This window comes from Melopsittacus undulatus, chromosome 6, assembly GCF_012275295.1.
Source record: "Melopsittacus undulatus isolate bMelUnd1 chromosome 6, bMelUnd1.mat.Z, whole genome shotgun sequence".
In the NCBI taxonomy this organism is placed as follows: domain Eukaryota; kingdom Metazoa; phylum Chordata; class Aves; order Psittaciformes; family Psittaculidae; genus Melopsittacus; species Melopsittacus undulatus.
In genome coordinates this window covers 6,332,429-6,395,543 of record NC_047532.1, presented here as the reverse complement: position 1 = coordinate 6,395,543, position 63,115 = coordinate 6,332,429, and the positions used below count along the sequence as shown (strand labels likewise).

General features: G+C 42.8%; 3 protein-coding genes across 3 annotated transcripts; 2 read left to right on the top strand and 1 right to left on the bottom strand.

Moving 5' to 3' along the window:
- The first annotated feature begins 19,575 nt into the window (after nucleotides 1-19,575).
- On the top strand, nucleotides 19,576-30,417 carry ZC3H12B (zinc finger CCCH-type containing 12B). Its single transcript, XM_005141446.3, has 5 exons — nucleotides 19,576-20,325; nucleotides 22,575-22,714; nucleotides 23,452-23,686; nucleotides 23,777-23,883; nucleotides 24,443-30,417. The coding sequence occupies exons 1-5, from the start codon at nucleotides 19,715-19,717 to the stop codon at nucleotides 25,861-25,863; spliced, it is 2,514 nt and encodes an 837-aa protein (XP_005141503.1). The 5' UTR covers nucleotides 19,576-19,714; the 3' UTR covers nucleotides 25,864-30,417.
- Nucleotides 30,418-32,834: 2,417 nt separating this feature from the next.
- LAS1L (LAS1 like ribosome biogenesis factor) lies at nucleotides 32,835-55,338 on the bottom strand. Its single transcript, XM_034064212.1, has 13 exons — nucleotides 55,115-55,338; nucleotides 54,484-54,609; nucleotides 54,272-54,341; nucleotides 53,090-53,171; nucleotides 52,022-52,210; nucleotides 50,182-50,228; nucleotides 48,458-48,567; nucleotides 46,617-46,702; nucleotides 45,559-45,774; nucleotides 44,908-45,043; nucleotides 43,941-44,320; nucleotides 41,913-42,054; nucleotides 32,835-33,243 (listed from the first exon to the last, which is right to left on the bottom strand). The coding sequence occupies exons 1-13, from the start codon at nucleotides 55,333-55,335 to the stop codon at nucleotides 33,153-33,155; spliced, it is 1,896 nt and encodes a 631-aa protein (XP_033920103.1). The 5' UTR covers nucleotides 55,336-55,338; the 3' UTR covers nucleotides 32,835-33,152.
- Nucleotides 55,339-60,943: 5,605 nt separating this feature from the next.
- On the top strand, nucleotides 60,944-62,840 carry LOC101870133 (potassium voltage-gated channel subfamily C member 1-like). The gene is made up of 2 exons (XM_005141214.2): nucleotides 60,944-61,435; nucleotides 62,037-62,840. Exons 1-2 carry the CDS (start codon nucleotides 60,944-60,946, stop codon nucleotides 62,838-62,840), a joined length of 1,296 nt encoding a protein of 431 aa, XP_005141271.2.
- Nucleotides 62,841-63,115: the final 275 nt, after the last annotated feature.

Genomic DNA, 63,115 nt, shown 5'->3' with positions numbered 1-63,115 from the left:
AGTGAGGAGCTGAAACTCCTCAGAGATGCAGTTTGTCCTGCTTTCACTCAGTGGAAACAAATGATCCGGGAAATCAGGTCAGCCATAAAAACGTTCAGCACTCAAGGATGACATCAGGACCAGTGCATTGCAGCTTTCTGCTCGTTTTCCCCTGATAATAACAGTCTTACTCATCTTCAAAAATGCTTTTAATTCCTAGCAAAGTAAATGGGAATTTGGAGCAAATGCAAACTCCAGTATCAGACCCTCATTTATTTAAAAAATTGATGTTTTAATAGCAAAAAATATTAGTTTTCATTAAGCATGGATTGGCAGGTTTGTTCCCTCTCTCCCCCCCCTTTGGTTTAGCTGTGTTCTCCAATCCACTCTTTACTATTCTCTTGCTCTCTGTGGCAATCTGTTTTCTACTGCTCTCCTCCCTACGCTGCCTTTGAAGTACTGTGAATTTTCTTTGCTGTTTGTATCCTCACAGCTCTCCCTGGTTTTGGCAATGTAGCATCCTTTTATCTCCCCATGACTGGAGAATACAGTCCTTTATATGCTGCCTCTGCTATTGCTGCCAAATTTCTCAGTATTTTATCAGTGTAACTTTCAGCCAGCAAAGGGATAGGACGAGAGGAAACAGCCTCAGGCTGTGCCAGGGGGGGTTTATTGGACATTAGGAACCCTTTCTTCACCGAGAGGGTATGGAACAGGCTGCTCAGGGCAGTGGTGAGGTCACCGTCCCTGGAAGCATTCACACACCGTGTAGACAAGGCTCTCAGTGCCATGGGTCAGTGTTGGCCTTGGCAGTGCTGGGGTAAAGGTTGGACCTGATCTTAAACGTGTTTTCCAACCTGGCTGATTCTGTGTACTGCTGGATGAGGTACAAGTTACTATGAGTAGAATCGGGAGGGATGCTGTCAAACGTAAGCATCCAGAAACAGATGAGTCAAAATGGTGCATACCAGGTTGTGAAAGTTCCTTTAAATTCCTGATTTTTTACAATGAAAATGGATCCTTTTTCTATGCTATTTGGGTTTTGAGCCTTCAACCTCTACTCAAATCACACTTGCAAGGCTTTCTCCTTCAACTGGACCACCCCAATTGCACTGGCTCACTGCATATTTTAAGTCAAAGCTGACACCGGTTTCAGGAAGCTTTGGGAAGCCGATCGCAGTCACCAGCACCACTGAAATCGATAGGAGATCTCCAGAGCATCCCTTGTGCAAAGCCGAAAGCATTGGCAGGGTGTGTGTGTTACTCCTTCACTACGTGCAGTGTGTGAGAGCACCGGGGGGGGGGGGGGGGGGAGGTGGAGGCGCTGGGGCGCGCGGCCGCCGCCGCGCGTGCGCGCGCCGCCTCCTCGGGAGCGCGCAGGGCGCCGCGAGCAGCCCGGCGCCTGCAGCAGCGGGGGCTGCGCGCGGTTGCTAGGCAACGGCGCCCGGGCAGCGGCGCTGGCCCGGCTGAGGCGCAGGCAGCGATGAGGTGGAGGCAGCGGCCCCCGGGCTGAGCCGCCCCCACCTCCGCTCCCTTCCCCATCCCGTCCTGGCTCTTGCTCCTCCGCCCCGCTCCTCTCCCCTCGCTCCGGCCTGCACTTCCCCCTCCATGCGGCGGGAGAGGCCGGAGTGGGGCCCGTGCCGCGGCCGCGCCGAGCCGCGCCGTCCCTCGCCTTTCCGCCGCCATATCCCGCAGGGAGCCGCGGGCGGTGTCTGCAGCGACAGCAGCGGGTGAGGCCCCGGCTGGGAAGGGTTGGGGGGGGGAAAGGGTTAGGTGGTGAGGGAAGGAGGGAGGGTGGGGGGCGATGGTGGAGCCCCCACCTCCTCCTCCTCCCCCCCGCCGGCACGGCTGAGGCGCTGTGCGTGCTGCGGGAGGCCTCCAGCGCGCCCCCTGCCGCTCCGCCGCCCGCTCTCCGGGCCTGGCCGCAGCCGAGGCGAGGCCTCCTCTGCCGTCTGCCGGCTCCCGGTGGAGCCGCCGCCGCCTCTGCCGGCCCCGGGGGTGCCCCCCCAGCCCTGCAGGCACAAGGAAGGGCGGCTGCTCCGCCCGGCGGCTTTCCCCGCTGGCCTGGGCGCTCTGAGGCCCGTCCTGCCTGGGTGAGAGGGCACCGGGGCCTTCGTGGGGACCTGCCTGCGGGAGCCGGCTGAGGTGGCCTAGCCTGCTGGGTACGGAGCGGGGAGTTCGTCTGGTTTCATTTAGCAACTGTGAGTGCCAAGGAGCGGTTGCGAAGGCTGCGTTAGCACGCTGTCTGAGAAGGTGTGCGGTGGCAGCATGAGGAGGGTAGCAAGGAGCTTGTATTAACGGAAGGTGGTGAAATAAGGCAGTTGTAGAGGGTACTGATCACTGCTTGTATCCTTCCGTTTTGCTTTATAGGGCGAAAGTGACTGAGGAACTGGTCACTGACTGCAGTATACATGAGGTCTGAGATACTTTTTTTTAATCAGTTATTTTTAAAATGCTGTTTTTCACAGCTGTCTGCTTTTCAAATTGTCATTTCAGCCTTTGGGTTATGTATTTCACAAGAGCTGTGTGTTTCCTGTGCAAGTTAGCAAACAGTAAAATTGAATCAGTAGCTATATTGTGTCGTCTTAAGTTGATAAATGTGGATCTAAATTAAATTGGGTTTACTGAGATATATGCGATACCTTTTTTCATCTTGCAATGTGTTTCAGTGATCAGCATCCATTGTCATAAACGTGAAGTAGGAATAGAAAGAGAATTAAAACACTGGCCATTTATGAATTCCCATTACGGCTGTCAGTAGTTCTGAGTGCCTGTGAGTGTGCAGCATTTCACATCCATCTGATTTCTTATGCTTGGTATATTTGTTTATTGAAATGGATGTAATGTCAGGTAGTCATTTTTGTATACGAGGTATCCTTTGTTGGTGAGAGAGATCTTTTGACTGTCAAGTGTTATAAATGGGCCGTGGTATGTAGAACTGAAAGGTGTATTTCACAAGTGTAGCTAACATCACGTTTAAAATTATCTTTGCTTTTTGCTGGGAAAATGGGTTAGTGGGCATGTCAAGGTCATCCTCACATTTAGAGCAGTTTGACTGCTGCTGGAATGTGTCTTGTCTTCTTCACTGTCATGTTTTCCATCTGTCGATCCTGTGGCTGTTGATGTTTTCTGGACTTGTGATCCGTTTGTTTTCTAAAATGTGATCTACTGCTCGGCAAGTTTATTAGGAGCCATCTGTAAAGCTTCCTGAGACAATTGCATGGGAGTGACTTCTTTAAGATGTACTTAAAAAAGGAAAATCCAATGGCATCCAAACTCCCTATACAGAAAGAAAGGAAACAAAAAGTGTTAAGAGGGTGAATGATGCCAATGGCATTTTATATATGGAAGAACTAGTAGGAAGGTAAATTCTTACTGTCAGCTGCTGGGGATGAGGTAAGTTCCGGCTTTCTGTTGCTTAGCCCTTATGGATGCCTTTCCCAGTGCAAATTATTCCATAGTAGACATATACTGGTTTTGACTTTCCTACAGTTTGCAACTGATTTTGTCAGACGCTTACAATTCTACTATAGATCTGTGAATAGTAGAAAGAAACCAAATTGCTTTTGTCGCTTGCACCCTGTTACTGTTTATTTCAAGAGCATTGGAGCTTTTGGGAATAAGGAAGGCAGTGGGTGAGTTCAGGTTGGAAGTGGGGCTTTGAAAGGCGAAGAAATGTAATTTGTCAACTCAGAAGAAGCTTCCAGATGTTGCCACATTGTAAATTAGTCTATCTCAAAATGTATATATATATATATATATGGCTATAATGCTATCTAGACCTCACACATCCCTGAGAATAATATCCTCTTTTGATCATGGAATCTGCAAGACATAAAAGGCCTTGAAAAGCCATGTGTACATGGCTGGACAAATACATATTTATTATAGATACTTTTTTGGCGAGTTCATTGTAAAAAGGTTGTTTGGTTGTTTTTTTTTCCCTAGGCATTATAGATGAAAAGCATGTTTGAATAAAAATACTGGTCTTTAAAAACTATTTACATTTGTTACTGCTTGTTTTTTTATATCCTGTGATTTGTCCCATTTTGTTGATAAGCTGTATTGGATGCAATATATTCGTGCTAACACAGATAATTCATCTGGAAGTAAGAATACCACAGCCACTTTCTGAAGCCATGATATGTAGCACTGTGATACATTTCAAATGGAGGAACCATTTGAAAGTGCAGAGCTAAGCAGTGGAGCACCCTCTGAAATGGTCTTACTGTTCTGAGATGAACAATTTACTAATGAGATTGGCCGTAAGCAGAACTCTTCATGAGCAGTTTTGTTTCAAATCTGTACATTCTCTCTGTATTGAATGCAGAGTGTTTTAAAGGTAGCTGTTGTATTTCATTTTCTTACATGAGTTATTCTTTGACATTGTGTGGTAGCAAAGCAAGTTGAAAGCAAAGCAGTAAGCTTTTTCTCTTCTTGAAGATGAGTTTCCAGCTTCTTCACCTTGGAAATGTGTAGTGTTGTCATGCTAAGAATGAAAGAATCTTAGACTAAAAGAATAATCAGTTTGGATTGGACTCCAGGAGTTCATCCAGTGCAACACTGTGCTCAGAGCAGACCTAATTAGCAATAGGCTGACTTTGGTTCTGCAGAGCGAAGTAACAGGTGTGAAAATCTAATCACAAGATGCCTTTGAGCTTCTCTTGCTACTTGCCACAAAGGTGCTGTTTGATACTTCCCAGTTGAGGTGTCTCTCCCTGCTTGTCACTTCTTTAGCAGCTTGTGAAGTGGTTGTTTCAGTTTATCAGAAGGCATCTGTCCCACCAACTGAGGACAGCCTACCTCTTGTTGATGGCAGAGCACGTGAGGGCCCACCCAGTGTGTTGAGACCTTTTCAAACATGAATACCCTGTGTTTTTCAGGTTTCTCAAAGATTGCTTCTGGATGAGATTTTTGGCTTAAAGGAACATTTGGTTTAGTCTATCAAAGTAGTATTCTAAATATTCAATTACAAAATTAGAATGAGTGTAAATTGATAAGATGCATCACATCCTTGATGTGTCTTTGGCTTAGCTGCAAACACAACTCTTTTTTTTTCCTTCCCAGAGCATTAATGAGTCATTTAGATCTGCAGAGTAGGTTGTACCAAATGGCCTTCTATCAGAATGTGCATTAGGAGAACCGGTGCACTACTTTGGTTTCAGATCTGAACACATGATCTCAGTCTATAAGGAACTGCTAACAAGTGATCTTTTTATGTAATGTTGTCAACTGAAGTGTAAATGTTGCCTTGGTAGGGACAGCAGACTTTGAGTAGCAATAATGCCAGCTGAAACTGCTTGAGATTATTAAAATTGGTGTTAGTTCTTTCACTACTGTATTATTGTGAGAACACCTTCTTTTGAAGGCATGTTTACTGTCTACTTTTTGCTCCTCTCCCTCTGCTCCTCTTTTATTTTCCTGGCTTGGGAAGTACAGTTGAGCACCTGATGTGACAAAATATTCCATTTCCTTCCCTTCAGAAGTCTGGCCTGTTCTTTGTACTTGTCTTTTGCTCAGCACTGCCTGCTACGTGAAGCAATCTGTTAACTCCAGAGGCAAATCACAGACATAAAGAGACAGCTAAAATGCCACTTTCTGTGTTTATAATTCCAACTATGTCCATCCTGTCCCTTAGAATTTGTACTTATGAGTGTTGAAAATGAATTAAGTTCAAGGTAAGATGCTCAGATTCTGTACTACCTTTGTGTTTCTCTTCAGTTTGCACTGGACTTGAAGTTGACTTCTTCACAAGCCATTTCAAGCCCTCTATTTATGGTGTGCTAGACACAGCATACTTTTATGTATAGTCTAATATTGATAGCAGTGATTATTTGAAGTATTTACTGATATACTTGTAAAATACCTCAAACATGGAGGTGATATTGGAGTTCCTTAGTACAAGTTTTCAGTTTGGCAAAACTCCACAATGTGCTAAGAACAAGATGAAGATGCATATCCTCCTACCAGGGCTTCTGTTCTAGGATATTGTTATTATATTGTGTGTTTTAAATTGAATCCTGTAGTCATCACCAGAGCAAGGGATTCATCATATCTCTGCACAACAAAGAATACATTGTTTTATTTAATTATTCCAAATCTGCTTTGACTTTAGTGTGTAATAGGTTTTATTTGGATCTTCAGGAGTGGCCATGGTTTCTGGAACTTCCAGCTAATCAAAATACTTTTACTCATTTCCTTGTTGTCTGTTAACAGGTTCGTGTTGGGGTTCTTTTTCTGGCATTTTCTGAAGTGGTCTCTAAGTTAACTTCTGAATCCTTCAGGCAATGTTAGCCATGGAAAAGCCCCACAGATGTTCAGTCAGCTTGTCAGCCAGTGTTTGTATGTTGATACTACAGTTTGAGAAGAGTTAGAAAAATGAAGTTCTGACCATCTTCTTGGAGGTCTTATTTCTGATGGAACAAAGTACGTTTCTGTTTAGTGTCTTGCTTGTTGTGGGCAGGTTGAGCACAAGAGCACAGTAAGTCAGTCCCATTTCACTAAGCTGAACAACGGAGCTTCAGTCGAGGTCAGCCAAGAATGTATCTGTAACTTTGTGATGTGCTGGGACTCTGTGGCAGATCTGGGAAGTTTTTGGGGTTTGTTTTTTAAGTCTCGATCACTGGAATTGTAGTATTTAATCTGATTTTGCTCAAATGAAAAAAGACCATTAAAAGGCAGAGTTGTGCTCTTTAACTTTCAGTCTTTGAAATAAGTAGTGGCTTTTTGATGGCATTCCACTGAATGTCTTGTAATTGCTGAATGACACTGTGACTCTCTGATGTCTTGGTCCCTGGTCCAGCTAAACACCAATCACTTGAAATGGAAAGTGAGAAACTGCGGTCCTTAGGGGGTAACTGCACATTTACTTTTTGCTCAGCAATACTTGTATAAGATATTTTTGTCCACTGTAAGTGTTCATTCTTGCCTTTCTGTAGCAAGATGTTCTTCCCCTTTGCACAGGGGCAGTTATGTTTTGGAGATGCACTGGAAACTTGATCAGTGTTTAAAAACAAGCATTTTGCCCCTAACTCTCCCTTCAAAAACTCCCCACCCAATTCTTTTCCAGCTGGCATACATGAGCCTATTAGCCTCTTCATAATGTGGGAAGTCACAGACAAGTAAGTTCCTGGCTTAGGGGTTTTGGTTAAGTTTCTATGGCAGGATTGCATGAATATAGGTGTGCTACCTGCAGACCGTCTCATCAGATTTGAAAATGAATGATCTGCCAGCTCAGTGGCTTACCTTGTATCATTGCCCTGAATTGTCATAGCTCTCACACAGCAGGCATCCTTTGTTTTAAACTGAGTCAGTTGTGGGAAAGGGATTGCAGGGACAGTGGGCAAGAAGCTGGTGAGGAAGAACAAGTGTGTGACTTACGCTTTAGCAGCATTTGGAAGAACTCTTTACTTTTCTAAATTGGTCCGTGAAATGTATCAAGTGATACATTGAGATATTCACAAGGTATGTGTATATATATATGTGGGCATATCTATCTCTGTGTGTATGGTGAGGGGTTTTTTCCTATCACTGCTCTGCATGGACCGGACACATGTAGGCACAAAAAGATTCAGAAGATCAGAAAGGTAAAGCTTAGTGGTATTTCAGAAGTTCTTGCTAGTTCTATATATTGTGGTGTGTGGATTCCTCAAATTCAGGCCTCTGCACAGCTGAACCTCTTCTACTTTACAAGTGTCCCCTAAACATTTTAGTAAGAAAGAATATCCCCTTCAGGGTTGGGTGGTGGCGATGATTACATTCATCTGAACTGGTGAATCAACAATGAAGATCTTCTGTAAGTGTGCTAAGTCACATTCCTTACTGTTCTGCTGTAAAGTTGGTTAGAGGAGGGAGATAGATGCAGAAACAGAAGTGACAATTCTGTTTTTCTTTTATAATACGACACCTGAATTGACTCAGAAGGGAGGCAGCTTCTAAGTAAAAATTATGATAGTCATGGCCAGCAGGCTGGTTTGCAGTTGTGGCTTCAATATTAATTTTAAGGACAAGGTATTACCAGCCAGCACTTTACTTTAGACTTACTGTATATCAGTGTTGTATTTCAGATAAGTTACAATAAGTAGAAAAAGTAATATCCTTTTCTTGATGTTGTTCTGAGTTTGGCTTGATAGAAGACTCCACAATATCAGGCCTTCGATTAGTGTAAACTTGAGGTTTCCCTCTTCATCAAAATGACAGTGTTGAAACTTCCCATTAGGATGTTGAGACTGACATTGCATAGTGAGGTAAGAAAAAAACCCATTAAACTGAGTCAAAATGCTGTCATTTATATGGCTTTAGTTATCAAGGGATTAAAAACTCTGATCTGCCATTTTAATGCTTCTGTTAAAAGTGCTGTGTGACTTAGTGCATGCTCTGGGAATACTGATTATACGTGTCTAAAAGTATAAAGGAGCTGCAGATCTGTGCTCAGGTTTAGCCCATCTCTTCTACAACAGAGAGATGCATTGGTTTAATTTATTAGATACAGAAGTACAAAAAGTATTTGGACATGTGTTCATTTTAAGTTAAAATAAGAATATTTATTTTAAATAGGAAGATTCCTTGCTCCTCCGACCTGCTTTTATCTTGGCTAAGGCCTGATATACTTGTTTTCCTTCACCGGGTGACGTGTATGTATTTGGGACTTTTTATGGAAGCTGTATCAGAGCATGCTGTACATCTGGCAATGGTTTGATGTTTATATGAGAGTTGTTTGCTAAGTACAAAAGCTCTTCGAACAATCTTAATAAAACTATTGAAAATACAGTTTTAAAGGGGAAAAAAAAGGACTGAGTTCTTTATCCCTGGTCCTGTGGGGTAAATTCAGAGTGCTTGGTCATATCATCTTGTTGACACGGTGGAGAGATGCACTTGAAACTGTGACTACAGATTATGAATGGTGTATTTTTGCAAAAGTATCACATTTGGAGTTGCTTTAATTTCAAAATAGCCAACTTAAATAGGAGAATTTTCTACAAAGCCCATTTATCTCCTGTATTCAGACAGTCCTGCAGCACTTGACACTGTCAATGCAACTGAAATATACTGATATACTGAGCTACCACATCTGTCATGCTAACATGTAATTCATTCTAAGGATCAAAACCTAAATGGTGAACGTGATTAATACCTGTTGAATTACAACGTATGTATTATTTTGGTATACATGTGTAAACTGTAATGGATTCCTGTTATCTCTGTTTAAAGTCATGATAAATATGGAAATCAAGTGGTTCGAGGTGTATAAACACAGAGGCAAAACGCTACAAATCACCAGCCCTTTTTATTGAGGACAAAAGATAATTGCACATCACGTCACGCAGCGCAGCTCTGCTCTTTGAATCCATTCTGAAATACCCAAATGTTAATTTTGGAACATTTTCTGCTTTTCTTCAGTTGTGAATCTGTCCCAGCAGATGTGTGTGACCTGAGTGTATAATTAGAATGAGAAAAGCTACCATTTTTATTTGTGACTCATAGGCTTTGTCAGCTTTAGGAGCTTCTTTCTCGGTAGATAAAATAGCTCACTAGCTCAGAAAATATTCAAAGCAGCAAGCAGGAGTGTGTAATCTCTGCACTGCTCCTAAAACGAGAATACCCTGAGAAGGCTGTGGCTTCCGTGCCATGAAAACACCGGTTTTCAGTTGTGTCACTTTCTTCATGAGCACTCTAGGTTTCAAAGTAAAGGGCTAAGCCAAAAGCCCAGTGTCCATTGGTGCACCTTGAAGTGCTCTTTGTCTGTGCGCTCTGACATAACTCCTGCCTGCTAAATTCAGTTTTGTCACGTTCCTGAAGACTTCTGCCGTTCATTTCGGGGTTTGGGGGGTTCGGTGTGTGTGCTGCAGGCCCAAGTGGTGATGTCTTTAAAATAGAAATCAGTCGTGTGTTGGGAGTTTTTAAAGAGCATGGAAACGTGCTCAGAGAACGAATGCATCTTTAGTGTAACCACTAGTCTGTGCTGTAGCACACTGCAGTGTTGGAGTTCCTGTTGGATGTAGTATCTCTGAATACTGAATCATTTTTCAAAAGGCTTCTTTTTCTCTTGGTCGCTGCTCATATTGTTTCCATGGTTTTAGTCTCTTAATTTACTGTAATCAGTATGTGTGTTACCAGGAAGGTGTCAGCTTTTGTGTTCGTAGGCTTATACACTGTCTACACTGAAATCACGTGGTGTAGTTGTTGCAGATCTGTAGTATACCAGCCTTACCTGTTTGGTTGTGAAGATGATAGAATGGGTTTCATTCATTCATGTGTTGTAGAACAAGTAACCCAGTATCATGCGAGGTTTACACAGTACGCGTTTGCTCTTAGTGCCTGAGCTGGCTACGGGAAAGTGATTTTGGCTGGATGTCTTTGTGTACTTCACTCAGCTGCTGCTGATGTGGAAATAGCCACAGTAGTCAAAGACTTGGCTGTTGTTTAGAACAGCCTTCTTCCAGAAAGATGCCTCTTCCTGTCTTACAGGGAAGAACCTATACAATGCTAATGCATGCTAATTATAAATTAATAAAATGAAGACACTAAAATTCACACTGAAGACAAGGAGGGAATAACCTGATTTTTATAATATAAAACTATGCCACCTTTTTTTAATTCTTGTTAAGATGTTTATTTGACAGTTTAAGAAATACCAAAGGAGAAGTCTGCACTATTTATTCTTCACTGTGCATATGGAACTCTCCCAGATGTTACCATTCCATGTATTGGTGTTCAGTTAGATTACAAATAGTCCTCCCCCTCCTTAAAATATGTACTATGGGATCACTGTCATATGTATTTATTATCCAGGTGAGAGACATTTGGGAAAATAGTTTTGGTTTGGCTGATGTTTTCCTTTTTTAGTTTTGTGGTTTAGTATCTGCAATGAATGGCAGAACACGAGTAAAGCTGCTTAACAGTTGGTGAAAAGTTGGTTAAAAGAGTTAGTTAATGAAGTATTTTTAATGTAAAAGTTGTTCCTCATAGCAGGTGGGTGCATTGTAGAATTGCCCCTTTGAAGGGTATGGCTCAGAGCACACTGAGGTGGTGGAAGGGGAGTGTCATAAGGGACCAAAAGAAGTTCTTCAGTCCATTCTCTCACTGTGTCTTCTCCAACCATGTTGGGCCATCTGGAAGGAACTGGCTTTGAACAGAGTATTTCTAGCACCAGCTCTTTAATAGTCATTGTCATTCAAATAGTAATTGTTAAGTAATTCCCAAATATTTTTCATTGCTATTAAAGCACTTTATTATTGAGCAGACGTTTTCCTCCGGTTTTAATACCAGCACAATTAAAGAGATGCTTTCAGTTTGGGCCTTTATGAACAAAATACAGATGATTTTGCCTCACACTTTGCTCTGAATCACATTATCAGTTCTACTAGTCAGTCGTGACTGTGCCAAAAGAAGCGTTCAGTAAGAAAACTTGGTTGCTTAGCAATGAACATCGTGAGAATTAAAATGTTAAAACCCCACTATATGTATCTCTGAGTTATAAGATCTTCACATCAGAAATTGGTAGTGGTCTTCTTTTCTCTCCATATGTGTGTGTTCATATTCGTGTGTCTTTGAAGAGAATGTAGCTCATACTAAACAAACTGCATTTGAGCCATACAGTGCTATTGTTTCTGATCTGTGAGATGAGCTTTTATTCCAGCTCTGAGAAGATTTTGAGGCACACTCACTTCTCATTTCACAGTTATCAGTAAAATTGAGTGTTACTAAAGTTATTGATGCTTTAATGTTCTGGGTTTGCTTGTAAGTGGATTTGGTTTTTTATTACACCCTGTGTGATAACTCCTTAATTCATCTGTACCAACCAAAGAAGTGGAATAACAAAACAGAACAGTTGAAAATGATCCACAAGGATAGGTTTGTAAACTGATTGTTAGTGCTTTTTTCCAGTAACTTTTTTCTGTGCGCTTAAGAGCAAAGAGAGCATAAAGGCAATGAGATAATAAAGAATTCTCAATGAATCACCTATTGTTTCCAGAAATAGAGCTCAAGATATCATTGTCATGAGACTGCCTGAAAGCTGCCAGTTTATTCTACATGATGCATGAATTGCTTGCACTAGATTAAATGTAACCCGTAGTTCACTCCTGTACTATTCAGTCTGATACTGCCCTGATAAAGGTATACTGTGTTTGCAGGCTAACTTCATATGCAGAGGTGAGATTGTCACTTTGTCTCTTCACTTTATTCTCCTCCTCATCTTTGTGTAAAGGGTGCCAGAGTCTCATCAGTTTTCTTTCAGGCTTTATTCTATACCATATAACTGCGGAGTTAATTCAAATGGCTTGATCTGTTTGCCTGCTTCACAGATTTCTCATCTACAGATCTTACCTTCTCTTGCTTGAACTTCTGGCTAAATAAGAATTTTAGTTCACTCTGAATATTCAGCTTTTTATTCCAGAAGGATGCCTCTTCCTGTCTTACAGGGAAGAATCTGCACACAGGAGCATGCTAATGATCAGTAAGTTAGTGAAATGAAGAGACATAAGATACTAAGACATTAAAATGCATGCTGAAGCCATGAAAACTGCTGAAATGCTGCTTTTGTTTCTCCTGGATATGTGGGTCCAAAATCTGGGAATCCTCCCAGACTTGGTTTCTTAGCCTTATGCAGCCAAACTGTCTGAGGTTCCTCAATGTTATGGCCTGGGAGATGGCTGAAATTGAGTCTTCCATTTCTGTTAATCCACCAAAACATTTATCCAGGCTTTCACTTCATATTGAGACCCTTTCCTAACTACTTATTTTGATGCGTGTGTTTCCACACATGCATAATAAACACAGTTTCTTTTGACTTGTCCTTTTAAGATCTCTCAATAAACCCCCTTAGTGTGCCCAGAAAGTACTGCCTTCTAAAGGTGTTTCAGAGAACTGAAACAATACAGAAACGTTTTGTGTGGTCTTGCTGATATTCCAGTTATCACTTGTTTCAGATGTCATCATCTTAAGTATTGTATTTGCTCTTGGGCAGGGACTATATAGTTAGAATAGAATAGGAACTGATTGAGGTGTTTAGGTACAGTTGTACTACCACTGCTTGATAACGTAAATCAGAAATCCTTCATTATTGTCAGTATTCTTCAAGATGATGGGTTTGAGCTTCTGAGAAGTGGAAAAACAAACTCCACCATTGCAGATTTGCATAGACCGAATAGGCTTGTGAGTTGAGTACATATTGCTGCAGAGGGGAAGTTTTCTCAGGGATGTGATACCAATTGCGACTGTTTTTACATGTATCAAAGAAATCACGAGCTTTGTCACCTGAAATGGAAGGGGGGAAGATTCGTAGCCAGGAGTTGTTTTTGTATGTATATGGAAAATGTGAACTGTGAAATACAAATGATCTTTTATTTAAAAATGATGGGTTTGCACATACTTTCTTTTACACTGTGTGTATGCAGGTGATGCATACTGCACACAGGGTATCACTCTTAAGTTCATGGTTATCTTTACTCCATCTCTTTTATTGTAGAAAAATTCAGTGGTGACTTGTCTGATTAGTAAAATCGTGTGGGACCTGATGGTGGTGTTAGAAAAGAAGTTGAATATTTCTGCCTTTAGCTATTTCCTTTACAAAACAGGGAAGTTTGCAGGTTTAAGTGCACCACGTGTACTTTGTACAGTTGCTAGTAACAAAGATAGGCTTGAAACCCAGCAACAAAGGTACATTAATGCAGATCTTAAGTTCTTTGCATTGTATTTTTCACTTTAAAAAGTTTATTTAAAAAAAATACATATAAACTCTTTATAAAAGTTTATTTTTTTTAAAGTACTTTATTAAATCCTTTTTAAAAAGAATTTCAAGTCAAAATTGTAATATGTGGACAAAACATTGAAGTTGAGAGCAAGTAGGGGATGTACATGTTGGCACATGATTGCTAGCAAATAGCAAGCTGAGCTAGTTGGCAAGCTGTTTCAGTGGCTGGGAAACCATGTGTATGTGTTTATCTCTGGAGTGAGGCAACTGAGGAGTTGGCTATCAAAGGCACAGCATGTCCAGGCCAGCAGCAGAGAGCAGGGCTGATGGGCACAGCTTTGGCCAGCAATGAGTCCATCTTGGAGCTTGTTGAGTTGGCTTTGTTCAACATGGGGGCAGCTCCTGGCCTCTTCTCACAGAAGTCACCCCTGAAGCCCCCCTGGTACCAAACTCTTGCCACATAACCCCAATATGTATGTATGTATCTATATATGTATGTATTTCCCACTAACAGACCTTCACCTGCCAGAGAGGGGAAAAAGATGAGGCCATTGGTACTGCTTGTGTTTGTGTGGGTGCTGATGGTTGGTATCTTTGTGGCTGGCCATGTGTGTGCTGGATACATGTGTGTGTGTAACATGGGATTACTCGCTCACCCTGCTAATGGCTGGAACTGGGGTATGCAGCTGCTTGGTGTTTCCTGAACAGAAACCATAGTTATTTGTTACAGCATATGGCATGTTTTTCACAAGGATATTTATGACTATGAACAGCATGGAAAGCAGGAAACAATATATATATAGACTGAACTGTTCAGGGCTGCGAAGAAAGGAGGGAGAGACCACAGTACTGGTTTTGTAGCTGAAGGCAAGTGTCACAGGTCTGATTTCTCATCTGGAGGGTGTGAGGAAGGGTTGTTGTTATTTCTAGCTGTTGGATATTTTGTTTTGGTGTTCCTGACCCAGGAACAGGGAGAAATCCTACAATATCCCAAGGTGGTGAATGCAGTGGCACAGTTAAGCTGTGCAGATGGAGTGACTGGCTGAGGGTGCAGAGGCTTTGGTGAAGCCGACTTGTTTCCTAGGAGCTCTCTGGACAGAAGTATACAGGGCTGTAGAGATGGTCTCTGAACATTGCCTGTGCCTCGTTTCCTGTCAACCTAGCTGTTGATTCTAAAACAGGTTATCAAGCTGTTGACAAAACCTGTTCGGCTTCGTGTGCTGCTGGGTGTTTAAAGAAATGGGGAAAAACTACTTACTTTCCCATGAGTTATAATGTTAGGTACAGACAGGACCTTCTGATTTTTAGCAGTTCCCTGATAAGCTCACAGATGGATCTGAAGAGGAACTTCTTATAAACCACTGTGTTTTGGTTTGTAACTAACTTGAAGATAACTAGAGCTTTATCCCTTTTTTAGATTTCTAATTCCCATCTCATGTATTTGAGAGCTAATGGTGATCACAACGTCACAGACCAGATATTTTCCACTGCTATGCAAGAGAGGGATGAGACAGCTAAAATTTCCCGCTTAGTGGCTTTCAACCAAAGCCTGACATGAATGAAAGAAAAGGCAAGAAACTCCCAAGATGAGTCACAGAAGTGGGTGTTTCCATAGAATGAGATTTCAGGACAGATCCACCGATCTAGCACTAGTGAATAAAGAATAGTAAACCCAGCTCAGGACTGGCAGAGAGCAGTCCTACAGACACAGCACTGCTTCCTACCATGGATTGTAGCTGAGCTGCTTTCTTCGTGTGACAGAAGTGAGTATGCAGTAGCAGTGAAAGAAATTGTTCCTATAATTACACTTACTTTATATTTAAATTGGTTTTTGCATTCAGGATTATTGAGATGTGACTTTGATCAAACTGTTTGGTTAAAATAAGATCTTACTTTCAGGGAAGGGTAAATGAAGTTTAGGATGAATTGCCTATATGATGTTAAATAGCAGAAGACTAGAGCTGTGTATATGGAATTGGGACAATGAAACAGAATGGTGAAATCAGTTTATATGCAGCTAAAATACTTTATTATGCAGCTAAGAAAGGGGGGGGGAATGATAAGCAAAACTTGTATAGTTGTCATTAACAACAAGAAGAGTTTGGAAAATCTAAATGTGGGAGTGATAGTGACAGTTTTACCCAGATTATTACTGTAAAAGTAATCGTAGTCTCTCTGAGTGAGAACAGTTGATTTAATTTTGAGTTGGGAAGGAGCATATTTTGCTTGTCGTTTAAATTAACATTGACGTGTTTATAAGAGAATGTAAACCTGGTAAAAGTAAGTCTTATTGCAGGTATTGTGAAGTGTTCCTTAGTTGCAGTGTTTTGTAAGCTGGGGTGCACTGTTCTGATAACCTGCATTTTTAATCTTCTTTTATAATAATTCTTTATATCCTTTGTTTTAGTTTTGGCAGTACAGGGTTATATGTGAGACTGACTTAAAACCCAGGCCAGATTAAGCTGATTAATAAATACACTGCTTTTAGTGCTATGTGAGAGAAAATCACCTCAAATGAAAACAGAGTACTGCAGTAATAATGATATCTAGGTATTTAGAGGGATACTCTTTGAATGCCTATACTAAAGAACCGAAGTATCCAGCTGAAACCTAACTGATCAACATTGGAATTTCTGTTCAAGTGCAGGGAAACTGTGGGTTTATTCTATATTGCACAAAGGACTTAGAATATGGTTCTTCATTAACAAAAATAGTGTTGGTTGACTCAAAACTTGGCCTTTTAGGGTTTTTTTAGATGTGTGCTTAACATTTTCTTTAATGAGCCTGATTTCCTAAGGACACCAGCAGCCCCCTCCGCATGCATGTATGTGTCTGCATGTATGTGCATCACATGGACCAGTGAGAGTCACTGCATTTGGGATTACTTGGAGTGATTTTGAGACTATTAATAGTTACTGGTCAAGTTGGCCACCTTTGCTACGTACTTCTCTTGTTTCCTTAAGAACCACCCAGTTGTAGCTGGAAATCCTGCTGTTCATCAAGAGTAATTTTCACTCACACTGTGCTTCATATGACATGAGAACTAGGACTAGATTTTATAATATTCTGGGGGTTTTTTTGTTCTAAACCTTTCTTTTTTCCCCACTGTACAGTTATGGATGGGAGTAATTCACTCTCAGCCACTCTTAAGGAGTCACAAGTAAATCAATTGGAATATGGAAGATAGTTATCCCCAAAGCAAACAAAGCACACAAATAAGTCAGAATGAAATCTAAGGTATTTACCTAAAATCGCTCATCTGTAAACATACATATTCTTAAAATACCTACCTTTAATTGGTAGGTACTTTCCAGCATCACTGGGAACACTGTGTTGAAGTTCATTGTATTCTGGATATATATCTATCATCTCCACCAGTGTGTACATTCATAACAGCCAGGTGAGATGTGTAGCTGAAGAGCATAAATTAGAGTGCAGTCTCATAGAATGTTACCATTTGGCCTGTTTCAGGTCATTATACATTTCATTACATTATATATTACTGTGTAAATGTTGCACAGATTAATAATCTTTGCTTCACTTTGGGACAGTTTTGGGTTTCGTTGGTTGGTGGTTTTTTTCAGGGGGTGTTTATACTCTTATGAATCCCTCATAGGCAACAGAAAACCATCTTTTAATGCAGGGAAATGGTCAACGAAGAAGCCTGTCTGAGATGAGTGGTATATTAGGGGCTGTGGTTTTCAGCATCATATTGTCTGAAAACAAAAGTATGGGAAAACTCAGAATGAATAAGCTTTGGCTTATAAACACACTGGTGGTTTGTTCAGTTTTCTTTTGTGGCTTATAATACTTTGGAAAATCTCTAAACTGTTTGCTCAGAAGAAAAAATAATCAGCTTTTCATTTTGAAGATACTTCGAATATTTGAGATTTTGGTTTTATGTTTATTATATTTGTTTTAAATCACTAATATTCATTAATATATGGATGCATTTCAGCATTTCCATTATTATTCTTCACTTAATTTCAGTATCTGTTCAGCTTTGTTCTATGGAAAAAAAAATAAAGTTGTATTTAAGGAGGAAAAAGCCAATAAATTATAAGATTACCAGTGTCAGAGATGCTTTTCTTCCCCCTACACTAGACACAACTTTCCTCCCCCCAGGACAGATTCCCATACTTGTTTTTAGTCCCCGCCTTGGTATTTGCTGTACATCAAGGGAGTTGCACTGCTGTGCATTAAGGGCATATGTCTCTTACTTGCTGTTTTGGTAGGTCACAGTAATTAGATAAGAGCCACTGTGGTCTGCTGGGGAGACAGGAGCCAGGCTTTTAAAAAGCTTTTGAATACAGTGTACTTGATAATGTTCTGTGTATAAATAATTCATGTACTTGGTTGAGTGCTTGTGCTCCTGGGGAAAATTTTGTCTTCTTTTAGTGCTTGCTTATAGCCTGAAGGAGTGGAAGACGTGAGAGGAGAGTCAAGAGGCACGTGGAAGAGATACAGATTTATTCTTAGTTACATGAGTGACCAGTAACCCCAAACAATGAGTTATTCTTTCTACTTCTTTTTGGGTGCATGAGGAGCTTATTAGGGAAAGCACATCGTCACCCAGTCTCTGTTCCAGTGCCGAAGTTGTGCCTGTTTTGTGTCACAAGAATTGTCATAGGAATCCTGGGAAAGGGCTTTTCATGCATCCACAGCTCACATCTCCAGCTGTTGTCAGACCACAAAGGCACTGGCTGTACTGTTAAAAGCAAAGGTATATTGGAAAACTGATGTCAATACCAGGTCTTTCTTCTGTGGTTGCTATTTAAATCCAGGATCATGCTTGTCATGCCTCTTTGGAAGGCATCTTTGCTGACAGGAGCCTCTGCAGTAAGTGTAGCTTTACAACTGAGCTCTTTCAGAAGTTTGGTACCTTTTCATTTTTCTACCTTTCAGTCTTTCTTCTCTATGTCTGTTGTTACATCTAAAAGAGCTGACTTGAACAGAAACAAGTTTTATCAAAATGAGACAGTGGATTCAAAGGAATGGTTTCTGCAAGATTATTCCATCATTTTTGTTCCTCACAAGTGGGACTTGCAGCTTCCTCAAAGTAGGCCTCTAGCAGATTACTTCGGTAATCCAGGTTCTCCACTTACATGCAGTTATATCTAGTCTTACTTAACCATTTTATCTAAACCTGCTGTAGGTGCGAGTCCTTTTAAAACCTGTTTTTCCAAGGCTCCGTGACATCCGTTCAGCCCTTCACAGGTCACTTTAATCTTCTGGTTAGTCAAACCTCTCACTTGAATTCCCTGAACAATATTTCTTCTGGTATAACACAAAAATAAGGAATGTCTGTCCTGACTTCCTGACAGAATGCAGAAATATCCATCCATGATTTTGGAATTCTCAGTGCAGTAGGTACCAAAAACAGCACAAGATGATCGGTGTGTAGAACCTTTGTGCATCTCTTTAGTGACCTGGATAGTCTAGCAGCCAGCTTGTAGTAAACTGAAGTTGGTTCTGACAGTAACCCCTTCCTGAAAGAGACTGAAATGGTTTGTGTTGTATCTTGTGCATCCTGGAACTTCCCACAGTTGGTCCTGCAGTAGGCAGACTGTTCTGCAGTACACGGCTGGAAAGAGGCTTCTGCTGAAAGTAGTGGGTCACTCTTTTCTGCTCTATTAGCTTTAAATATTAATGAGCTACTCCAGTAACTCCAGATGTATTGTGTGGGAAGTGTCATTTTTGTACATACAGTAACAAGGGGAAGAGTTTATTTGTGATTAAAGAGCCAACATAATTACATGCTTTATTCTGATCAGTGTGTTACACAGTAATGTGAATGACTGGGGGCCTCTGCTGCCTTGTAAACCAGGAAGTCCTCAGAATTAGGCAGAAGCTAATATTTTTGTTCTTTTCTTTTTTAAGGACCTTCATGTTGGTGTTGTTTATGCCAGAACACAGTAAGCAAGGCACATTAACTCCAGCCTCGTGTCCACCTTTAATTGGCCAACACAATGCAATTGAATATGAATTCCAGGTGGCTTTGGAAATGAAAGAGAACTGAGCCCTGGCTGGAAGCTGAACGTGATGACGGCCTGGTCTATGGTAGGGAAGCTGAAAATGGAGAAGAGGCACTCCAGAGGAGACAGAAATGTGGAACAAGATGCTGGGGAATGCAGTGCTGAATCTGAGGAATGGACGAGCTCAGAAAGTGAACCTGAGCAACCGTACTTCAGAAGCAGCTGTAGCAATACTCAGTGGAGAGAAAAGGAGGTTTCCACTAAACCACATCGGCCACTCTGTCGCTCCCCTTGCTTGGATCGCCCAAGTTTTTCACAGAGCAGTATCACACAAGACTTGAAGCTAGATGAATGCAAAACAAATTTGGACAAGGAATACCAAGCTAAAATGGATTTTGCTTTAAAGCTTGGGTATGCAGGAGATCAGATCCAGGCTGTACTGAATAAACTGGGAGCAGATGCACTCATCAATGATGTTCTGGCAGAGCTTGTGAGACTTGGCAACAAAAGTGAATCAGAGGGACAAAGCAGTGCCAGCAGTACCACCAGTACTCTGGTGCCAAGAGGCCCTTGCCCAAAGGAAATAGCAAGCCCTGAACTGTCACTTGAAGATGAAGTTGTGGATAACAGCGATAACCTGAGGCCAATTGTCATTGATGGAAGCAATGTGGCTATGAGGTAGGTCTCCCTGTCACAACATTTGAGAAGAATAAATCACGAAAATATGGATGAGAAAAATCAGTATTGATGGCAAAGTCATTTTAAGTTATGTAGTATATTTACACTGATAATCCATCTTTTTTATGGACTCTTTAGTCCAGGGTTTTAATTACGTTGTTACACCTTTATGTGCAATCTGTATTCCAATTCCCTTCACCCCCTTTTCAGACCAGGTTCTCCCCTCAAACCTTTTTATTCTACCAATCCAGCTGTAGTGTGCTTTGGTGTGCATGGGTTTTTGAAGTCCTTGAGTATTTATTTAATGTCCAAAGGCAACCAATTAGGGGAGAAAAACTTTGTTGTAAAATGCCGTGCAGCGTAATCTGATGATACGCAGTTGACTTCAGGGTATTTTTGCTCCTGCTGATTAAGGCTGTTCAGAATGCAAAGCAGTTCAGCTGTGTCAGTACAGAGATATGATCTAATTGTGCTGACTCACACAGCTGTGGCACTTGTAATTTCAGACTTGTGCACACATGCATTTTGGTCAACACTTAATTCAAGAGGTATTTGTCCCATGCCACTTCCAAGCATGTCTGGAGAGTTCAACCATTTGTTTATCGCTGAGAAAGGATGATTTTCTATGGGAGAGTTCTTTAAATGCTCTCTCTGGTCATCAGTGATACCAAGATTTCTTGCAGTAGTGTTTGCACAAGAGATTCCTGCTCTGAATTTGTTGTCTGAATTATTATCTATTATCTTTTTTTAAGGTAGTAAGAAAGTTCAGATTTAATACATTTCTTAATACTTTGAGTGAATTAAGTACTCTCAGATTTGAAATATGTTAATCTCCCACAAAATCCTGTAAGAGTATTTTATATACAGGGGTTTTCAGTGCCAAGTTGTGCTACATTTATCCAGAAGATGTTTCTGTAAAGCAGCATCACCAATACTGCATGTAACTTTTTTTCTTTCCTTTTTTTCTGGGCCTGTTGACTTTGCAGTCTCTGCAGTGCTTGAGCTCCTCCTGAGCCTAATGTGGCAGGAGCTGGAGAAAAGTGTTTGTACCGTTACTATTGCAGAGCTCCAGTCTGATGCCTGATGTATGGAATCATAGAATATCTCAAGTTGGAAGGAAGCCATAGGGTTATTGAGCCCAACTCATGACAAGATGCAGAAGCATTTGAAAATCAAAAAGATATTAAACTCTGCAATATCTGAAATGTACAGACATCTAAAGAAAAATGCTTTAGAAACATTGTGGCTTCTGTATTCATATTTACATTGCAAGAATCTGGACTAGGCTGGTGACCCATAGTGATACAGATGGTATTACATCTGTCTGCCTTTGGTCTGTTTCAGCGTTACTTTATATAGCATTCTGAGGGCAGAAGAGCACACATCTTGCTATGGGCCAGTCATCTGTGATGTTGCTCTGTAGTAATAACACAAAGTTCTAAAGATAATCTATAGAATAATGATAAAAATACAAATTTCTTAACTGTGAAGCATCTGCTCTACAGAGTGAGAAGTGCAAAAGTTACACACTTCTCATGCTTAAAAATACTGCAGTTATTGATGATGCAGATGGAGACTGAATATGATTCATAATTAATACTGTCCTTAGTTCCTATCAAAACTCTACTATTTCATTTGCAGAAACTTCTTAGGCCATTTACAAAATTCAAGCCCTGTATTTGAGTTGTGCTCTGTGTTTCAGAAACCAGATTTTTGAGGGGCTCAAACAACTTTGAGTTATTTCTTTCCCTTAAAAAATCCTAACAAGAAATACAGAGCCTTTACTATTAAGGAAACATCTTATTTTGATCTGGCTGTTGAAAAGCACCCGTGACCCATTGCAGCCAGCTTTGTCAGTTCATTCCTTTTTTGTTGCTGATAACTTTGTATGGTAGTATTTAAGGCAAGCTCAGTTTGTTGGGGAAAGTGATATTTTTCATTAAATAAGTGAAAATTCTTCAGGTTTGGTTTGGTTTTGCTTTTGAGATAGTAAAATTATCCATTTCTAGAGTCTGAAGTAGCAGGATTGCTGTAATTTGTTGGCTTAGTATGTCTGGACAGTTCTTTTCCCAGTTATTTAAGCTGGTTGGATACAAAGGTTTAGCTCTTTTTACAGACTTCATTTCCCTTATACCCTTATATCTCTTATATGAGGGGAAAAAAACCCCACACTACCCCAAAACAACACCCCCCCAAACCAAATCTACCTTTTGTCCTTACTGTTTCTAAAACTTTTGCATGTTCTTCAGCCATGGGAATAAAGAAGGCTTTTCCTGTCGGGGGATTCAACTAGCTGTGGATTGGTTTCTGGAGAAAGGACATAAAGATATCACTGTGTTTGTACCTGCGTGGAGGAAAGAACAGTCTCGACCTGATGCACCAATTACAGGTAACAGATCAAGGTTTTCTTTGACCCCTTGGTTATGAAAACAAAGTATTGCATTAAGACATAACCATGTTCTGTTTGTGATGGGTACTGGGCTGATGGATACCAGTGATGGGATATACACACTGAGCTGTGGAGGTGATGTTGCACTCAACTATTCATTTGAAAACACAACAGTTTCACTGGTGAGGAAACAAGCATTTAAGTATCTGCATTTCTAACCAGTGCTGTTTTTTTGTAGCATTACTGGATCATTTCAACACTTTTGAGAAATAGTCAGAATTTTTCCATTAGCAAAACCAGTGTTAAACATATAGGAATGGATTCGTAGTTGCTGGGTGAGTATATAATAAGTAGTATCAGGCCATTGTCTTGGACACTGAAAAGGCAGCATGTGTTTTGACCCATAGAAAGTACTTAGGATGTACTCTCGGCTAACAAAAAGGCCACTATAATACAGTAATAACTGAGTTCTTGACATGTTCAGGAAGATTGAGTAAAGGTACATGGTTGTTTAGAGGAGTAGCATGGTTCTGAAGCTTAAATATTGACTATTTAGACAGTGCTTTGAAACCACAGAAATATAACTTCACACTTAGGTATTTCTTACTGACAGTGGGAACTGCATATGAACATAATAATGAAATACATTGTGAGAAAAGAGGGAGGAAGTTTCACATTTCAAAGGCTGCATTTCCTGAAAACATTTTTGAAGTTGCTCAACTCGAATTATTTTACAGATCAAGAAATCCTACGTAAATTGGAGAAAGAGAAAATCCTTGTTTTCACCCCATCTCGAAGAGTTCAGGGAAGAAGAGTGGTTTGCTATGATGACCGATTCATAGTGAAGCTTGCTTTCGACTCGGATGGTATCATCGTATCCAATGACAACTATCGGGATCTTCAGAATGAAAAACCAGAATGGAAGAAGTTCATAGAGGAGCGGCTGCTGATGTATTCTTTTGTGAATGACAAGTAAGGGGTTTTCCTTCAGAAGTAAGGGAATTTGCGAGTGCAGCACCCTCAGTAGAAACTGAAATTCACATTTCATTTCTTTCCCCTTAGGTTTATGCCTCCTGATGATCCTTTAGGACGCCATGGTCCAAGCCTTGAAAATTTCTTAAGGAAAAGGCCAGTTATTCCTGAGCATAAGAAACAACCGTGTCCTTATGGTAAGTGCCCAAGTCAGATTGATTTGTTGTATTCAAAGGTAGGTGAAGCAAGCAATTAATTAGCATCTTGTCATATTGGAACAATAAAAAAAGCACCATTTTTAATGTTGCCATCCAAGTACTGTACCATTTTTACACCCTTCATACACATATGAGTAAAACCAGTGTAGCAGAAAATGAAGGATTACCGGATATGCCTTATGGATAATGCAGCTTTTTGCCATTTTCTTCTGGTTTGTATGCAAGAAGGGAGATTCAGAACTGTACAAGTTGTGTTAGAGCTGGTTTGTTTTATATAGCATGGAGTATTGATGTCAGTATTGAAATCGTGAGCAAGGAGGAAGGAAAAGTGATGTGTCTTTCCCTTGATGCAGTGATATACATAGATACAGGCAGCAGAGTCAGTGACTGCCTGTATATACTATATATATATAATTATTCCTTAGGGAGTTAATGTAGAAATATTGAGAAGTGGTGAATGATAGAAAGAAAAAAAGATAGCAGCTGGTGATACTGATTGGGTTTTGGTTTATTTAACTTGAACCCACTTTTCTTTCAGGTAAAAAGTGCACCTATGGGCACAAATGTAAATATTACCACCCAGAACGGGCAAACCAGCCTCAAAGGTCAGTAGCGGATGAGCTTCGAATAAGTGCCAAATTATCTGCTGTGAAAACTATGAGTGAGGGAGCCTTGGCCAAATGTGGCACAGGGCCATCCAGCTCCAAAGGAGAAATCAGTTCTGAAGTGAAACGCATTGCCCCAAAACGTCAGTCAGATCCAAGCATTAGATCAGTAGCTGTGGAGCCTGAGGAAAAGTTATCAATAGCCCGGAAGTCTGAGGCCAGCTCTGTCCCGTCTCTGGTTTCTGCATTAAGTGTACCAACGCTCCCTCCACCAAAAAGCCATGCAGCTGGTGCATTAAATACTCGCTCTGCAAGCAGCCCGGTGCCAGGTTCCTCACAGTTCATGCATCAGAAATCCTCACTGGAACATATGTCCAGTGTGCAATATCCTCCTATACTAGTCACCAATAGCCATGGCACCTCAGTTAGCTATACTGACCAGTATCCCAAATATGAATCATTGGGGGACCATGGCTATTATTCCTTACTCAGTGATTTCTCCAACTTGAGCATAAGTAGTATCCGTAACACAGATTATTACGGGGCTGATATGGACCAGGGGATGTATTCTAGAAACTCAAGCCCCTGTCCTGACAATTGCTTAAGCCATACAAGTAATGATTCTTATTCCTCTTACAATGACTTGTATCTGGGTGTAGCAGATGCCAGTTCAGAAGACAATGTGAAGATCCACAGACTGCCATCGCAAAATCGTCTTCAGCCTTTTTCCCATGGTTACCATGAAGCCTTAAATAGAGCTCAGAGTTATGGAAGTGAAGAGCCTAAGCAATCCCTTCGCAAACAGTCAGTTTCCCACTTAGGCCTCCATGCCCAGCATCCAGTTGTTGGAGCACGGTCCAGTTGTCCAGGAGAATACCCTGTGCCTCAAAATGTTCATCCATCCACTGCACAACCAAGCCGTGCCTTGGTCATGACAAGAATGGACAGTATTTCTGACTCACGGCTTTATGAAAGTAACCCCACGAGGCAGAGACGACCACCTCTCTGTCGAGAGCAGCATGCTAGCTGGGATCCATTACCGTGTGCATCAGACTCTTACACTTACCACTCCTATCCATTGAGTAACAACCTCATGCAGCCATGTTACGAACCTGTAATGGTAAGAAGCATGCCTGAGAAGATGGAGCAGCTCTGGAGGAATCCCTGGATTGGGATATGTGGGGAACCACGGGAACCTCATATCATTCCAGAACATCAGTATCAAACATACAAGAACCTCTGCAATATTTTCCCTCCAAGCATTGTCCTTTCTGTGATGGAAAAGAATCCCCACATGACAGATGCACAACAGTTGGCAGCTATGATTGTTGCCAAATTAAGAACAGGGCGTTAAAGCATTACAGCCTCTTTTGGATAGATGAAACTACGCAGCATATAGGACCTGGAGGAGAACGTACATGAAGAAGGAAGGGGCCAATCTGTTGTAAATATTTTCTACTAAGATAGTATAAAATTCTGTACACAGTAGCAATCATATATATGCTGAGGCACTATATAAGAGTTTGATTGTATTGTAAATTTTAAGGTTTTAAATATAGGGATTTTTAATAGTATTTTATAGGAAATGCATACCTTGCTGCATGGATAGCTCATTAAGAACTACAATGTCACGTTCAGTGTCTCAAAGCTGTTACTACAAAATTCTTGTTAGCAATTATATTGCATGTATTCGTGTACACTTTCAATTTCCTTAGAAATACCTAATCGGCCTTTAAAAGTAAGCTCTGTACACACCCAGATGACTTCTAGGGTTTCAGCTTTGCCATTTGACACTGCCCGCTGGCATAGGAAATACTGAAGGAAAAGTAAACTTGACAGAAATTAAAATCCTCACTTTGTAAAAGGAAAAAACTGATTTCAGCTTTTGGCACTTCAATTTCAAAACTGTTCCCCAGGAGTTTTGGTGTCTGTCACAGCGTCCAATACGTTGGCTCCATCCAACAGAAGCCACGTTAGGACCAAACCCATTAAGGGGTGTGAGGGTGTGAGTGCCATTCAGTACATTAAAACAAGGTTAACTGTAGCTTCTCTCTTCAGAATCGCCTCCCGGCTCTGCACTAAGCAGCTGCTGCCCCCAGGGACCAGCCAAGCTGAAAGCAAATGGCCAGGTTTGTGTAAGTTGGATTACTCCACCTGAAGCAGCAGACACTGGATGTTTAACAGGGAAGTTTGTCAGTAACTACAGCCCTTCCTCTGGGGGCAAGGATGGTGGCTGAGTGAGCCTGACCTTCACGGTGGCTGTACAAGATCAACTTGAGAAGGGGCTGGAGGGGAAAGGCTGCTTCTTGAAAAGAGATGCTCCAGTTTGGGTTTATGGCAAAGCTGGGCCTGGTTTTTGCTCTTCAGATCCACGCAAAGGTGTGCATTTGCCTCATGAAGGCTTTTAGAGTTCCTGTTTCAACAGGTGAGATAATTTTGTGTGGCATTGTTTGCGCAACTGGTATCTTGCTCAGGGTGGGAACCTTTGTAGCTAAATGTCTCCAAAAGAGGCGTTTATTGTTTTTTAAGCTGCACTGACTGGACGCCCTTTTTTGAATCCATTGTATATTTCAGCATTTGGAACCATTACTAACTCGACACAGCTCGAGCTAGGACTTGTTGACTTCTACTGTAGTTTTTTTCATGAAAGTTGAGAAAGGCCTGGTTTATGGCCTTTTGTTTCTTCATGAGAAGGTGTGACACTGCCTAAATGTTTCTTACTGTGAAACACACGGAACGTGAGGCTGCAGTCAGGGTTGTTTCTGGTGTTTTGATAATGGCTTGCATGCTGCTTCCTAGTTACCTGTCTGAGGAACAACGTTCTCTCATTTCTTCCACTTGTGTTACTGTAAGGGTTAGTTTGATTCAACATATCTTGTGGGCTCTTTATCATGTGCAAAATCTGTTCCTGTCATACTAAAACCAAACCCCCAAATAAGAACAAACCACAATTACAGGTGCAACTGCAGTTGACTTACTGACATTTTGATAACTGTATCACTTCACACGGGATAAACATCCTTGTGTTGGTACAGGTAACAGACACAATGGCCACGTCATCACGTATCTAAGATCAGTTATCTGCCTTGAAGGTGAGTCTGTATTTACACTCGGTGTTTGCAAATGAGATTGAGTTGGTTATTGTCTGTTAAAGGGGAAAAAAGGAAAATCTTCAGACATTTAAAACAGTTGGAGAAAAGATTTAACTCTGGACAAGTTTTCAAACCAATTTCTTCTTAACCTGCATCTTCTCTTTTTGATTTGCAATTAATTCTTATTCTCTTCTCTTGCATGGTATAAAGCAGCTGAGAGCAATGCCTCAAATAACCAGAAATGACCTTTTGTTTGTTGATACAAATTGTATCTCTTTTTCTTGATTGTATAAAAACTGTGTATAAAAAGAAAATAATAATCTCTAGATTAACTTCAGTATTACATTTTCACCACAACGTGTGTGACACCGTGTGTCACAGGGAAGTAGCCCATGAGTAATTATAGATCTTTTTTATTTCAAATGGGCACTTGTAGTTTATAGACAAACAAGGACAACTTTTCAGAACCAGGTTACTATGTGCACAGATACTGTGTGTACACCTCAAAGCATTACATAGTTATCTTTAGTCTATTTATTAAGCAGATACCTTCTTGCACTAAACTTTATGTAAAAATGTTGCTGTTAACTCATCTGCATGTGTTTAAAATGTGACAATGACTGCTAGAGACCCTGCTTTATTCTGAACCCATTAATTTATAACTTCTTTAGGTATAAAATGAAGTTTATTGTGCACTCATGTTTTCCATCTTGCATGGAATTAAATATTTGTATGTAGAAAATGGTTTGTTCCCTTTCTCTCCACTTATAAGCTATTTTAAGAGAGGTTTAGGAAGTGTTTTTGATGTTTTCTGATGTGGAAAACTGAGCAGAAATTTCCGTTAGAAGTGTTGGCTGGTTCATGGAGATACTCATTGCTGTAGGACTGTCTGGTCATTTTAATTCTCACTAACTTCTGTCTTACTGGTAGAGTAATTCCTTTTTAAACACCGGGCATGCTATGCCAATACAACCCCGGCACACTATTTCCCTAAGGCAAACTGTCTTTCCCTGGGAAGCTGTTGGCATGTGCCCTGCACAGAGCTACAGAATGGGCAGCGCAGCCTTATGGAACTAGTCTGCAAGTTTTCTGCTCCTTTAGTCCTCCTCAGAGGTAAAACCCCCTTTGTCTGTGATGTGCTCTTTCCTAATCGACTACTTTAAGTGGTTAATATGTCATCCCCATCCGTTTTCAGATATGTTTACAAGCCAATTCAAAACACTGACCCATTCATTCATCTTCAGCGCATAAGCTTAGATTTCTTCTTACATGGAAGAGTTGATCTTATTAACACCTGATCATAACTGTCTATATTGTAAATATAAGACTTTGTATAAATGCTCTTTTTGAGAGCATGGTATTTAAATGTTTTTAAAACTGTAAAAGAACAGTTCTAGAAACTCTATTTTAATAAAATCCATGAAATTACAGTTCTAGATGAAGGAAAAAAAAAGGGGAAGGTAAAATCCTGGCCTACTGCAATCAGCAGCTGTTAAGCAGTAGACTCGATCAGTGCTTTCCTGGGGCCAGAGCGTTCCCAGGGAGTTCTGATTTACTGATCTCTCATCTTTAGCTATCTTACTTTCATACAATTTGTCACTTAGAAGTGTATAACCTTAAGTTCATAAACCATGGGATGTCAGTCCGAGTTCTTTAATGTTCTTTTTTGTATGAATGACATGTCAGTAATATATTAACTTGTACATAAAGATGACTTCACTACTGTTCGTCCTGTTGTGGTCGTATTGAGCTGCAGTAGTTGGCTTTCTTCATTTGTAGAATTAAACATTCCTGTTTCATGGTTGTAAACTTTTATAAATCTCTTTGGGTTTTTTTGGTTGACCCAAATATAATGTAAGTCTTAATGACAAAACGAGTGAAAATGGATGTGAAACCAGTACGTGGTATTCGTAAACCTCGGTAGTAGTAAGCGTGCACTGCTCTAGCTGCTGCTGCATGTACCCCCCATTCACTAGCATGAGTCTGTTTAGCTTCTGTATAAATGCTCAAACTGTGAATTGAACAGCAGAAGGTGTGGGTATGGTTGCTGAGAACAAGCAGAAGGAGCCTCATTACAAAACCAAACCCAAACCATCGCTGTAGGTGAGTTCCCCCATCGTGCTTGTTCTGCCAGTCTGCCTGAAGGGGCCAGGTCTGGCAGTTGGAGATTCCAAATGATCAAATCCCAGCACGCAAAGAATCTGCCCAACTAATTCAGTTCCAGAATCGTTAGTGACTGTGCCTGTGCTGCACCCACCCCCCCACGAGCAGGAACATTCCAAGGGACGCATTCTGACTACAGTCATTGTTAAAGCTCCATGCTGCAGGGAGGGAACTCATCGTTTCTGTGAGACTTTGCTCCACAGAGCTAAGTATTACTATAAGCTTGACTTGCCCTAAGTTTACGTGAAGCATTAGTACTCCAGGACTCATCACTGTGATTCCTACAGTGAGTGTTCAGCTTTAATACTCCTCTTACATCCCCGTAGCTTGTCTGTGTGACAGAGCCTTTATTAACTGTATCTCTTGCAGTATTTCAACTGGAAAAGTACAAGTGCACTGTCACTTCAGTTATTCTCATGCCAGTGTTTGGTTATTGAAGAGCCATTATACAACACCTATGATTTTGGTCTGTGGTATTTAACATCTGTAATGTATTAGAAATAAGAAGAAACTCAACAAAATCTCAGCTATTCCCTGTTCCCCTCCGCTCTGTGAACCAAGTTTGCACAATTATTTAGTAACATGAAACCTGTTATACTTTATATATCTATATATTTAAACTTGCTTATTTAATAAAACTGAGAGCCATTGGATTATTTGTTTCTAGCTTTTTATTTTGTCACCCTCTTTAGAGGGGAGCCCCAAAAGCTGCTCTGGCCAAAACAACTGGTGTGCTCTGGCCAAATTGTTTCTCAATAGTTTTAGCTGATTTACTCAAAAATACCCAGATTCTGAAATCATTCCTAATGCTCAGACCTTCCATCTGCTGAAACCCATGAAGGAACAGGGCAAAAGTGTTGCTTTTCTTTAAAAAGCAGAAGAAAAAGTACTACTGGAGTCCTGCTGTGTTGTCACAGTAACGTCCTTTATCAACCTCTGTAATACACACATTTCTTTTGCTGTTTAAACACTTCATCATTTCCCTTATCCTGGGGGACCTGATTCAGTTTCACTTATTACCATTGATTGGACTCCAGGTGCTTTAAGTTGTTGGGTGGGGGTGGGAAGGAAGTAAACCTAACAGAAGGAAAATGACACACAAAGTTCATCTCCATCTGGATTTGCCTGAACTTCTCACCCTTACCATGTTTGCTCTCACAATGGCCAGGAACCAGGTTCAGAGACAGCACAAACCCAAACAGAGCCAATAAGAAACCCATATCACAAAGGTGCTTTTTTCCTAATCTCGGGCCCTTTGTGCTCAAATTCACATCCTCAAGTTCACCATCCTGAACAGAAATACAGACTAGATTCTATAGGATATTCCTACTGTTCCAGTTTTCCCCCCAACACCGTAACCCATGGGTAGAGCTGAAGTCCTTGTCAGAGCAGCTGCCTTTGGGAATGAGAAAACAGAACAGTGAGCACTCGGAACAGCCAGGAACAAATGCCCAGAAGGATCCACTACTTCCAATTGCTTCCATTGAATAGACACTCAGAAAAGTCCAAAAGCGGGGTTCACAGGCCACAAAAGCAGCAGACCCAGACCCTGACTTCCTCAGCAATTCCTGCTTGTGTGATTTATTCCACATAGCCCCAGCTTCTATCTCCAATCTCTTCTTCCCTTTGGAGATACTTTTTCCAGACAGTAAAAATCCGCCTGGAGAGACGGATTTACAGGGAGAAAGCAGCCTCCAGAAGTGCTGCCCAGTGCAAAGGAAAAATGAAGTAATTTGGGAATACACCAATATTGCCTTTCCTATCACTGCTCCAAATGCACTTTGAGCAAAGAAAGTATTTGTGTTGAAAACAAATGTTACCAAGTAAACTTCTACCAAGAGGGAAAAATGCTCCATAGCACAGTGTTTGCCAGCATCACCCTTTCCTGTGTGAGCGGTTGTGTTTGCACTGACAGACCTCAGAGTACCAAACAGGATAACTTAGGGTATGAAATTATACTTGCCAAATAGAGTAAGAAGAAATCCTCTTCATTCCAAATGTCCTAAATAAGCCTGAGGAACTGCTGGGCAAAAGGAGAAATCTCCCAAAATACAAGAAAGGGAGAGGGCTTACATGAAAAGTCACTCCTGAGACTAAGTTTGGTTTCTTTAGCATCAGCACTGCTTGTTTTTAGCCAAGGAAATGTACCAGGTACCTTTCACTTTGCACAACTCTTGGCTGTCTGGCAAAGAGCAACTGCAGTAGAACAGGATGACACAAAGTTAGAACAGAGAAATAATCCATTACAGACATGTAACTATGCCTTGAGAACCAGCCTCAAGTATCCGTGAAGCTGCTGCTCTAAACTTGAATTTCAACCCTACCCAGTGTCCTGCTGAAGCTGTGTCCCCCTCTGCGTGTTTCTTTCTGCAGAGCATCACACAATGTCAGTAACTGCTCTAAGGAACCAAGAGGAATCCCCATCACAGCTTGCACTGACATGTTCCTATTTAGCCTGTAAATACTGCAGCCTATTAGACTGGCTCAGAGAAAGGCTCTGGCACCCTCCAGCTCCAACAAATTCCTACTGAGGACTCCTGCAATAAACACTTGCTTAAAACTCCAGGTTTTTGGACAGGTAGTTACAGATGCCTCCAGGTTTCCAAGCCCTTTAATACAGGTAAAGAAAAGCCAGTTGGAAGTCCTCTTTCTGACCAACTTCCCAACGCAGCACTTGAGCCCATCCCTGCAGTGCTCACAGCAGCTCTCAGCAAAGACTGCAGGATTAGGTACCAACCTCAACAAAATCGTGACCAGAAATAACATCAAGCAGAAAGAGGCAGGAGAGGCCTCGAGACTGTCACTGGGAAAAAAGGGTGAGGAAAACACAATACTCAAACATACAGCAGCATTCCTGTGCATCCAACCACACCACAGCTAGACCTGACCCCTGCAGCTTCATGGGACATCCTGCCTAGATGAAAGCTGGAGCACAATCTTGCCCTGGCAAAACCATGCAAACCCATACAGGATGGCATCAGCATCACTGCACTAGGAATGCCTCAATAGTGTGGCTGATGAGGCCACTGCAGAATACCTCAGTGGAAAAGGAAAACCAGGATCCAGCAGGAACTTTTGCCTTCAGGTGACTGCATTTATTAACCATGAAAAACATTAGGGAGCACTGAGGGATTCTGAAGAACTGTGACTGTGTCTGGCAAACATCAACTAGAGCTAACGGTTCAGGACAGTGGTTAAGCAACACAATGGTTACCACACATGGAACTTAAAACACCTTCTTCAGAAGACACTGATTTTACACAGTAAATATCAGTAAATCTTCACCAAAAACACCCATCTTGGAATGGCTGTTTCCCCATCACCATTACCAGTCCTCCCATGCCCCTTGTCTTGTGCAATCCTGGAAGCCACAGAGCATGCTGCTGTCTCAGAAGAGCTGAAGGCCACTTTTGATTTTATGGAAGTCACTCTGGGTCCACAACAATCCTCCTGGCACAGGAACATTCAGTTCTGCAGAGCTGCGAGAGGAACAGAAATAAAGCACATGAGCACTGAGCTGATTTATAAGCTCACATCACCAGTGTTTGATGGCACTCGAAACCTATTACCAACTTTCATTTCCAAACCGAAACATCAGTTGTTTTAGCTCTGAACATTTGCCTGCTGGAACAGCCTTAGTTTTTAGTTGGTTTGGTGAAGAGAGGCAACAGCCCCAAGGTGCCAAAGCAAAGGTTATACCAGCTACTGCAATGGTGAGGGAGACACGACTTCAGCAGTAACCACACAGCAGCTTGCATCCGACCCTTCACCTGTCCTCTGCAGCTGGCACACGAGCTAACCAAGTGCTAATGCAGTGAGTGGTGCATATAAGGGGTCTATCACAAGCATCCCAATGCCAGCACATGCTGCAAGAGGCAACTTGCCATTCCTGTGGCTTTACAGAGAAATGACAGAAACCACTGCTCTTGCAGACTGGAAAGGAAGTTGGTTGGTGACACCAGAGCACGCTGTGTAATGTCTAATTCTGGAAGGCATCTCACTCAGACAGGCGTAAAATCCCTTTTCACTGCAGAAGTGACCCAGTTAGGGCTGAGCCCCAGGAGATCCCCCACCGCAGCACAGAGGAACAGTGAGGTTTTACAGTGTTCCCAGGCATCAGGCACTGTCAAACACAAGGCTCAAAGGACAGCTGGAGAACACAGATAAACTTATCCCTCTCCAAAGTGCAAAGGAATTCAGGTCAGGGAAGGGTTTGCTTTATCATTCTGATTCACTTTATGAGAATGCTGAAGGCGAAAACTAAACTTTATCAATAAACCAAATCTTTAAAGGAGCCACTTGAAACCTGGTGAAGGAGAAAAAGGGAAAACCTGGTTGCCTTGTGCATGTTTTTCCACTTTCTCTATTCCTTATGCCTAAGGAGAGCTCATGCACTGTCAGGTACAACCTTACCATCCTCCAGGGTTAGAATCCATTCCCTGCCTACTCACTGTCTTCACCCTTCAGTACGTGTTAGCCATCCCTCTCACCTATCTGCTTCTGCATCTCATCCTTAGGACAACCAAATCTGTAATGTCAGGTGGATGCAATCCTGTAAGCAAGTGCATGGCAGCAGCTCCACCCTCAGGTAATGCCAAGTGGTCATTACCTGCCAAATCTGCTCCTGTTGGCAGGTAAAACTGACACTGGGAGGAAAGAGAAAGCACATTTTGGGGTTTATCACAGAACCCAAACCTCTGCTTGAGGATGGCAACTGCTATTCAAAGCATCAGAGGCCGGCACAGCAAACTGACAACACACAAAGCATACACTAAAGAACACTAAACAGCATCTTTTGGACCAGGGAGGAAGGAACTGAAAGCTTTCCCAAAGTATCCCAAGCATCACTGGAACTTATGTTAAAACAAAGCCAAAACCCCTGAAAGCAGTACATTTGTGCCACAAATACATGCAGCACGGAAGCCAACAAGGCATGAACAGGAGGACTCGTATGGAGCCTTGGGTGACATGGCTTAGTGAGAAGTGTTCCTGTCCATGGCAGGGGGTTGGAACTGGATGATCTTAAGGTCCTTTCCAACCCGAACTAGTCTATGATTCTATGATTCAACGACTGAAGCAAAGCCTCAGCTTCTTTTGAGGCACCTCCTGGACAACAAAGTCTTGTAACTTACAAATCTTGTCACTGGGATTATTTCAAATGAGGCTGTGTCAAAGATGCCAGCAGCAAATTCCGATTAAAGCAAATTTCAAGACAATTGGCAGATTCCTAAAAGCAATTCACTACAGACCTTGATGGCAATTTCAACACGGAATATGTGCTGTAGTTGTTCCATATTAACATATGAAGACATGCAGCAATCGATGAGGTTTGAGCTATTGTCAAGACAATGTGAAAACACCCCAGCTCACAGTGAGCAGAAATCCCTGTGACCTTCACTATTTCCAGCTCCCAGGATGCTACTTTTCCAGCTCCCTTATGCTATGCTTGTTTTAGCTGCTACCATTTTTCCACCCAACAAATGGCTGCACTTTGGGGTTAGCAAAACGATTCCTCATGCACCTGCTTTGTGAATTGCTTTGGTTTTCTCTGCAGTAGGAGTTCAAGAAGTACAAGTAATTCTGTGCTACACAGAACAGGCAACACACTCCGTGCAGGTCTGCAATGCAGCAGTTAGTGGGGACTTGGCTTCTGTAACATAAGCATGAGGCACTGCACTGCAGCAGAAATCAGCTCTCACACTATTTCTTCAGGAAGTCAGCAGCATCGTGTACATCACCTTCCCCCTTCTTTTGTCTCCATGGTTTATGAAGGTAGGAAGTGAACGATACCCTCAGCCTTAACTGAGACATTTACTGGTGGCTCTGGCTTCCCCTCCTGTTTTCAAAGCAAGGTTTCTAACTAGGTTGTGTAATTGTTGTCACTGACGCTGGCTCCACAGCAGCATCAGTATAAGCCTCTCTGCAAAGCATCACCACAGAAATTCAATCCTTGCCCCCAGGACAGGCATTGCAGAAAAGGTCTCATTCTCTCCAGGGCACTCTACAATTGTGCACTATAAAATGAAATGGCAGCTTCCCCCTAACCATAAAACTGCAAACAATCAATCTACACCACCCACTCTGTCATTAATTCCTTAATGTCACCACGTCTTTTTTCATGTCCCTGCAAGCACCAAATAACTGTTACCTATAAAGAAAAGCACCAAAGAAACTGGAGAAAACAGGTCCTTCCAAGCTATTCATTTGCAGATATCAAGAGGAGTGTTTTGGCATATCTGAGCAAGAATTTATCATGCAAAGTAGGTTTTGTCTCTTCCAGGAACAGAGGAGCTGTTGATGCCAAACACTTCTGTTCTGGTTACCAGCAGCTTATTCTCCAAGTCAAGATAGGGACCAGAGTCAAGCATGTAGACAAGTGCTATAGCACAGAGTGCACTCCTGAAGATAACCCATGTCATTCCTGTAACAGTTACACAAGTATGGTGCAGAGCAGAAATTCCTTAAAATGTATATACTCCACCTAAGCCTGGAGCCTTCCTGGAAAACCTTCAGCTGGCTGACAGACAGGGGTTTTTATCCTATAGCAACTTCTTTGCTCTTCTTCTCTGGACAGCCAGGCTCTGTTTCCCATAGCCATGTCTGTTCTGACTTGCTGCTGCTTTTCAGATGTACAGAAGCAAGGATTGCTTATTTCTGATTTGTTGCAAGCAATGGAATCCTAAACAACTCCTAGAAAGTAAAACCTAGAGAACATTACTTGATGGATGAATAAGATACGGTTCACCATTAGAAAACCCTTGAACAGTGCATTCCAAAGAACAGTTTATGACTAAGCAAAAATCTGACTTTCCAATGCCTTTTACAGCATGGAGGGGAGAAAAACACCCCTGACATGTTTGCCATGCATATTTCCTGACTGCTAACATTCAGGGAGAAGGGAGGATAAGCCCAGGAGATCTCCCAGAGTGTGCATCACACTGTTACAGCCCAGATTCAGCTGCACATCAGTTCTAGCAGGTAAAAGCATCTGCACTAGCTGAGATCAAAGGTCTCAGTTGCCTGTCCCCAGCTATGTTCAAAAGCAGATGCGTGAGCAAGCACACAAGCACAGAACAGTGTTCCCAATTACCCTCCCACCTGCCAGCAGCTCGTGAATCACAAACTTGCTGAGCTAAAGGTCAGCCTTGTGTTCAGATGCACTTGTTGACATGTGGGCGTTTGTTTTGTGCTTGGTTTATTTGCTTGAGACCCTTGAAGTGCGTGGCTTTGCTGACTATTCAGGCAAGGATCTCAAAGTACCTTCACAGACATCCTACCTCCCAGAACCACACTTCCAGCTTCCATGTTAATGTCACTGATGCTTTGAGCTTGAAGCATAAGGAAAGCAAGTTTTGGAACACCAGAAATCTTGTCCACTTTAATGGATTTGCAAAATACTAACATGTTTTGCCTCCCAAAACTCTTCCCTATTAACCTTTATGCCCTCTAAGTCCAAAGACTCAGATCCTATTGATTCTGAAGTCACAAGAGGGGATATTGAGTCAGGGACAGACTGGAAGCTTTACCAAGTCACCATTTAACTGGAACACTCAATTACTGCTTGCCAGTGCTGTAAAACTGCTGAGATTTGAACTGCTTTGCACAACTCACTGCAACAAGTACGTATCACAAACACAACTGCAGGTGCCAGCGTTTGATAAGGAGGACAAAGGAATAAAACACTGAAGGAGCAGCAGGACCAGTGCACCCAATAGTTGCTGCTTCATGGTTCTGCTTTCCAGTTGTTTAGGAACTACGATGGAACACGCAGGACCTTCTCATGTTGGAACATAAGCAAAACATATTGGAAACACTATCTAGAAAACATCTTCAGGTCGGCTGCCAGAATCCACAGCTGAGCCTTTCTTGCAACAGGTAAGCAAGCACAACTTGTAGTAGGAAAAAAAACACAGTGGGAATGAGATGAAAGCAGTCAAAACCAAAGGAAAAGCGATGAGAACACAGTTAATTACCTGACTAATGAAAAGCAATAGGAACTGCAAGGTGCTCTGCCAGCAGCAGGAGCAGCCAGCAGTATACTGATGGCACAGACTTCTGAGGAATCTGGGATAGAGGAGAACGTTGTCATGGTGATAAATCTCAATTCTTCACCTTCCCTGTGAGCGTACAGAAGCATATTGCCACTGCTGGCACTTGTACTCAGCAAAACAAACAGCCACCTCCTCACTCTCACCCCACAGAGGCTGGAAGCTGCAGCAGAACCACCACTGCTATAGGGAGGGAAAAGGAGACAAAGAAGCTGTGGCTGGGAGACAACAGAGGAACAACCGGATCGTCCCCCAGCCACCTGCAACCGGAGGATTAGAGGCAATAGAAATACACACAGGTTACCAACGATCCCAAACTGCTGCTGCAACCACAATGTGTGGAATAAAGGCAGCAAGGATAAAACACAGGTAAGCACATCAGGTGCAAAAACTGGGCAGCACCACAGCAACAGTGTCTGCTTGCTATGTGCCCTCAGTAAATACTCTCATTCCTCAGGAATCCAGAAACAAGAAAGCCTGGTGGCTTTTATCCCCTCTTCTGGGGGTCTTTTGCACTATCCCTCCTCTGTTGAGCTGAGCCCATCAAACAAATGCAATCTGGCAGGGATAGTTTGTATAGTCCCACCTAGGCTCCCTTTTCCATGGAAGGTTGGACCAGATGACCTTCCGACATCCTTTCCAGCCTGGGCTATTCTATGGTAGCCCATTACTTGGAATGGAGCAGCAATGCACATAAGAAGATTTACATTCCAGGATAATTCAACACAATTTTCTGTTCTTAATTCTACTCTAAGTTTTATCTAACAGATGTTTCCAAAGTCAAGCTGAAAGTAATCACACTTAAATACTGGCAGTGACTTCTCTGCTGACACTAGCAAAGATCTTGATGTCGATAGCAGATTTACAAAATACCTAATTTATTAGGCATTTTAGTGGATTTCTTATTAACAAATTCATTGAGTAATAGTGCTGACAGCAGATTTTAGTATGGCCAACTTCTATCTCCTTTAACATCTACATCAGTGCTAGGTTATACAGTTTCTATGGAGAGGAATTCCTTTGCTTGTAGAGCCGAACCTGGAGTCATGAGATGATTTTTAACTCCTGCTCGTCTAGAAACCACTTCAAGGAACACACTGGGATTTCAGAACACCTGAAGCCTACAACACAAGTCAGAAAGGGCACACGCTACAGCTGGTTTCAAGGAGCAGCTTACAAACAAGCCCGAGCAGTGAATCACACTACTCCACATGCACTCATTACAGCCCCCGTAAGGATGATTCCAGCTATCGTGCTCAGAAAGAATGAACTGAGCCAAGGAGGATCAGATGAAGAGAACTCCCACCAGCTCCTGTCAGAGCCTGGCCAGAAGCCAGGGGTGCTGATTGCTGCACACAATTAGAGCTCTGCTGCAGCTCCTTATCAGTGATCTCACCCACCTGAACATCAAGTCAAACAGCTTTCTGTTTGAAGTCTCTGAGATCAAATATTCTGTCTCTTGTGACTGCAGTGAGCGTGCCAGGGCTCTGCAGATCAGAAGGAGATATGTAAATTCCAGGATCTGCCTTATTCCCAACATGGAACATGTTGCAAGAACCATGATTCACGGCTGGCTGACAGCAATGGGCTTTTCAGCTGTATCAAAAGGGGGGTTTGCATCTAGGATGGTTCTCTTCTTCTTTTGGGGACAATCAACTATCAGAGGATGAACGGTGAGCTGCTCTCTTCACAGTCTGAGAGGGAATTCCTGCAGCACTCAAAGCATAGATCCTACCAGTGGTTAACATCATTCAGGATAACACAAAAAGGGCAACTCATTTACCTTCTTGATATTAAGAGACCAGGTTTGGTCCTGCCTCTTGTCAAAGTGTTGGAACCAAGGACTTCATTAAATGTTTGTACCATCAGAAGGAGCAGCAGTAAAGGAGTCTCCTGATTACCCAGCCATCTCTGAGATGCTCATTTTACATTCTGATTGGATGAATCAAGCACAAACAACACCCTCTCAGCAGGCCTGAACCAACCAAAGAGCAGACTGGTCCTGGGTAGGATGCCCAAGAGGATGGAGAAGAATGGAAACCTTGGTTTGAAACTGGAATCTGAAGACAACTCTGAATATGTGAAAATATGAGTGTGCACTGGAGCTCTTCCCAGTGCAGCACCCCAGGCTGCATGACTGTCCCTGTTACTCACATTTTCTGGAAGCTACTAGATTTGGCCCATCAACTACAGGGAAAGAATCACTAATAAGTCACCCTACTGAGTGTTTAAGAAAACAACTGCCATTCATTTATACCCTGAAGTATTCCTTGGATTAAAATACACATAAGCCCATCCTGTTGTGTATGTGATGATACTCATTTGACAGCTTACACCATTTGAGTTTCTTTGACTTCAAAGGGTGAAATAACCCTATTAAAATGTCTTCAGTGGGATGGTTTAACTGGACAAGCTTCATTTAGCAGCAGAGGTGACCCAACTAAAGCTTTATAGACTGCTACTGTTATTTCCATGACAATCTGTGTTTCTTCACTGAGGCAAGATCTGCAGCTGAAATTACTACCTGCAGCTCTGAAAAGGTCACTGGGCAATGCCAACATAGTGTGGCTGAGGATCAGAGCCCCAGTGAACAGAAACAGTTTTCAAGCCTGCTGAGGCTGTGCTAGTAACTTCCAAGCTGCTAAGCAGCAGTTTCTCATAACCCCTGCAATGGTTTATTTTATAGAGAATAGGAGTGAAGATGCTAAGATTATAAGATGGATTCCTCAAAGGATATCATGGAAAGCACATTTCTGATTGCACTTAACTTTCAGATAGTGCAGAAGACCCAAGGAGGGCAAAACAAAAAACACATTCCCTGAAAGGAATGAGAACAGCAGCAACTGCAAACAGCAGTTCTCAGGCTTGGTGACATAAAAAGATGAAGGAGACAAATGCAGAGAGGTAACTGTTGTGTATATTCTTTCAGCTTCAAAGAATGACTGTGAGGGCTTCATGAAGGAACTTCCTCTGATACTGGCAAGTTGTCACAGCAATCCAGGTAACAGTACCTTCTGTCTGACCGTGCCCATCAACAATGCAAGCATACTGTCAATGCAGTATGCAGTACAAACAAGCAGGAAGAGTTTCCTGTTGTGATGGGGGACGGTGAGAAGAGACTTTATCTCATGCTTTTCATCCCAGGCTGAATAACTGGGACTGCAGTGACACAGACCTTACTCAGGATGCACATTATAGTCCCCATTTGAAGCATATATGCCCAGGGAGGTTGTGAATGCTCCATCCCTGGCAGTGTTCAAGACCAGGTTGGATGAAGCCTTGGGTGATATGGTTTAGTGTGAGGTGTCCCTGCCCATGGCAGGGGGGTTGGAACTGGATGATCTTGAGGTCCTTTCCAGCCCTAACTATTCTATGAGATGTGTTTGCATTCACTAATGTGAAACTTTCAGATATTTACCACCCCAGTTATGTACAACCAATTCCTCCCTCAGGTTTCACAAAAGCAATCTGCAGTCAATCACTTTCTGTGGCTATCTTCTCTCCTCACCTTTAGGCTTTCCTCTTAATGCACCTCAGAGTGCTTCAGCAAACCTCTGTGCATTTTATAATGATTCCTCCTTCCTACACAAGATTAGCTAGTGTGGGAAAACTGACACTGGGAGAAGCTAAATGACTTCCAAGGCTTCTAGCCCTGATGGCTTTAATTGTAAGGCAGCAGTTCTTCCCATTAAAGTTATTCTTCCAGTCTATCACCAGGCACACTCTGCACCAGCTCAGTAGCTTGCTTTAAAAATCCTGCACTTCCACACTAGTACTTCTAAGGGATCAGCAGACTGTATCTTACTGTCAGACTAGCATCAGACAACACTGACAGCTGTCAGCACAGCCTCAAGAGCAGACTGTTATGCTGTTAAACCAGCACTGCATAGGGCCTTCCAAACACACACATTTCTTGAAAAGCCCATGAGCAGTGCAGTAAGTAGATACTAGGGATAATAGCAGATATTTGGGTCTAACTATTTGGTCAAACAGAAGTAAAACAGAAATCTCATCCCTACTTTTTCATGTTATATAATACAAGACAGAGACAAATGTATTTCATGGTTCAGGGGCAAAGTCCTGCCCACACTATTACTCACTTTGTATTGGGAGACTTCCACTCATCTCTCACTGGCTGGTCAAGCAGGGACATCATGGAATAATTCTCCAACATGAGACCATCAGGGTCATCTGTCTGACCTGGGAGTTTCCCAAGAGGAAAGTCTTGCCATCGAACTTCATCTGGATGAAAACAGAACATGAACAGGAAGTCTGAGCTCCCCAGGGTGACTTTCAAAGGACAAGGTCCCCCTAAGTCCACAGATGCTGTCTCATGCACCCTGGCCACTCAGCAAAAAGGAACAATCTCAGGTATCCAGCAAAAACTCTAGTTCATATGAACATGAGAGGAACTTGGGAATTCTGCTATTTGTTTTTACAAGCACCTATTGCTGTTTCCATAACTTCACGTTTGTTAAATATGTCTTCCTATGGGGGCCTGCAAGTGCACAGTGGGAAGCCACCCACCACAACAGATAAACATCAGGGAGTCCATTCCTTTATATTGTGGTGCCAAAATTTCAACAGGGAAACCCCCCATTTAATTGAATTCTTATTTCACAATGAACTACATAAAAGATAGAGATGATTTTGTGTCACTATTGTGACAATAGCATCTCTTAAGCCTATGTGCTTTCTTGATATCAGAACTCTTAGTACTTAATGCTTACCAGCAGCTCAGCAAAGAGCAGCACACAGAAGCCTTAGCAAGTGAGAACACTCCACTCCAGAGAGCCAGCAATAATTACAGGGTATTTGAGATCCCTACTAAATATGTACAATTTGCCCAGTTCCTTCTTTTTACCTGAAACTCATTTGTTTTGTGTACCTGGTATCTGCTCAAAAACCTCAGCATTGCCCTAAAGAACCAGCAGATTTATCCATTTTTCCTGTTATACCATTCTTGGGCATTTAATAGAACAGAATTTAACAGAAGGCACTATCTTAGGTGGTGTTCTAAGTATTATAATTTTACACTTTAAAAGGGCAGAAACAGAATTAGGTAGCATCCAATGCAGCTGTAAGGCAAATTACCATTATATATATATATATATATATATATATATATTTAACTGGCTAAGTCCTCTCTTTGGGGAACAACGTAGCTCATCTACCACACGTTGGCATGGGTTTGTACATACCTACTGGCTGCAGTTCCAAGTTGTTTAAGGATCTGTTTAGCCACACAAATGTTATTGAAACAGAAATTAAGTTGACCCACAACCAACTACAAAACCAGAATCTTCCCCAAACCCGGGTGGTTCAGGATACAATGCATGTTCCTTCAGTGAAAGCTTTGCTTCATCTGAACCAAAGTCACTGAAGCAGAGGACAATCTCCCTTCTGTTCTCCAAAGTCCATCTCTATAAAGCTGCTCACAGCAGCGAGCAGGGTATAAGAGTTCATTGACTTCTAATGGCTGTTTTTCTTCTTCCTTTAAATACCACATTGCCTCCAACTCCTCTCCACCAACTTTCACTTCCTGTTTTCAAATCCCTCCATAAATCACGCATCCAAAACTACTACCCTTCACCCCAAAGAGAATGTACAGCTACCAAAATAGTGCTAACAAAACACTGGATATACTGGTTATTCCTTCCAAAAAGTCCCTTGTTCCCTTCTTTTGCTTGCCACCATGTTGGAACTGCAGTTTTCCTGCAGCATGGAACTTACGAACATATAACTGGTGCTTTCCAGCACAGCCAAACTGTGCTTTCAAACACCCCTCCAAGTCTGACAACAGAATACCAAGAATCATCCAGATGTTTTTGCCATTCACAGCTGCACATACACTGCTCCATCAATTGGATACACTGGCATTTCTAACAGTCTGGAAAAGCCTGATAAAGAATGCAATGAGGCAGCGACAACCTGCTCCTGGAAACAGCATTCCCAGTATTTCACAAGAGCTGACTCCTGCCCATAAACCACAGGTTTCAGTGGTCTGGCATTCTGATGATTTTGAAGCACGCTTCAATTCTGGCCAGGCCCAGAGGGCTGAGCTGCTTTTGCATTGTGATTAACACCTGCCAGCGACAGAGACTAAGTCTTACAAAGTCATTTCTTACCTGCAGTGATCTGCCAAGCAGACCCTTGCAGTGCTGCCCTTTTCTCAGCAATAGCTGCCATGTTACCAGAATGAGCAAGTCCTTCCAAAGGATTTGTTTCAGTTACCATCTCTTCTTCCTCCTCCTCCACCTCCTCTACACTGTTGTCTCTCTCCAGCACATCATCTTGTTTCTCTGCAGTCTGACCTGGATTTTTAACCTGATTTTCTTGCCTGGTCTTCCACTGTAAGCTCTCTATAGTGTAAATTGGCTGTTCACTGCTGTCTGAAGAGAGGCCTGGGCTGGACAAGGGCCCACCTCCTTCTGTGTAAATGGAAGCGAGGTAGAGAAGGTTCTTCCTTGAAGAACGTGGCAAGCGAGGTCTCATGATTGTGAAGATCCTAGAAAGAAAAAGGGCAATGTAAAAGCTTTAAAAGAAAAGAAGATTCCAGATGAAGATCTATCAAGCTCAGCAGGCTTTTAAGTGTGAGTGTTCTCCAGGACAGCTTATTTGATCCATCTCCTTTAACAGGCAAAAGCTGACTATTCCTTGGTGGGTAGATGCTAGAATACTCATTCTTTGCGATTAAAATTAAGGACTTGGGATACTTCTAATTGAATTCCTGCTTTGCTGGTTTCATATGGAATAGTTACCACCTGTGCTAAGTTCCTATCACCTGCATATGCAGTCACATCCCTGCTACCAAGTAATTTTCTTCTGACCAGGTTGCCTCTGTCAATATCCCCCCAAATAATCTCCACTTCCATTTTGAAAGTGCAGTCCTTCTAAATAAATCCTCCTCCTTCTTCTCTTTGTAGAATCAATGAGGAGATGAGCAGCAAAAAAACAGGGCTTCATATGCACCTACCACAATTTCTACTAGATGCAAAAGGAGGGAAGGGAACACAGCTGTAATTCAGCATGTCTCAAGGGAGCTGGACAAAGATGTTACAGAGCAGATGTTTGCTGTCACAGGGTCAAACTTACAGCTGAAGAAGGTGTGGGGTTGCCCAGCAGGGAGCTTCCAAGCAACTGTCAGTCAGTCTTATCCACTGCAAAGGAACTTTCTGAAGGAAGAGCTCCTTCACTGCCACCTGTTTGTTACAGTGCTGTCTTTTCTTCCCTTCAAAAAAGATAAAGAAAACAACAAGGTGCTCAAAACTCGTTAGAAATATGTCCTTCACCCTTGGCATTGCTACCGAAACACTCATCCTCAAACAAGTTGGCATTCCAATCCAACTCCAAGATGTACTGACCAAATACATCAAGGTTGTTACAAGTGTTTTACCAACGCACAGACAAGAAAGCCATAAGATGTGTTTGTGAAGTATTGTAGCAGTATCTGGAAAAATCAACACTTCAGGGCCTGATCTTTCATGGGAGAGATTGGCTCTTCCTGTCTTGAGAAGGTTGCATCAAAGCTGCCACTAACAATTCCAATTCTTGGCTCAGAAGTACACGACACACATAAGCTGCTGGTTGAAAAGTGTAAGGAATGCAAGAAAAACAGCTCCACATTCACATAAGAAACTGTAATAACTGGGTTATTACATGTCCCAGCTAAAGGTCACACCACTCTCCCAGCTTTCACAATAGTAGAGACTCTTACATATACACAAACATTCCAGACATACTCACCAGCATTTACTTTAGCAATGCCAGTCAGCATCTCAGATATCCAACTGATTAAGAACTGAGGCCGGAGTTCTGAAGAGTCCGAACATTCCTTCAGCTCCATAAACATTTTCTCTAGTAGGATCTGTGTAAAACTTCGGGAAAGGAGGCCTGTCAGCAAAGGCTGCCAAAAGCAGTAAAATGTCTGAGGAATTCTGAACTGCCATAACTCCTTATTTGCTGCAATAAGAAGCAAAAATAAACCACAGGTGTAACACTTGTTCCAAACTAAAGTAGCTTGTTCTGAGATCATGGGGTCCAGGGTACTTCCTGGGATCCTCACTGATCCTGAAGCTATCCTTTTCTTATGCCAGGGAAGTAAAATAAGCACCAAGCTGATAACACAACAGCTCAGTGAAAGCAAAAACTACAAAGCCTGATCTAATCACATGGTAAGGCACAGGAAAATCAATCTGAAACTGGGAAAGGATTAGCAAAACAGGTAACTTCACACATAGCAAAGAACTATTCTGTCTAATGATATGCAAAGAGAAGGCACACTGAACAAAGAAACATGGAATCAAAAGGTTCCTATGTTTTTACAACTGTAACACAGTCACAGCAATTAGAGGATCTTCCTTGGAAAGTTCTTTGGATGGTATTTATACAAGGTGCCAGACCAATAGACACATTATTCATTTTCATTTCTAGGCATCTAATTCTCTTGCAGAAAACCCATGAACTTCACATGTGGGCAAAAAAGGAGAAAAATCAGATTTGCTTCAAAACTTCAATGTACAAAACCTCATGAGAATTCAGGAAATCAGTAACTACTGCAGATAAGGGCAGAGATGAAAGCTTCAAAAGATGCTGTGGCCCAGCAGCATTCATTCTTCCATGGCAAGAGATTTATGGCATGACCATAGCGGGGTCTGAAGAACAGTTCAAAGGATTCTTAAGGACTCAGATATATGAAAAATAAGCAGAGAACTGCAGATTTCAATATAATGAGGAAAACAAAAGAACATACTTGGGCATAATGCCAACTATTCACCTTTCACTTGTGGTGCCAAGACACTAACCTTCATACTTGATATTTAGCATCTTCAGACAGTCCATCTTTGGGATGAGAAAGCCATCTCTGAGAAGAGCTTCAGCCACTGTCTCTCTAGAGCAATCAGAGTCTTATTAATGCCATTTACTTCTTTACATATCAAAACACCACTTGCACCAGTTCTGAAACAAGTCTGAGAGCTTCTCTTTCTGTGCAAAGATCCAGCACTAAAATACTTCTCAGAATGAAAATCAAGGTGGCCATTTTCAAACACTGAATAAATTCCACAGAAACAACTGCTTTTGGTACCAGACTCACTGGATTTGGAATGGTAGTACCCATGCCAAACATGGCACATCTTGGTATGGAATGGATGAGAAAACTTGTCTTCTCCAGCAGGGGTCAGCTCCAAACCTAAACATCTAAGCATGACTTGGATCTGCAGTCTGGAATTGTGGAACCAGCACTTACTGGAAATCACACACACACAGAGATCTATAAATAAGACCATTCTTGCCCGAAGTGCCTCTGAACAATGACTACGCAAGGGAGTTAAATGCAACTGCAAAAATCTCTCTGCAGTAGCATCACTACTGAAGGGTTTGGTTCTCTGGGAGTTTTGCAAGCTGTGAGTTGTGACACAGTTCCCCATCCCTGGCTGCTCAAGTGGGGGATTTCCCTGCACATCAGAGCAGCTATTTTCATGAAGTCACATGATCATTAGGAGTCACTCAGGAAACCATGAAACAGCCAACAGAAACAAATCTCATAAGGCAAAAAAATACAGTCTTCTAGTCATAGAAACCAGCTTCCTCTCTTCTTTAACGCCTGTGCTTAAGGGCACATTCCCTTCCCCACACACCTGCCCTCCAGCCAGTACAGTGTCAAAGCCAGCACAGTAACAAAGGTTTAATCAACAACCCATCCCACTCACTTGCTGTCCATTCTAATAGTTTTGGCACTGTTGAGATAGTGAATTCAGCCTAATGAGTTCTTTTAAGAATCACTCATGAAATACATGTAGTCTGATGTGCTTAAGATAGACACTTGAGATTACTTAGAGGGAAAAACATTAACATGGTTTTGTGCTAGCAGTAAAGAACAAGCATTGCAGAGCCCTGGGAACTGGATGGGTATTCCAAATGTCTGTATTCTCAAATATGCCATCTGTTCCAAGGGTTTCAAAAACAAAGCTGCCCCAACTCCTTCTACCACATAGCTGATGTGAGGTGCAAATACCTATTTATACATAAAACCAGCAGCACTTGGTCCATTTATGTTCTGAGTGGTTAACAGAGGATGCCTAGGGAGTGAGTACCAGAATCAGAGGTAGATGCAATGGCTTGCTTCCACCAGTACCTTCCAACCATCTAGCAACATATAGTTTAAGTAATGTAGAAGTCCCATGTTTAGTAAGATATGTTTCTCATTACAGAGTCTTTATGCCTTCTTGCTCATTACTCCATGCTCAGCAACTAATGGGTAATGCCACTAAGGTGCAAGTCTCTTCCTCAGGGTTTTCTTCTGGCACAACATCTGATAACCTCTTAAACTAATCAGCAGCTTGTATGGTATGTACATATTTATATTCAAAACACCAGGAGTTATAGCTCATATCTGTAACATGGGATTCTCTCCCCTCTGCAGAGTTAAACTTATTACATTTCTTGGAGTGGGAGAGGATCTTCATGTAAATTTATATAGTAATAATAATGTCTCAGCACACTGGGTCATAGAGGCCCTTGTAGGAATAGAAGGATAGAAAGCAGAGAAGAGGCCCAGTATCACCCTACAATTTTGAAGAAATCTGAAGGTCTACAGGCCCAGCTCTGCACTATACGTTTCACCTCAGCTCCTTATCAGACGTACCTGTTCTCTTGCATCAGGTCTTTGATCTGAGCCAGAATCCAGTCCACTTCTGAAGAGGTATCGGACCACTGCTCTCGATTCTTTGAAACAGATTGTGCAGTCTGCATAACCTGAGGGAAGGAAAAAAATACAAGTATTAACAGAAAATATGCTCCAGTGACAAACAGAAAGGCATTGCTACGAAGACAAGATGCACATCTTATGTACTTCACCAACAGCACTTCGAAAAAGAAGTTCCCCTTCCTAGTGGTATATTAAAAACTAATATGAGCCATGTTGTACTTGGAAGTCCTGAACAAAAAGGCAGCAGCATCAAAGAGTCACAGTCCTGGCATCCTCATTCTGGTTCTAAACCTTGCTCTCCCTGACTTCAGCACAAACCAGGACAGACTCATTTTGAATCATTAACTCCCCATGTGGGGTGGGGATGAGATTGCCTACCCAGGACGAGGTTTCATCACTCATATTATGCATACAGTAAATGAAAATTTCAAGTCAACACAGCCTTCCAAGCAACCTGTCATCAACTGACAGCATCTGATGAGTAGGAGCAATACACAGAACAAACAACCAGGTTGTACCAAGAATGGAAGAATATTGGAGGTTAGTAATCCCCTGAAAGTTAGTGGTTTCTTGGTTTGATATATACCTGATCTGAATCTATCCAGCAAGGTGAGACACGCTTCTACTACATTCTTCTACTTAAGCTCACAAGCTACCCAACTGGCAGTTCTACCATCACCTTCTTCTGTGAAATATTGGCATGAAGCATGTAATGTCACAAACAACTATCCAGCAGATTCTTTCTGGAAGACAATAGCTACTGAGAGAAAAGAAGAAACTATTTTCTCCTGCCAGGCAGGAATGTAATGTAAAATGAGACTAGAAAAGCAAGGTGTCGTTTTCAGGGCTATGATTTATTCTTTCAACCTATACATGCAAAGCTACAACTGCATGCAAAAGATACTTTGGATAACAAACCAAGTATTAACACATGACCTAAAGCAACTAAAGAACCTCTATCCTACCAATACAATCAGCCACTGGGCCACTGCAAAAATACATGATGGATGATGGAAAACACAGGCTAATTAACTTCTGAATGACAGGCCTTCATTTCCATAGACACTGAGATGAACAGAAACAACCTGAGTACTACCTGGACAAAATCTGGCACTTCCAACAACTATATGTCTTTTATAAACATGAACAAAGTGTTTGCATTAGAAACCATCATAGCTCAAACTACTTGTTCTCTGCAGCAATGCTTTACTTTAGCAAGCCATGTATGATAATGCTAGGAGAGAACAAGGAATTAACCAATCCTCCCTCCATACATGCAGCAGTTATGACTCCCCTATGGGCCATGCACTGGACAGCAGCACTACCTTTAGGTGTGAGTACACAACCTGGCAGGTGTCGGTAGCACTGTGGTCACTGGTGTACTGCCACCTCTCAGCACTGATACAAATATCACTTCTGCATCACTGATGCTCCTGGACAGATTCTGACCAGGGGAAGACGCAGCAAGGAGAAAAAAGGGATCCCTGCAGTTATATGAAACAAACTTCTGGCACAGTGACTTAGTTGTGCTGCACTCAGGTATTTCATATGAGGCCTGGCCAAGAAGATCAGTTCTTCAGGCTGAGCAAGAATGAAGAGACTTGTAGCCCCAAGTGGGAAACAAGAAGAGCCTACAGTGCTGATGATGTGACTGTACTTACCCGAAGCTGCTCATTCTTGTAGGATAGCAGCACATCTCTGACTTTTTCTAGAAATAAACACAAATACATAGTTTAAAACAGAGAATGGATCAATGAGGGAATTCTGTATCTGAGCAAGCTGCTCAGTTCTGAATGCACACTCAAGGATGAAATCAGTCAAATGAAGTCATAAATTCTGATTCAGACAACACTCTAAATACTCCTACAGCTTTCAGACCTTTCCAGCAACATAAATTTTATCAAGTGGGGTTGAACCAGGAGTCCAGCATTTTATCACTAACAGTGGCCAAAGAGAGACAAGTTGAGTAAGTTCAAAGAGCTCCAAAAAAAAAATCCCTAAATAGATCATTTTAGGAAGAAATTATCCCCATAAGCAGTTCATGTTCTGATGTATACGTGTATTCTGTACACTTGCATTTTAAACCTATTGCAACAGCACTGTGGCTATTCACAAAACAACCACACCTTTATTGGACTTTATAAAGTTAAATTTACCACCTACATGAAATGTCCTTTCTCCACCTGAGGACCACTTTTACTGTACCTGAAATAGCACCATCTTTCAAAATACTTCACCATTCAGGTGTCATTGTCACCTGCTCTCAGAATGCCCACCACCCTGTATCAGCTAGATGCATTTGAACTGTAGGACTGATACACCACTGCCATTCTATTACTCTGGAATAAAACAGAGAATATATTGTATCATTACGCTGCTCTCTTTTGGCAACTGCAGTGGGGTGTTCCTTTTCATTAGGGTAGCCAGCGAGAGAATAGAATAGCACATGCTTGGATCTCATCCAAAATGAAGTAAGACAGCAGCCCAGACATCACTCTGACAAGAAAAGTGGCAAGTGCTGCTGCATTCCAAAGTTCAGTACTGCCTCTGGGCTTGGATTGTTCTCAAAGTGCACAACAAATCAGCTGATATTTTCTGAATCACAGTTATTGTATCTAGTACGAGTCTGCTACAAAGGAAGCTAGAAAGGACTTGCAATAAATCCATACATCCAAAAACCAGAAAGATCATTATAGTCCCCTAGTGTGACCTTCCAGGGAGCAGTAAGGGTCACTGCAGCACTTCTGCACACTCCCTGGACCTTGGATTGGTCTGCTGTAATCTGTTGGGCAAGTTACTCCCATAAGCATGTCATGTTTTGTTATCTGAGGTAATGTCTGATACCTCGCATGGCTCAAGCTTGCAGACCAGTCATTCAAACTAGAAATCCACTTTGAGAAAAGCTCCTTTCTTAGGTTTGAAGACTTAAGGTGATGGAAAAGCAGCCACTGAAAAAGATTTTCAAGGTTTTCCCACTGCTTTACACTTCATACCTTGGATTACGTCCAGGTTAAGTTACCTGAGCTGGTTTTTAACACTATTGGCAACCAGAGATTTTTCTGTCCACATTTCCATCCATATTTTAAAACTGGCTGCACTGCCTTTATTCTGCTCTTGCTCAGCTTATGAATCTACAGAGTTTTGAGAGCTATAGAAGTACCACAGCCACCGTTGTCAGTAGTGGCCTCAGTACCAAAACTGTGGCTGTCAAGGCACTACAACTGATTTTTACGATGCTTGGCCCTAAACCATCCCAGTGTAACTGTTGCTACTGATCAAGATACTGCATATTCAACTGAAGATATGTTACAAATTCAGTGAGGTAATAACAAAAGTTAGTCACCTCAAAAATCCAGCAAGGTCCAGAAATGAATCCCAACATGTAAGCTGAAGGTACATCTTTATGCACTGCCAGGGCTAGAAAATGATGCTTTTAAACCAATTTTTGTAGCATAGGGCATACCTAATCCTTGTATCTGCCACTGTTCTAGGAATGCCTACCATGGAATTCCTTGTGTTTCTGACAGGCCTCGTGCTGTGGGGCCTGAGCCTCCCATTCATCATTGTCCAACTCTGCATTTTCTTCCACTTCTTCCTGCTCATCTTCATCCTCACTTTCTTCATGCAAGTTACTGCCCAGCTGACGGCTCCAGTAGGTCTTTCGCAGCCAGTCCAGTACAACATCACAACCTAAGGGAGAACAGGAAAGATTCTCTTCTCAGTGAGGTTTTCTTTGATAGTGAAAAAAAGTGGAACCACCAAACCAACCAACCAGAAAAACAACAGTATCACAGGTCTAGTAACACCCATCATCATTTTGGCAACAAAAATGACTGGACACTGTTATAGTGCTGCACTTTGCTCAAACTAGGCCAAATTTAAGCCCAGTGGTGGTGCTGTGATAATAATTCTTTAGTATCACCATGACCAATGTACTGCCTATAACAGGAACATTCATTTTTGTGCAGAGATCACACTATGCACTCATCAGATAGAACAGAAAGAAAAAGCCTTTTATCCCATCACTATTTCACCACCCAACTCAATCAAGGACCCTGCTGAAAGTTACTTAACTGGCTCCTCAGTGATTAACTTGAAGCTCCTGGGAATTGCTTCAAGTGCCATGAGCTGCTCACACCTTCAGTCTTGCAGCACCTACTGCATTTCTGCCTAAGTGGGATTTTTAGAGAACCTCAGGTATCTCTACACCATCAGGAAAAACATTTACTTCTTTTCCTGAGACCAACTTCTTGTGCTATGAAGCAAGAGGGACCAACTACTGTTTCTGGTATCTTTTTTTTGGGGGAAGGAGAAAGTCTGTGGACAACTGCCTGTGCTGCATCACAGCCTGGAGCCATGGGACACAGCTCAGCTACCTTCACAGGGCTGCAGGAATCTTCCCAGTGTCTCACACTACAAGCCTCCCTGCCAGGATGAGCCCACTGCCTGCCCTGCAGTGTCTCAGAATGGAGGGAAGCATGAGCCCCTCAGGACCTGGGGCATTGGCATTGCTGCCCTGAGCCCCTCTCAAGCCAAGTCCTCCTGATGCCACCCACCAGCAGTGCTCACCCTTGCGGCACAGAGCCAAACGTGGCAGCTTCCCATGGGTCAGCTCGTGACGAAGATCCACGACCCAGATAGGGATATCCACCTGGAAGAACAGCCACTGGTGTTACCCCGCAGCTCCCACTGCATCAATGTCACAACAATACACGGCTGCAGGGAATCTGAGTGGGAATGGCCTCATCCAGGCCACTTCTGCACCACAGTCCCCTAACCTTCAAGAATGGGCTGGGATTGCCTCCTCTGGCCTAGAGCCCTCACAAACTTGGGATTTTACAGATTAAGTTCTTCAACATTACTTGCAACAACAGATGTGTTTTTAGACAGAGTTGCTATGTATAATTTAAGGGGATATTGAGAAGCAGTTTAATTAATTTAAACTGGATGACAGTTTGCATAGCAAAGACACAAATCATATCACATATAATACACAAATCATACACACCCTAGCTTGTGCAGTTTACCACTTTCCCAAGGACAACTAACTTTATGCAAGACCTCTATTTTTCAAACTGATCAGTTTCAAAAGGTGAAAAGCAGCACCTTTCTTAAAAAAGGTGCTTTAATTTTTCTTTAAAACCCAGATAAAAACCCCCAAACCACCATATAATTCTTACACAGGAGCCCTAGACAAGGCTGCGTAAACAGGAGAGTCTCAAATACTGTCAGCTCTTCACTTTTACAACTTGCTGTTCAGACCCAGATGTGATGCTCAGTGCAGATGGCAATAATAGGACTCAAGCTGGTCCTGCTACTACAGTTATAGCTCGAACCTTCCCTTCTCCACAAAGAGGCCAAGCTCACCTCAAGCGAAGCACAGATGAAAACATCTGCAAAGGTGTTTTTATGTATAGCTTTATGTATAGTGCTTTTTATGTATAACATTGCTTGTCAAAGACTAGAATTTATACATAAATGCACGGTGTATATGTCAAGTGGGACTACCTACATGAAAATCAATGACTTTTTGATCACACATGACTCAAAATGCTTTGACGTTCATCAACTTGTTGTTCCTAACCTGACCTAATTACATCAAGCCCTTTCCAAACTTTGCAGATGGAAAGAACTGGCACCCATATCCCTTATTTTGTCTACAAAAGAATGATGCCCCCCAACTCCCTCCACCAGAGGCATAAACTCTGTGTATAAACATAGGTTATCAAGTTACTCTTAATAAATATTTACCTCTTTTGCTAGTTGCCTCAGAGGAATGCTGACCATTTTCTGTTTCCTTTCTGTGATCAAGTTGACAAATCTGCAAGCAGGTTACAGAAATGATAAATGCAGAGAAACTTGGAACCCCCGAGACAAATTCCCCACATGCTATGGTCCTGGACATGCAAAGTGAAATTAGGCTGCTGAGTAATGCTGTCTGCCCAGGTCTCTGGTCTCCCTACCTTACAAGAGCCAGCCCATAAGAGAGGATGAGCTCATGTGACTTCAACCTGCCAGATGAGTCCAGGACCTTACAACGGATCAATTCAGCGGTGCAATCCACTGCAAGAGGCATTTTGGGACCGTACCTAGATATAAAGGAAACACAGGTGAGCAGTCTCACAAGAATACATCCCCCCTGCAAGAAAGGGTAATTTTGGGGCTATGCTTTGTGCTCTGTGCTAACACCCTGAGAAACAACATGCAAAAAGCCAGCAGAGGCTCTTTCCAGATGGTTTTTATTTGGAGCAACTATTACATGCCTACACTTAAGACACGTTACATGAGTGCTCACGGATACACTAAGCACTCTCACAGTAGAAGACGCCGTATTTAGACTGGTCTTGTCTATGGATGCAGCAGGGGCAACACAAACAGACTGAGGTGATTTGGGGGCCCTGCATTGCTCACTGCAGCTCTGCCTCGGAACACCCGCTGTGAGCACCCATGGCTCCTGCTCCCCGCACTGCTCCTGCAGGAGCCACACGCTCCAAGCACCGGCAGGCGCCGGGTCCGGAGCACCCGATGAACCCGAAGCGGAGAGGGCGGGCGCAGCCCGGCGGAGGCCCCGTGCCCGCGGTGCGCGGCCCGTACCGACTCCTCCAGGCCGAGACCCGGTCCAAGGCCTCCTGCTGCAGCCGGCTGTCCCCGCAGTACAGCCCCACCATCACCTGGTCCCACTCCGCCCTGCCCCTCCACGCTACCACAGTCCGCAGCGGCCTCAGCCGCTTGCGGGCCGGGGACCGGGTGCGGGACCGGGATCGGGACCAGCCTCGCCGCCTGCGGCGCCATGACTCCCCCTCACCGCCCGCCATAGACCCAGCTTCCCCCTGAGCACCGCCCCGCGCCTGCGCACTGCGACCGGGGCGGGGAGAGCCCGCAGGGGGCCGGGCCTTGCCCTGTGCAGCCTGGGTTCCATAGGGTCAGGGGCTGGGATGGACGGGACCCTAAAGCTTACCCAGTTCTAATCCCCTGCCATGGGCAGGGACACCTTCCACTGGAGCGGGTTGCACGGGGCTTGGAGCAGGCTGGTCCCCTCCATGATATACTCTTTTGGGCCAAAAACAGGCAGGGCTCTCCCCTGGCGGAGCTGGAGAGAGCGGAGGGACGGTGGGATGTGTTGTGGGGCGGGTGAAGACAGCAGTGTGAAGGGGACCCAGAGGACTTCAGGGCAGGGTGGTGAACTTGGTGGGGTGCATAACATGGCCCCAGTGGCAAGATGTGAAGGGGTAACATGGAGCTTCACAATGGATCAGTATGAGCTATTGGAACTCAGTGCCTTTGGAGCAACCTCGCCCCCTCCAGTGATACACTCTTTTGGGGCACTCGTTTATAATCTTTTAGGCCCATGATGGTGCCCATGATGCTGAAGGGAGAGGGAAGAGGCAGCTCCCCTGACTAAACCAGCACACATCATATGGACGCTTTCAGTATCCCTGACCTTCCAACCAACACTTAACTGCTTTTCTTTCCAATTGCAATAGGTTTTTGCAGTAGGCTGTGTCAGTAAACGACCCAGGCTATAGCTCACCTTATTTTTGGAGGGTTTTTTAATTAAACTCCTGTTTTCACTGGTTTGCTGAATCCCAGGAATACACTTGTGTTAGAAGGCAGAGGGGAGGCAGAGCTGAAACACAGGATGGGAAAACAACACTGGAGGTGGGAATCTACAAAACCTACTTACACTGGTGTTCCTAGCAGGAAAGCCAAGTGTGTAGGCTTTGGTGCTACCTCCAGCACCTAGGGAGTAGCTTGGTCTTTCCCCAAGGCTGTCAGGGCTTCAGAGTAGCTTAAGCTTCCTTATTCAATCCTCTGAAGCAAGGTTTTGTTTGCAAGACTGTGAATCATTGTCGTGGTTTAAGCCCAGCAGTACCTCAGAACCAGGCAGCTGCTCTCTCACTGCCCCCTCTTCCTCCCTCTGCTCCTGGAGGGATGGGGAGAATGTAACTCACATGGGTTGAGATAAGAGCAGCCCAGTAGCTCAGGTATAACACAAACCACTGCTGCTGCCACCAATAACAATAATGATAAGGGAAATAACAAGGGAAGAGAATACAACTGCTCACCACCCACCGACCGATACCCAGCCTGACCCGAGCAGTGATCTCAGCCCTTCCGGGTAACTGCCCCCAGTTTATGTAGTGGGCATGACGTGCTGTGGTATGGAATACCTCTTTGGCTAGTTTGGGTCAGGTGTCCTGTCTCTGCTTCCTCCTGGCTTCTCCTCCTCCCTGGCAGAGCGTGAGACTCACAAAGTCCTTGCTCAGACTAAACATCACTGAGAAGCAACTAAAAGCATTGGTGTTATCAGTGCTGAGGACAATCATCCTCACCAGCTTTCTATGAATGTTCTCTGAAGAAATGTTTGTTCTGGAAAGATAAAGCTCATCTTATATTCTCGTAGAAATGCAGTTAACACACACACACACACATCACTTAGACTAACATGAGTTTGCATGAGTGCATAGTTGAGACCATGTGCATCTGAACGGGAGGGAACAGGAAAAAATGGTAGAACTTCTGCCCTGTATGAAATATTTGTTTTATTGAATACCAGAGATGATGGGAAAGAAATGCTGAATGAGTTCTGTTAAATGAGTTCTGTTAAATCACTGTCTCTGACAGATGCCTCAGTTTAACACAGCTTCAACCTCCTCCCCCAGAAAAAGTCTACCTTGTTCTTGGGTGTTAAGCGTGTGCCAAACTGAAGCAAGAGTTTCATTACTCAAAAGAAGTGTAAGGTTGAGGGAACAGATTTAACATTCGTTGCCAAACTCCCGCAGCGCCTCATGCAGTTAAAGTGAATTCTCAGAAGATATGAGGCAGGGAGAAAACTTGGAACGGGGCCCTGCTCTCTGGAAATGGAGTTGCACTTTTCATCTGCTTAAAAAATGTTCTGAAAGGACAAGCTGTTTACTGCAATCAAAGGGCCTTATTCAGAGCATAGGAACACCATGTGTCATTTTGCTTGCCAGATTATTTCTGGGTTCCAGAAATCACCTGCAGTGCAAAGGTCGTAAAAGGCAAATGCTGCCAGTGCTGTGGAACAGATAGGATGCATCCAGCTTGGTCACATCACCTGCTCCCAGAACCTCAGACAGAGCAGAAATTAAATGAAAAGGATAATATTTCATTTCTATTCTCTGTGGAGAGTGAGGAGGTTGTGAAGAGTTTGGTGCCTTTTATAGGGATGGAAGGGAGCAAGGACTGAACCAGCATAGATTTCACATTCATTAGGGAGCCTACAGGGATGCTGTTGAGGGACTCTTCATTAGGGACTGTAGTGATAGGACAAGGGGTAACAGGTTCAAACTTAAACAGCAGAGGTTTAGATTGGACATAAGGAAGAAATTCTTTACTGTGAGGGTGCTGAGGCACTGGAATGGGTTACCCAGGGAGGTTGTGAATGCTCCATCCCTGGCAGTGTTCAAGACCAGGTTGGATGAAGCCTTGGGTGATATGGTTTAGTGTGAGGTGTCCCTGCCCGTGGCAGGGGGGTTGGAACTGGATGAGCTTTAAGGTCCTTTCCAACCCTAACTATTCTATGATTCTATGTGCTTTCAGAGCCCAGACCTAAGGGCAATTATGCTTGTACTGATGCTCTTATGATATCTGGCTATAAGGTTGCTCACTAGAGAACTGGGAGGTAATGGGCAAAGCTGGCTTCTTGCCTGGAATGGCCCACACAAGACTGGCAGTAATTTGATATTCTAGTTTCTGCAGCCTTGCTGTGGTGTTGGATGAGAGGAGGTCAGGATTGTCATGTGGTGTCCCTGTAGTACTTTGGGAATGTGGATGGTTAAGGTGAGTGGAGTTACTTGCACCTGCAGATGAAGTGTCAATGAGGAGTGAAGAACCAGACTGCTTTCTACGTAAAAAGCCTAAATGGAAAACCTACTTTTTAAAAGAAAAGAGGTTTTGGTGTGTCAGGTTTACAGAGGTGGTGGATTAAAATTAACACCCCAGCAGGTGAACTGTGATGCTGCTTCCTCTGAAGAGACACCAATCTGTTTTTCATCTGTTTAACTGAAAAGGAAGCCCCCAGAGCCTTCCTGAATAGTCTTGCTCTTTCTGGGAATAAGGAAATTCCTTTTCCTATTTTCTTTCCGAAGAGTTTGAAGTAAGCAGAGGTGATACTTAGAACCAGCCTTGGAATGTCAGCCAAGAGGAAATTTCACACGCAGCATGCCTTTCTTGACTGGGATTATTAACCATGTGCCAACCCTTTTACTGGAGTAATCAATCACAAAAAAATGCATTTAAAATCAGTGGGTACAAAAGGTTAAGCTTTGGGTCATGCAGAAATGAAGTAAAAACCCTTCAAAGCAGACAAAGGAGAGAGTGTGACAAGAAGATGGGTCTGGTGTTTTGGGGGGTTTATTTGTTTGTTCCTATTGTCTTCTGTATTAATTTTAACTTAAACACGAATAAGGCATGGCCAAGAGCAATGCTCTGTCTGCCTTTCTGTGGCTTGAAAGTTAAATCTCTAATTGGACCTAAGACATTTGAGCTGCACCTATTTCCCAGGCGGCGTGACCCTTTGAGACTTAGTAGAGCAGTGGGTGACAGCATAGTCAGAGCATATCTGGCCTGGCAGTTGTTGCCTCCTTGTTCAAGTGTTATTCCTTGGAGTGGGGAAAGCAAGTGCTGATAGGGCAGAGAACAAGGGAGAGGGGCCTCTGCTTCTTTTCAGTGCTATTGGCTGGTTTTGTTTTCTGGCATCTATGAGACTTGAGCTTTGGAGACTAGCCATCGAACATCCTGTTTTCACTGAATTTGTCTCTGTTCTTCCCAGTCTCTTCTCCTTTCTTCTGCTTGCAGAGTTGCTGCAATAGCACCAAGGTAAGAATATGAAATGGCACTTCTTGGCTCATTTTTCACATGGGGATTGTTACGTTTGAGCAAGAGGTATCTGGAATTCTCAGCAGATAAAGGGAAGTTCAGCTGGGATCTCAAAAATCACTGTGCTCTTTACAGTCAGGCAACAGAGACCAATATTGTAACTCCAGATTTGCTGAGTGCTGAATTAATCTAACCTGCTTGGAATCACACTGTGTGGATTCCTGTGCAGAAACTGCTAAGCAGTGCCTGCACACTTGCAGTCCCTATGCTCAACCCTGCTCTTATTGAAGCCAATGGAAGTTTTAGGGTGAAGCTGCATGAAGCCTCACATATATTGGGATTGGCAAGGATAGCAGACAGGCAGTAATTCTGTTGTGCTGTGAGTGTGTGACCAAGCTGCATCTTCCAGCCTTTCTGATAAAGCTGAATGAGGTGCTGGATGAAGTTCTTTACTTCTAGAGTCCCCCCTTGTGCAGGGCTTGTTTCCCTGCTGATCCTGCATGGGAATACTTGGTGCAGACGTGATCTGTGACTCCCGTGCTCAGCACTCTCTGCAAAAAAGAGACGAGGGACACTGGAATTCCTGTGTATGTGGTCTCAGTGCACTTAGCAGCCATCTGTGGGTAAGAGAGTCTAAGCAGGAAAGATACACAGGCTTTCTCAGTTATAAGAAGGGCAAGAAGTAGAAATGCAGAGTGTAAGAGAAAGTTGGATGGAAATGTCTAGGAATGGAGGAGGGGAAATGGAGAGGTACAGACAATCAGAAGTGGATACCTGTGGGTGAAAGGCAGCCCTAGACACTTTCATAAGAACATGCTGCCCCTATTCTGTACCTCTTCTCTGTGCTCCTTGGGTTGCAGAGACCCTTGGTTTCTCTTCCTTCTTGCAATAACATTCACAAAGCAGAGCTTGAGTTTCTCCCAGGTATGTTGGATTTTGAAGAGTAAAACAGCGGATGTATTACAGGAAATAAGCAACAGGAACATGCTTTCCCATGTCAGAGGCCTTGGCAGCAGGTTCTGGTGCTGTTCTGAGATGAAAGAGGTAGCAGTATGCTGTTCTGCATTTCTATCTAGTCCAGGAATCCTGCATAGAGACTCCAGGTAAGGAGCAGCTTCCTGCAGAGAGAAAGGTTATTTGGCTTTGTGTAGGGATGACTTAAGGAAAAACCTTCACCTCAAATGAGTTTGTGGCAAGATTATCTATAGTATATGAACCAAATGTGCTGAAACAGACTCTGGAGTGTGCACTCTGTCCCTATGGGGAAAAGCCGGGAGGGAGAGCAATGTAAACCAGATGTCTGTCATTTAGTTTGATACCTCTCCTGAAAAGAGCTCAGGTCATATGGATATGGAGCAGAGGCTGGGAGCAGGCACTGAACTTAATGGGAAATGGCAGAGTGCCTTCCTTCCTGTAGGAGATGCAGGTTTCAGGTACAAAATATGCTTTAAAAGCACTGGAATGTGGTATCCCAGAAAACCTTCCAAAGCTTGCTTTCCTTCTTTTAATTTGTGTTCTTCTCTTTTTGACTGAAGATAAACAAGAGCCTATGAGGACTTGTGCCTCCCTCCTCCCTCACAGATGGAAGGCTCCAAGGAGAAAATCATTCTGAATATTGGGGGAGTCAGATATGAGACATACAGCAGCACCCTCCGGACCTTCCCAGGGACCAAGCTGTGCAGCCTCACAGAGCCCCATGCCTCAAGCATCTACGACTATGATCCCAGCACCAAAGAGTTCTTTTTTGATAGGAGCGCTGAGATCTTCAGCTACGTGTTGAACTATTATAGGACTAAACATTTCCACTGTCCCATTGATACCTGTAGGTCAGTGTTGGAAGAAGAGCTGGCTTTCTGGGAAATCAATGAGGCGCAGCTAGCATCCTGCTGCTGGCTGAAGCTGAATAACAGAGAGGTACAGCCAGAGGAGTTTAACATTTTGGATGAAAATGAGCAAACTGATGACCAGTGCCTCATAGTCCAGACAGAAAGGAGGGATCTGAGCTGGCGAACCAGATGGCAGCCAAAGATTTGGTCTATGTTTGAAAAACCCTTTTCCTCTTTCAGTGCTAAGGTAATACTATATGTGGTGATGGACACAGCGTGTGTCCTTTGGGATAACCGGCATGGGTCCATGCAGAATGCTAATAGGTTCACAGCTTTGATAAATACACTTTGAGTCCCAGATTGAAAAAGGAAAATAAAATTCTCTCTTCTCATTAACAGACACCTCCTTCTTCTCTCCTCCTCTTGTCCCTGCTCTCTGTACTAAATGCATGCCCCATGCCTCTTTAAAATGTCAGGCATGTAGAGCAACAAACACAAGTCAGAGGCTGCAGAGTGTTTTCTGTGCTGCTGGTGTTTCTGGAGCCAACATTTTGTGCTGAAGAGGCCCCCAGTGTGAGTCTGTCCGCATTACTCCAGCTGTTGGATATTTCCCCTCCTGATATACGAGTTCAGGTGGTTTTTTCTTTGACTTCAGTCTTCTCTATTGTTTTTCCAATCTGGAAGGAGAAAATGCGCTCCCCATGAGCAAAACCAGGGTGATTTGATTAAAAAATGGGTCTGGGATTGTACAGTACCTGTGGAAGTGATCCTGGGGTTGTGGTGGGGCAGTGAGGCTATGGGATACTTTGTCGAACTAATTGCATGTGTGCCCTTTCTTCCCTCTGCAGTGCTTGGCTTTTGTTTCTCTGCTGTTCATCGTTGGAATTGTCATCATATTCTGTGAGGAGACCAAGGCACAGTTTGAGTTCTTTACTGCTAACTTCACCTCTGTTGGCTATTCTGAGGTCTCCCACAATGACCATGAACCCTATTACCACCAGGCTGCCTACTTGCTTCATCTGGAGCTTTTCTGTGTCCTCTGGTTTACTTTTGAGTTCTCTGTGCGATTTTGTTTCTGCCCAGACAAGAAGTTGTTCTTCCAAAACCCCCTCAATGTGGTTGACTTCCTCTCCCTCTTCCCAGTTTACATTGAACTCTTTGTGGCTGGGCAGATTCAGAGAGTACCAAGCCTAGGGCTTTGGTTGGGCTTTGTTCGAGTTATCTATCTCCTCAAACTCCTGAAGATATCCAAGCTGATAGAAACACCACTGATCCTCAGGGTTCTGTGCTACACCCTCAAGTCTATCCTCAGAGAGATTTGCATCCTGCTGATGATTTTGGCATTTGAGACCCTCTTCTTTGGCTCTCTCTTTTTCTATGGGGAGTTGCTGGGTAGCCATCCCTCCTACACAGGGGAGCTGCACTTCACTGACATTCTTGTTTGCTTCTGGTGGGCTTTGATCACACTCACTACAGTTGGCTATGGAGATATTATCCCTCTTACCACAGCTGGCCAAGTGACGGCAGCCTTGGCAGCGGTATTTGGCATGCTAACTATTATCATCCCGATACCCATTTTCCTGTTGAAGTTTAAAACCTATTACGACATTGCTATCTTCAAACAGAAGCTGAAAAGGAGCAAGAAGCATTAACACTTCAGAAGCTCTGTTCCCCTTTTGCCTTTAGCAATAAACCTTCAGTGTGGTTTATTCCCTTTGGTGGGCAATGGAGTGCCAATAGTTCATACTGCATTTACTTGCTGCCTTAGCATATTTCAAACTATTGGTGAGGCCTAACATTGGAGTGCTTGGTATACAACTGACCAGAGCTGTCAAATCCTGTGGGTCTTTCCCACATTGTACCTCATGCCATGCTCTTTTACATGTCACAGTTTCTCTTCTAGCTGTTCAGGGGCAGGCCTGTGATC

Excerpts from the sequence above, each read along its gene's own strand:
- LOC101870133 (XM_005141214.2), top strand. The coding sequence starts at position 60,944 with ATGGAAGGCTCCAAGGAGAAAATCATTCTGAATATTGGGGGAGTCAGA. Across the intron at positions 61,436-62,036 it reads TTTCCTCTTTCAGTGCTAAG|TGCTTGGCTTTTGTTTCTCT; the intron begins GTAATACTATAT and ends TTCCCTCTGCAG.
- LAS1L (XM_034064212.1), bottom strand. The coding sequence starts at position 55,335 with ATGGCGGGCGGTGAGGGGGAGTCATGGCGCCGCAGGCGGCGAGGCTGG. Across the intron at positions 50,229-52,021 it reads GAAACACAAGGAATTCCATG|AAAAAGTCAGAGATGTGCTG; the intron begins GTAGGCATTCCT and ends GTTTATTTCTAG. Across the intron at positions 33,244-41,912 it reads TGGAAGTCTCCCAATACAAA|CTCTGCAGAACTGAATGTTC; the intron begins GTGAGTAATAGT and ends TTCCTCTCGCAG.
- ZC3H12B (XM_005141446.3), top strand. The coding sequence starts at position 19,715 with ATGACGGCCTGGTCTATGGTAGGGAAGCTGAAAATGGAGAAGAGGCAC. Across the intron at positions 20,326-22,574 it reads GGAAGCAATGTGGCTATGAG|CCATGGGAATAAAGAAGGCT; the intron begins GTAGGTCTCCCT and ends CATGTTCTTCAG. Across the intron at positions 23,687-23,776 it reads TATTCTTTTGTGAATGACAA|GTTTATGCCTCCTGATGATC; the intron begins GTAAGGGGTTTT and ends CTTTCCCCTTAG.